At 38.5% G+C, this 72,089-nt stretch overlaps 2 protein-coding genes across 7 annotated transcripts in view; one reads left to right on the top strand and one right to left on the bottom strand.

Moving 5' to 3' along the window:
- Positions 1-19,658, top strand: part of PPP2R3A (protein phosphatase 2 regulatory subunit B''alpha) — a 213,593-nt gene extending 193,935 nt beyond the window's left edge. For all 3 annotated transcript variants that reach the window (XM_032869638.1, XM_032869639.1, XM_032869641.1), the window contains one exon: positions 18,823-19,658. In XM_032869638.1, coding sequence (XP_032725529.1) covers positions 18,823-18,955 — 133 coding nt within the window. In that variant the 3' untranslated portion in view covers positions 18,956-19,658. The remainder of the gene's footprint in view (positions 1-18,822) is intronic.
- Positions 19,659-22,377: 2,719 nt separating this feature from the next.
- Positions 22,378-61,347, bottom strand: MSL2 (MSL complex subunit 2). Of its 4 annotated transcripts, XM_032869642.1 has the most exons (3): positions 59,972-60,060; positions 58,395-58,577; positions 22,378-26,296 (listed from the first exon to the last, which is right to left on the bottom strand). In XM_032869642.1, exons 2-3 carry the CDS (start codon positions 58,483-58,485, stop codon positions 24,705-24,707), a joined length of 1,683 nt encoding a protein of 560 aa, XP_032725533.1. In that variant the 5' UTR covers positions 58,486-58,577; positions 59,972-60,060; the 3' UTR covers positions 22,378-24,704. The 4 variants fall into 4 exon arrangements, with proteins under 4 accessions (XP_032725533.1, XP_032725534.1, XP_032725536.1 ...); XM_032869643.1 differs by lacking the exons at positions 58,395-58,577; positions 59,972-60,060 and adding an exon at positions 61,163-61,347; XM_032869645.1 differs by lacking the exon at positions 58,395-58,577 and having other exon boundaries at positions 59,972-60,436.
- Positions 61,348-72,089: the final 10,742 nt, after the last annotated feature.

Here is a 72,089-nt window from a genome sequence, read left to right as displayed (position 1 = left end):
GGAATGCTATGCAAATAAAGAACAACAGATATCCACTATAGTAAGAAAGAAAAGACAAAAAGATAAAGACAGTACAAAATAAATGGCCAGAATAAGTCCAAATATAGTACCAAACACAAAATTCACATTGGATTAAAAAGTGAACTGTATACTACTATTCAGATTCATCCCTAACACAGAGGTAAACGTGAAATGAATAGTAACAGGGTTTAATCAGATATGGAACATTAATGAGACAAGCAGAATTCAAAGCTTTTTTTTAAAAGGATTTTATTTATTTGTCAGAGAGCATAAGCAGGGGGGGAGTAGCAGGCGGAGGAAGAAGCAGGCTCCCTGCTGAGCAAGGAACCTGATCTGGGACTCAATCCCAGGACCCTGGGATCATGACCAGAGCCGAAGGCAGACGCTTAACCGACTGAGCCACCCAGGTGTCCTGAATTCAAAGCTTTAAAAGAGATTTTTCTTTCCAACAGTTGGCCATGAAAATAGGTTATGAACTTTATGCAATATATAAATCTGATTGAAATACAAGGAAATTATGGACATTGGGGAGGGTGTGTGCTATGCTGAGTGATGTGAAATGTGTAACCCTGATGATTCACAGACCTATACTCCTGGGGCAAATAATACATTATGGCAAATAATACATTATATGTTAATAAAAATATTTTTTAAAATAATAAACAGGAAAAAAATGCAAGGAAAAATTGTCATCCACAGCCATGTAAAAACCAACAAATCAAACAGGCAAAAAAAAAAAAAAAATTAGTAGGCTTTCATAGAGGTACTCAAAAGTATACCTGATACCCAACAAATAAACATGGAACCATCATAGAAGTGCCTATGAATTAAGGCATGAAGGAAATTGCAACAACTTAAAATATAAACTGAAATTAACTAAAAACTAATATGCACATACCTGGAAAGTTAAAAATTAAGCTAAAAAACATGTTTAATAAATTTCAAAATAAGTGTTAAACTAAAGCAGAAATCAAAATACAAATTATAATCTTTCTAGAACTATGCATATTTATTAAAACCTATGGGATCTGAACAAGGAGAAATTTATAACCTATAGACTAAAATAAATTGATTGGCTATCCTCTCAAAATGTATGAGAAAGGATGACAAAATAGACCCAAATACATAGAAGGAAGAAATTAAACCATTTTATTTAAACAAAAATAAATCTATTAATTTATAAACACACACACACACACACACAAACATACTCTGTGCCAAGCTCTCTTCTAAATATTTTAATTCACTGGGTGCTCACAAAAACCCTTTTTTGTAGATGCTGTTATCCCCATTTTACAGATAGGAAAACTGAACCACAGAAGGTTAAGTAACTTGTCAAAACTACCAATATATAGAAGAATACATCATAAGTAAGTGGGTTTTATCCAAGATTGCTTCAGTGGTTTAACTTTGTAAAGTCTGTCATTAACAGATTGAAGATGGAAAAAATATATGTATATAAACTGATTCTTTTGAAGGCATATGATAAATTTAATACATTTTTGGGTTTGGAAAAAAAGAATCTTAAAATTAAGCAAACTTAAGAAGTGTAACTTGTTAATGATAAAGATTACTAACCCCACACCCCAAAAATAAACAGCTAAAACTATAATAGGGAAAAATCCCATTCACTGATATAAAAAAAAAAGGTGGAAAATATATATGAAGAAGACACAAAACTCACCAAAAGATACAAAGACTATTTGCCATGTTAAGACTAATTTATTAATTTTATATAATCCCCCAGAATATGTCATGGAACTTGATAAGCTAATTCTAAAATTCACATAGAACAGTAAATATACAGGAATAGCAGTGAGTTTGGGAAATAAAGATGTGGTGAGAGACAGGGTTATGTATATGATAAAGATAGTATCTTAAATGTGTCAAGAAAAAAAACAGTAAAATGTGTCTCTGTGGTGAATGAAAATACATATTAAACTGATGTCCGCATGTAAATAAATAGACTTTAAAAACTTAAAAGAAATGGAAGAAATTTATAAGGAAATCACTTACGGGTTTGAGTACATTTAAAAAGTGACAAATTCTGTATCACAACCAAAAGGCAAACAAATTGGACTGCATTATGTGACCAGCAGTGTTCTTTTATAAATCAGATTCTTTAAAATCAATAATAAGAATGTGAATCATGACCATTTCTAAAACAGTCAAAAGACAGAAATTTCACCCAGGAAATAAACATGAAAATTCCCACTTCACCCATAGTTAAAATGCAAATAGTTATGGTTTGCATATATATAGATGCAAATAGTTAACAGCCAATGATAACAATTTTAAGTGTATTTAAGCATTTAACAGAGCCCCAAAATATATGAAACAAAAATTGCCAGACAATTCAACAATGACAGTTGGAGATTTAAACACTCCTCTTTCAGTAACTGAGAGAATTAGAGACAATAAGGATACAAAAGGCTTGAACAACAGAGTATGTTTTATCTAATCAATATATAGAAAACCCTCCAAAAAACAACAGTAAAATACACATTTTTTTCAAGTGCACATGAAACTTCTCTAAGACCATATGATTAGTGAACAAAATAAGATCCCATAAATTCAAATGGATTACAGTAAATAAAGTGTGTTGTCTGACCAGAATAGAATTAAAGTAATGAGTCACTAACAGTAATCTGGGAATCCCATATTTGGAAATTAAATAATACTTCTAAAGACACAGGGGTCAAAGAAGAAACCACAGGAACCTTATAATCATTTTGAAATGAATGAAAATAAAAGAACATACAAAAATGAATGAGGTGCAATTAAAGGAGTGTTTAGAGGAAGCCTCAGAAAGGTCTAATATCAATAATATAAGTTTCTACCTTAAGAAGATAGAAAAAGAGCAAACCGACCCAAAATAAGTAGAAATGTAGAAGTAATAAAAATGAGTAGAATAGAGCTACCCTACAACCCAGCAATTGCACTACTGGGTATTTACCCTAAAGATACAAACGTAGTGATCTGAAGGGGCACATGCACCCAAATGTTTATAGCAGCAATGTCCACAATAGCCAAACTATGGAAAGAACCTAGATGTCCATCAACAGATGAATGGATAGAGAAGAGGTGGTATATATATACAGTGGAATACTATGCAGCCATCTAAAGAAATGAAATCTTGTCATTTGCGACGACGTGGACGGAACTAGAGGGTATTATGCTGAGCGAAATAAGTCAGTCGGAGAAAGACAACTATCATATGATCTCCCTGATATGAGGAAGTGGAGATGCAATGTGGGGGGTTTGGGGGGTAGGAAAAGAATAAATGAAACAAGATGGGATCGGGAGGGAGACAAACCATAAGAGACTCTTAATCTCACAAAACAAACTGAGGGTTACCGGCGGCGGGGGGGGGGGGGGGTAGGGAGAGGGTGGTGGGGTTATAGACATTGGGGAGGGTATGTGTTATGGTGAGTGCTGTGAAGTCCGTAAACCTGGCGATTCACAGACCTGTACCCCTGGGGCTAATAATACATTATATGTTTATAAAAAAATTTAAAAATTATAAAAAAAAATGAGTAGAAATCCATGAAATAGAAAATAGGAAAACAATATGAAAGAATTCATGAAACCTAAAGTTGGCTCTTTGTAAAGATTCTTTTAAAGATAAATATCTGGATCAAGAAAAAAAGAGAAGGCATATATTAACAAAATCAGGAGTGGAGGAGACATCACTATAGACACTACAGAACTTAATTATAAAGAAATATTATGAACAACTTTATCCCAATAAATTTCACACCTTAGATGAAATGGGACAAAATCCTAACAAGACTCAAAGTACCAAAACTGATTCAAGAAGAAATGGAAAATCAGAATAGACTATAATAAGTAAGGATAATGAATTGGTCCAGATGGTTTCACTGATAAATTCTGTGAAATACTTAAGGGGGAAAAAATAATAACCATCTTTCACAAATACTTTCAGAAACTAACAAGGGAATACTTCCAAGCTTTTTTTTTTCTCTCTTGAAAGATCTTTATTTGACAGAGAGAGAGAGAGAGAGATCAGAAGTAGTCAGAGAGGCAGGCAGAGAGAGAGGAGGAAACAGGCTCCCCACTGAGCAGAGAACCTGATGCGGAGCTCGATCCCAGGAGCCTGAGATCATGACCTGAGCCAAAGGCAGAGGCTTAACCCACTGAGCCACCCAGGTGCCCCCCAAACTTGTTTTATAAAGCCAATACTACCCTGATACCAAAGCCAGACAAAGATACAGAAGAAATGAAAACTACAATATCCCTCAAGAGCATCAATATAAAAATTATTACAAAATATTAGCACATCAAATCCAACAACATATAAGAAAGATATGGGGCTTATCCTAGGAACAGAATGCTGGCTGGCTGACATCCAAAAATCTATTAATTTAATACACCATATTAATAAATGACCAAAAAATCATCATGAACACAAAAGCATTTGACAAATTCCAACATCCATTCACAATAATTCTCACACATGTAAGGATAGAGGGGAACTTCCTTAACCAGATATGTTGTGGTGTTGGTCTGTTCTCATTGATCTTGGGAGGGGTCTTCTCTGCCTCTTGGACACAAACGTTTGTTTCCTTCCCCAGATTATGGAAGTTCTCAGCTATGATTTGCTCAAATATATCTTCTAGACCTCTGTCTCTCTCTCTCCACCGCCCCTCCCCCCAGCATCCCAATACTTCTGATATCGGAACATTTCATTCTGTCACTAATCTCTCTCAGTTTGATTCCTTGGGTTTTAATTTGCTTTTCCCATGCTGTCTCAGTTTCCTTCTTTTCTCTTATCCTGTATCTCACTAATTCGTTTTTCTGCCTTGTATACCCTGGCAGTCAGCATATCTTAGACTATAATTCATTCATAGCATTTTTAAGTTCAGCCTGATTAGATCTCATTTCTGCTCTTAGAGATCCTATATTGTCATTAATATTTTTCTCAAGTGTAGATATCGCCTTGATAATTGTTATTCTAAAGTCAATTTCTGCCATCTTGGTTATATCCATATCCATTAGTTCCGTGGCAGAGTCTGCAATCTCTGAATCTTTCCTTTGTTGAGCATTCCTCCTCTTAGTCATTCTGTTGAGGGGCGGTTGAGGGATTGTGCAGAGTCCAAATTATTGACCAGGAAGATGCAGCTGTTTTATAGGGACCTTAGGGTTGTCGGCCTCTTGTTCTTCAGGCCTGTCTTCTGGCGGAGGGGCCAGCTGCGATGTTGCTCAAGCAATCCTGTTTGGGCAGAGTTTCCCTGCCTCCTGTTGTGGGGGGGGACGGATTCAGAGAAAACCAGTTTTTGTGGGGGGGAGAGTGGTGGGGGGCGGTTTGCTTTCTGGCAACTTTCCCTGGAAGCTTTCCCCATCTCTTCTGAGAGAGCAGAAGTGACTGTATCCAAACCCCTTGAGACCAAACTCTGTATGCAGAGATCCAGATAGATCTTCTTACATCTCAGGCTGATTTTGTGGGTATTCAGAATGCTCTGGTAGACATCCAGCTCAATTCAGGGGACTGGTTGAAAAAGGGTCCCCTACACTTCTGCCATCTTTTTCCCTGGGCACCCCCCCCCTTAAAAAAAAAAGATTTTATTTACTTGACTCAGAGAGAGATCACAAGTAGGCGGGGGGAGGGGGGAAGCAGGCTCCCTGCTGAGCAGAGAGTCCAGTGTGGGGCTCAATCCCAGGACCCTGAGATCGTGACCTGAGCCAAAGGCAGAGGCTTAACCCACTGAGCCACCCAGGCGCCCCATTTCCTGGGCCCCTTAACTAGATAAAAGGCATCTACAGTTAACATACTTACAGTGAAAAATTGAATGCCTTTCCCCGAGATCAAGAACAAAGTAGAGATGTTTCTATTCATTTCAACTCAACATTGTAACTAAGGGTCCTATGTTTTGCAGTAAGATAAGGAAAAGACTGAAAGTATTCAGATTGTAAAGGAAGTAGTAAAACTATTTGTAGATTATGTAACCTTGAAGCAGAAAATACTTCAAATAAAAGACTTGAAGCAGATTCTATCACAAAGCTACCAGAACTAATGAGCTAGTGAACAGTCCAGTAGGGAAATTCATTTTCAATATTCCTTTGGCTATTCGCGGTCTTTTCTGGTTCCATATAAATTTTAGGATTATTTGTTCCATTTATTTGAAAAAAATGGATGGTACTTTGATAGGAATTGCATTAAATGTGTAGATTGCTTTAGGTAGCATAGACATTTTCACAATATTTATTCTTCCAATCCAGGAGCATGGAACATTTTTCCATTTCTTTGTGTCTTCCTCAATTTCTTTCATGAGTACTTTATAGTTTTTGGTAGGGAAATTCAAATAAAAAGAATAATTCTCTTCACATTAGCATCAAAAGAAAATATTTAGGAATTAAATATAACCAAAGAACTATAATACTTGCACACTGCAAACTGCAAAAATAATGCTGACCTAAATTGGATTAGAAAGTTAAGTACTGTTAAAATGTCAGTTCAACCAAATGTGCAGATTTAACAAATTCCCTACTAAAATCCCTGCAGGCTTTTGTTGTAATTGGCAGACTGATCCTAAAATTTATGTAGAAATGCAAAGTACCTAGAATAGCCAAACTTTTTTTTAAAGGAACAAAATTGAAGGACTTGGGCTGCCTGATTTCAAAATTTCCTATAAACCAAATAATTGGGACATTGTAGCATTAGCATGTATAAAACTAGATCAGTTAAACACTCTAGAAATAGACCCTAATATGGACGGCCAATTAAGTTTCAACCAGTGCAGAATAAATGATGTTGAAATCATTGGGTATCCATGTACCCAAAAAAAAGACCCCCAATCCATACCACATACCATATACAAAAATAACTCAAAATGGATAAAAGACCTAAGTGTGAGAGCACAAACTCTAAACTTCTAGAATAAAACAGGAGAAAATCACTGTGACCTTGAGTTAGGCAAGAGCAATTAAAAAAATAAATTGGGCTTCCTTCAGAATTAAAAACTATTGCTCTTCAAAAAGCACCATTAAGTAAATGAAAAGTTTGAGAGAAAATATTCCCAAAACAGCTTGATAAAGGGCTTATATCCAAAATATGTAAAGAATTCTTACCACTCAATAATAAAAAACCAATAACCTAACCTTTAAACAGACAAAGGATCTAAATAAACACAACCAAATTAGAGACTCAAATAGCAAATAGTTACAGAAAAGATGTTACATGAAAAGATGAGAAGATTGTTAGACATTAGGAGAAAGCCAAAACCACAGTGAGACCTACCAGACAGCCACTAGACCAACTAAAACCACTAGTTGACAATGATGTGGAGAAGCTGGAACCTCATACATTGAACTGATGGGGATGTAAAGTTATATAGCCTCTTTAGAAGAGTTTGGCCACCTGTTAACATGTAAACATGCATTCATCATATGAATCAGCAGTTCCACTTCTAGGAACTGGCCCAAGAGAAATGTTCACCCAAAGACTTGTACATGAATGTTTATAGCAGCATTTTTCATAGTTACCCAAAATTCACACTGGTGAATTGATAAAATACAGTATATCCATAAGATGGAATGATACTCAGCAATAAAAGAGGAATGAACTATTGATAAACACAGTATGGATGGATCGCAAAATAAACTAAGTGAAAGAAGCTAGACAAAGTATAACCCACTTGATTCCATTTATTTAAAATTCTAGAAAATGCAAATTAATCTCTCATGACCACAGAGTAGTGGTTACCTGGGGAGAGGAGCAGTGATTATATAGGGGCATAAGTAGACTTTGGTTGGGAAGCAGAAAATTGATATTTTCATGATCTTGAATGTTAAAATGCTTTTACAGGTACATACAAAAAATCAAATTTTCATGTATGAGCAATTCATTGTACGTCAGTTATACCTCAGTAAGTAAAAGAACTAATACATGCAACAACATGGATGAGTCTCTCAAAAATATCACTCTGTGTGAAAGAAGCCAAACACTAAAGACTACGTATTATATGATTTCATTTTTAAGAAATTTCTAGAAAAGGCAAAACTGTAGAGCCAGAAAGCAAATCAGTGGTTGCCTAGTTCCAGGAATGAGAGTGACTACAAACAGGCACAAAGGAGAGGAGGGGCAAATAGAGGGATGAAATAATGTTATAAAATTAGATTGGGGTGTTGGCTGCACAATTGTAAAAATTTACTAAAACACACTGAACACTTAAGATCAATGAATTATATGTAAATTATATTTCAGTAAAACGTGTAAAAAATGCAAGAGTCAGAAAGATTCTAGCTTATGAAATTGACAGCTATTTTTAAAATATAATTTGTTAAAGATAATATTAATTCAATAAATGTGTGTATTACTACTGTATACTAAGCATTATCGGATATTGGATCCCTGACTAAGCAGGGAAAACAGAAGCAAATAAAGTATCTTACCTGCTTTTTTTTTTTCAGTTTTCAGAGGGTTTAAAATCAATGTTTAAATTTTAAAAAACTTAAAATCAATGTTTAAATCTAAGGACATGAATTATCACTTCCCTGTGACATTGATATGGCAAACTGAACCATTCGTGGGGCCTCTTTAAAAGGTGTGTAAATCTAGCCTTCTGGGATCCACTAGAAAAATCCTCGGAAATATTTGATTTGCTTCTTTCTGTTTAAGAGAAACAAACCCCCCCACACACACACAATTTTTTTTTGCTTTATTTTTTAATTTATTTTAATTCAATTAACATATAAAGTATTATTGGTTTCAGAGGTAGAGGTCAGTGATTCATCAGTCTTATATAATACCCAGTGCTCAGTACATCACATGCCCTCCTTAATGTCCATCACCCAGTTACCCTTTACCCATCTGCTCACCGTTCTCCCCTCCAGCAACCCTGTTTATTTTCTATGTTTGAGAGTCTCTTATGGTTTGTCGCCTTCTCTGGTTTCATCTTATTTTAATTTTTCCTCTCTTCCTCTATGATCCTGTTTTGGTTCTTAAATTCCACATATCAGCAAGATCATATGGTAATTGTCTTTCTCTGACTTACTTCACTTAGCATAATACAGTCTAGTTCCATTCACATCATTGCAAATGGCAAGATTTCATTTTTTGATGGCTGAGTAGTATTCCATCTTAACTGCTTCTCATAGAGGAAGCACACTGCAGTAACAACTCACTCAAGACTCACTATGCAATAAGACAAACACTTTCAGATATTGATGGTTGAAACAAATTGGCGGAAACTCCCTGGAATGTAATTTGACAGTATGTAGCAACAGCCTGAATTTACACCCTTTGACTCACAATTCCAGTTTGTAAATAATCAAAAGTCTGGATAGAATTGTTCTATCCAAACAATTGGCATTGGTCACTGGTCATTCTAAAATTTAAAAATTCAGAGTAACAAAAATGTATAGTAATAGAATGGTTCAATAACTCATGGTATCGATATGTTACATTTTGCAAACACTGAAATTTTGTGTTTACACAAAAACATAAGAGGGTTAGAAAATTGTAATATTTCATTATTACAAATGTGTACATCTATGATATACAAGCTAAAATATAAGGCTATAAACTGTTAACTCTGGGATTACAAATGGTTTTTTTATACTGGTCTGTAATTTGTAAGGTTCATAAAATAAGCATGTAATTCTTCAATAGGAAAAATGTTTTCTCCCTATCTGTTTACATAGGTAATATGTCTAAATAGGTAATACATAGATGGTATGTATTCACAGCAGAAGAGATAGAAAATATAATGAACAAAAAACTGCATCTAAAATTCACCATCCAGAGACAGGCAGCCTGTCTTCCCTTCCAGACATTTCAATGCAAATAGATAACGTTTTACAAAAATGGAATTTATATTGCATATTGTTTTGTAACTTGCTAAAAAGGAAGGAGAAAACAGCAGGATAAACACTTAGAAGTTTGTTAGTCTAAAAAGAACAACTGATGGCAGCTAAATAGTATAAACAGTTGACTCAAGCAGAAGTTTTTTCCAGTTGTGGTCCTTGGAGAAGGCAGCAGTGTGCCTGGAAGAAAGAGAGGAGAGGCAAAGGGATACAGACAGATGAAAAGGGGAGGGGTCATGAGAGGAGATGCAGAGACCAGCTGTAATGAAATTCAAGCAGTGTATATGAGAGGCTTCTGCTAGACACTCCTCTTCTCATGTTGTAGGAGATAAGATAAGGCCTCCATAGAGCACATGTGAGTGATGAGGTCCTGAGGGGAGAGAAGGCTTACAACAGCCTATAGAATGTCAAAGGAAAAGGAAGACCGATTTACAGTTGTTAATAGCTGACTGATTATTCAAAAGCAGGGCCAGACCCAGAATCCCAAGGTTACACCGCCTAGGGCTTCATCTCAAGAGGAATTACAGATACACCAGGGTGAGTCTGTCAGACAAAACTTACAAGACTCAAATATTAGACATGGAAGAACTGCTACTATGGAAAGAGCCGAGGTTTAGGAAGGAGACAGACAGATCCGGTTCTACCCACCACTCACCAGCTGGGCAGGTTATCTGACTCCTGAGGCTCAGTTTCAGAAGACTCCAGCAACTACATTCCTAAGGTGGTTGTGACAATCTAAGATAATATAGCTAAACACCCGGCACATAGTGGATACCTGATAAATAGTAGCTATTACTATCATGACTACTCCTTGTATGGGAAGAGATGCAAAATAAAAGCATGGAATTTGGAGTTAGATGAACTTAATAATTTCAAATCTTTGCTCTGTCATGTAACTAGCTGTAGTCCCAGGCATCCAAGCCTTAGCATTACCGACACCATGAGGATACCACCTGCCACACTGAGCTGTTTTAAGAATTAAGACAATGTGTATAGTATCTTTATACTTTGCCCTTAGGGATAGTACCTATGTAATCAATAAACACTGGCTATTACTACTACCACTACTGTGATCTTGGCCACATTAGATAACCTCTCTGAACTAGAATTTAATCAGCTGTAATATTACTATTCCACTACCTACCTTGTTCCCTTCATTCCCAGGGCACAGTACATGGCTCACATTCGGCACACAGTAAATATGTTGCATAAACAATAAAACTATACAGAGAATTGTATATAATGTATCCAACAATGTCTGGCATATAAATGCTGGAAAAAAATGGAGCTGTATTTCCACGAGAACCTGGGCTTCTCAGGGCAAAAATCACTAGCTTTTTGTTTGGATGGTTTTTTGGTTTGGTTTTGGTTTTTCGTGGTTTTTTTTTTTGTTGTTGTTGTTGTTGTTGTTTTGCCTTTTTTCTTTTTTTTTTCTTTTTTTTTTTTTTTTAAGTAGGCTCCATGCCCAGCCTGAAGCCCAACACAGGTCTTGAACTTATGACCCTGAGATCAAGACCTGATCTGAGATCAAGAGTCACCTGCTTAACTGATTCAGCCACTCAGGTACCACCAAAGACCACTGTTTTATTCATCTTTTAATTGTAACACCTGGCAAATGTTAGGAATGTAGGAGATCCTTAGCAAATGTTTACTGGCATAGAAGGCAATAGTCCCAGCAGCCACCTCACTACAAGGATAACTTCAGGAATCCAGACAACTTGACCCTCCAAAAACAGCTTGAAATTCTCCAGCTACTTTACCATCTAACAAACATCATAGGTAGCCTTTGTGTCATGTAGCTGTACTGCCAAATTCAAGGGTAGTACTTAAGCCTTCAAGAATAACTGAGCAAGGGGGCGCCTGGGTGGCTCAGTGGGTTAATGCCTCTGCCTTAGGCTCAGGTCATGATCTCAGGGTCCTGAGATCGAGCCCCACATCGGGCTCTCTGCTCAGCAGGGAGCCTGCTTCCCCCCCCACTCTCTCTCTCTGCCTGCCTCTCTGCCTCCTTGTGATTTGTCTGTCAAATAAATAAAATATTGAAAAAAAAAAAAGAATAACCGAGCAATAACTCCAGATATGAGTGAGAAAGACTGCAAACGTTGAGGCTGTAAACACTGTGAATTATCACATCTAGCACACAACATAATCACAGCATACAACATCATTTGTATAAATTCAAGGTAATGAATGGTCCTGGGTGAAACCAGATAGGGTACCAGGTACATAAACCAATTCATCTGCCTCCTATATATGAAGATAGCAGGTTAGGATGCTAAATTTATTTATAATTAACATTCTTATGATCTCTGCAATAAGAAAATTACATAAAGCAGGCTAAAGAGTCCTCCATGTTGCTACCTTAGGAAACTGAGACCTACAATAATCAAACCTTTTTGCCAATGTGACAAATATCCGTTTACTTTTTTAGTTAAGAATATTTTACATTAACGGGGTGCCTGGGTAGCTCAGTTGGTTAAGTGGCTGCCTTTGGCTCAAGTCATGATCCTGGAGTCCCGGAATCAAGCCCCACATGGGTCTCCCTGCTCAACAGGAGTCTGTTTCTCCCTCTGACCCTACCTCCTCTCATGCTCTTTCAAATAAATGAATAAAATCTAAAAAAAAAAAAAAAAACTTTACATTATCTTAAAAATATTTCTTACAGGATATTCTGGTATTTTACCAACAGCTTTACATTTGATTAACCTAGATTAAAAACAATTTACTTTTTTTATTCTGAGAGTCTTTATCTGATTAGTAGAGAAACAGAGGCTTGCTACAGAAAAATTGGAAAGTATAAAGAGACTCAACTCACTTGGTTCAGTCATCCAGAGATAACCATTATTTACACTTTAAGTGTATTTCTTTTTGATGCTTAATGTTACTAGAGTGTTCAAAAACATGACTTTTAATGCTTCAGAAGTGTTCTCTCAAGCAATAGCCCACATCCATTTCTCTATTATTGGACATTTAGAAAATTTAGAACTGTTTACCCCTGAATGTTTTTAAAAGTAGCTTTTTCCTTTATATTAAATATAAACTTACATGAATTACTTTAAGAGTTACATACTTATTTCCATCAGCACGGGAAAGTAAGGTGCTGTAGTTAAAGAAGGCCAGCCCCAAACCCACCAGATCATCTTCTAGGAATGCAGTAGTGTGGAGTAAGGGGTTGTGTGAAGCCTGACTGTCCTCAACAAGGTGGAAGAATTTAACATAGGAGCAGGAATAATGAGGTAATGTGTATATATATTGGGGCGTGAGAAGCGAAGGGATGACAGTAATTAATATTCTAAAGCATGAGTTACAGTCTTACAAGTAGAATAGTTCTGAATCATGTTTTATAGTGCTCAGTAAACAGCACCTTTATACAGACCTGAATTTAATATATGTTTTCATTTTTCCTGGATTCAACATAACAAGACAAAGCCCAATTTTAATTTATTTCAATAAAGATTCATTGGTACTTACTCAATGCCAGGCACTGTGGTTAGTAATGAAAATGAGTGAAACCCTAACCCTCCCTTCAAGTTCATATAATTAGAATGTATTTAACTCAAATTTTTATATTATCTACATGCAAACTAAATAAGAATAAACAACTGATGGCTCATAACCCTAGGGAACTGCAAGAGATCAAAAATGAAGTCTGAGGCAAGAAAGTGGATGGTACAGGGTGCCTGGGTGACTCAGTCAGTTAAGCTTCTGCCTTTGGCTCAGGTCATGATCCTAGGGTCCTGGGAGCAAGCCCTACATTGGGCTCCCTGCTCAGCGGGAAGTCTGTTTCTCCCTCTCCCACTCCCCCTGCTTGTGTTCCCTCTCTCGCTGTGTCTGTCAAATAAATAAAATCTTAAAAAAAAAAAAAAGTGGATGGTACATATTAAGAAAGTTTAACAAGAGTTGAAACAAAAGATTTTCTAGTTACTGAATGAGATCAACAAGGAAATGCACTGAAGCAAATATCCAACTTCTAAAGGTGTTTCAGTTAATCCATTTTACCTAAGTGAGTTAAGATTTAAAAGTATAAAGGTAAGACTTATCCTCTCCTATTTCTAAAGCATTATAGACTCCAAATTAAGGAACTATTTAACATTTAATTCATGCTTATGGCCAAGATATGTCTTACATTTCCTCAAACAAACCCCAAATCAAATACTATATCTTTACCCCTGCAAGTAGAATCCCAAAAATGGAATCAAACCACATTCCCAGACAACACCCTGAAACCACACGAATCCTTTTTCAGACCATATACATACCATACCTGTATGTGGTATATGGAAATTCCAGAAATTTCCAGATTTCTGGAAATCTGCAGAACCAGCCATAATACTTTTGCCCAGAAATTGCTCATCTAAGAGGGAAAAACTACTTTGAGAAACAAGTTTCTAAAGGCAACCTATTGCTAGCAAAAATACCTTAGGCTAACTCTACCATGTTAATACTTAGATATTACCTAGGTATACTTAGGTATACCTAGGCTTTCTAGAAAACTATTTGTGAACCCTAGAAGTTCTGCTTCAATCCTCTGACCCTGCTACTCATTCAAAAATAGCCAGTTTAGTTAACAGAATACTTAATAAAATAATCTTCATTTGTGCCCAGAGGAATCCCAGTTACCTATAAGTAAACCTAGGAGTGGTCATTTAGAAGGAATCTGTTAACACTCTTCCTCAGGAATTCCTAGTGAACAAGATAAAGTTTAGGCTCTTACCATTCTGACTTCAGTGACTTCAAGAAAACTTCTGCACCCTCACCATTTTACTCCAGCCTTCCTGACAACTTGACACATCATTTCACAAAGAGCATTAGGACATCAGTTTTTATTTATACTATATAGCCCAAGGAAATTAGTGAGTTGGAAAATGGGACACTTCATAGTCAAGTGGGAAAGACAATTACATAACTGTGAAGGAAAGAAACAGAGTGAACCAATAATGGAGAGAAGACTCGCAATTTAGGGTGCTGAGCAAATTGCTGAGGTATTGAGAACCTAAAGGTTGAAAGGGTAATAGTTACGAAAAAAGCAGGGAGCAAAAATGTTCTAGGTAGAGGGAGAAACATATGCAGTGGCTCCAAGGCAGGAAAAAATGTGTTGAGGACATTTTAAAAGACTAGTATGGCTGAAATATAACAAGAAACAGAGGAAGATATGGCTGGAAGGATTCACAGGGGACAGATCATGCCAGCTTTTGGGAAGCTATTGAAAAAGAGTTAAACAATGAGGTAATATAATCCCACTTACATATTTTGAAGATAGTACTCTTCAGTAGTGGTACAAGAATAGAAGCAGGGAGACAAATAAGGAAAGCCTTGCAGACATGTAAATAAGAGATGGTGGTGGGGATTAAGGAGTGCATGTGTCATGATGAGCACCAGTTTGTACAAAAGTAATGACTATCACTATATTCTACACCTGAAACTATTACATTGTATGTTAACTGGAATTTAAATTTGAAAGATTTTTTTTTAAAGATTTTATTTATTTATTTGACAGAGAGAGATCACAAGTAGACACAGAGGCAGGCAGAGAGAGAGAGAGAGGGAAGCAGGCTCCCTGCTGAGCAGAGAGCCCGATGCGGGACTCGATCCCAGGACCCCGAGATCATGACCTGAGCCGAAGGCAGCGGCTTAACCCACTGAGCCACCCAGGCGCCCCAAATTTGAAAGATTTTTAATGGGGCATCTGAATGGTTTAGCCAATTAAGTGTCTGACTTGATCTCAGCTCAGGTCTTTATCTCAGGGTCCTGAGTTCAAGCCCCGCATTGGGCTCCATGCTGGGTGTGGAGTCTACTTAAAAATGATTGCTAGGGGCACCTGGGTGGCTCAGTTGGTTAAGCGACTGCCTTCGGCTCGGGTCTTGATCCCGGAGTTCCGGGATCAAGTCCCACATCGGGCTCTCAGTTCCATGGGGAGTCTGCTTCTCCTTCTGACCTTCTCTCTCATGCTCTTTCTCAAAAAGTTTGCTAGATGTGGGGCACCTGACTGGCTCAGTTGGAAAAGCGTGTGACTTTGGATCTCAGGGTCATGAGTTTGAACCCCATAGCAGATGTAGAGATTACTTAAATGAATTTTTAAAAAACGATGGTTATTCAGGCATTGGGAATCAGGAAACTTTTAATGCCATCTCAGATTAAAAGATGAACACAAGTTAACCAAAGGGTAAGGGCAGTACAAGCCACTAAAGAACACATACAGTGGCATTAGATCCCAAGACCATAACCCATTTGGACAAGGTAAATAGCCTGGTATGGCAATAGCAAAGGGTATGTGACAAGAGTGAAGACAGGAAGATCAGCTGTTAGAAAACTATTGCAATAATCCAAGCGATGAAAATATAGTGCCCTGAACTCAAATCAGTGGCAATAGGGAGGAAGAGGCAAAATTGTGCCCAGGTATTATTATAAAAGGTAGAAGAGACTGGCTGGATTTGAAGAAAGGAAGGCAAAAGAAGAGAAATGTGGGGTCACTGGATTGGGTGATTATGGTAGAGCCAGGTATGTGGGAAAGATGAGTTCAGCTTTGTATATGCTGCCATAATGGAAGTGCCAGAGAGGAGGCAGTTGGACACATGGCAGTCTCCAAGTTATAAAGAGGCTGAGGCTGGGCATATACATTTAGAAACCACAGGTAAACATGTGATGAATAAAGCCTTAAGAAAGACTGACCATCCAGGAAAGTAGAAAACAAGCACAGCTTAATCCAGAATGCTGGGATGCACTAACGTTGAAGGTGAAAGAGTTAGAGCAGGGTTTCTCAACAGCATTGATGCTTTAAGCTGGATAATTCTGCTGTGAGTTGTTGTCTAGCACATTGTAGGATGTAGGTAGGATCCCTGAACTCCACCCACTAGATGCCAGGACCTACTCAGTTGTGACAATCGAATATGCATCCAGGCATTACCAAATGTCCCCAGGAGGGAAAATCACCCCTATTTGAAAAACACTAGGACAGAGTAGAAGTCTCCAGGACTCTAATAAAAGGTTCTGAATGAACTCCCTCAATCCAGAAGACTCCTCCAAAGTCTCTGTGCATAATAGTACTGTTCTTGGTGCCCTTAAAAGTACAAAGAAATGAGGGTGGCATTCCACTGTAACCAACCTACAAGGGCATTGGAATATCTTTATGAACTAGATTGGATCAAATCCATTATTAGAAATCCCATTTCTGGTATGAGGCTACAGTGGAAAAAATATTCTTTTGTAAAAATTTTATCCACAAATGACACACAAAATACGTGACCCTGCCCCCCAATACAGGATTAGATGTCACCATCATGTTCCAATAAGCCCCAGCACTTCTCTATCATGAGAATAATACCTAACATTTTCCAAGAGTTTATGATTTAATCTCCACTTGACCCTCATGAGAAGTAGGAACTGCTATTAAGTCATTAGTTGAGGAAACTGATGCAGAGGGGTTAAGTAACATGCCCAAAATCACATCGAGTGATCAAACTGAGATTGGAACCTGTCTTTTCCAAAGCCCATGCTCTAAGGCTAAACACTTTACCATTATTCCAGATGGCCTCCATTAGGGTACAAGCGCTATGAGAAGGGACTAGTTCTGTCATTGTCACCATTGTGAAATGGTGAAATAGCATTTGGCTCATGCCTAGAACAGGAGCTCACATATTTACTGAATGAGTCTCAGTTCAGGCCTAACTTAGTCGCAGATCTGCTCTGAGATGTTTAAGATCCTGAGAGCTCAGACAGTAAGTGTGGGCTATTGTCTTCCACTCCTGACAGGAAATAAGCAGTCACAGTAACTGATAACTGCATTGCTAGAACTAACTTTTGAGAATTTTGTTCCAGAAATGGAGGCTCAACCATCAACCCTGCTTCACTTCCATTAAAGCAGTACCCTCCCTAGTGCCTCCTTATCCAGGAGATGCCAGTTACACTGAGACCTCAGAGATGGGGGGAGAGTAGAAACAAATTAAGTATAGAATGGAGTATTTCTGCAAAATGAAGTTTTAAATACTATTTGATAGGATCAAAAATTGGTACTCAAGGGTAAGTTTTCCAAATATTAGATGGGCTTTTTTTTTTTTTTTAACATTCTCTACCTTCTATTCAAAAATGTTTTAGGAATTTGAATAGGTATTACCTCTACTATTGGACACACCTGCCTTAACATATTTTTCCTCATTAGACAGCCTTGGTATCTTTTTGATGAAGGGACTATATGTCCAGAAGTATGTAAAGTCCTCAAAAAGGATGAAAAGATTAAGCTGGTGATACCAAATACTGTAACAGACGGTAATTATTATGTATTATTTTTCTGGGTCCAGATGTAGCCTCAGCATATTTATCAATTTAATATTTCAAGCAGCCTTCATTCCCACTAGATCAAGTATTTTGTTGTCCCTGCGTAAGGCCACCCTCAGGTATAGCTTGGAAGATAATGGAGTTCAGGGGATATCAGTAATTTCTAAGGAGAATAAGCAAAGGAGATATGCTGGGAAATTCTGTAAAGAATGTAAGGAAATCATGAATTGGCTTTAATCTGTTCTATGTATATACTTGCACACCTAAATGTACTTCTTGGAAACCAGGGAAGCTACAGAGCAACTTGAGGGGTGAGAATGTTCCCCACTCTGCATGGAAGCCACATCAATGGAAGGCATTCATGTAAAGCTTGTACTTTCTGGACCTCAAACCCTCCCCAATCTAGCCGCATCCATAATATGCTCTCATTCCCACCAACGCTCCTAGGGAAAGCTAGATACAGCACATTTTCAACAAATTCTAACATGAACTTGAGTTTTAAGGAACAGGGAGAGTATGTTTTCTGTTCTAGATGGTAGCATTTTCTCTCCAGCATGGCTTGTTTATAGCTGTCATTTAGCAGCTGAGGGCACTTTTTTGTAAGCTGGCGGTCTTCAGTCCCTGGTTTGTCATATTTGACTCCTACCCAAACGCTGACATATTAAAAAAAAAAAAAAATCAGTAACTCACTTTTGTTTGTTCTTTCAGCTCCTTTGAAGATTATGAAACAGAGGAAACTGTCTCTCCCTCTGAAATTGGAAACAAAGGCAATAAAAGTAAAATAGTAACCTCAGACCTTTCAGAAAAATGTGGAAAGCTTCAGTCAGTGGATGAAGAGTAGCAGCCAGTGTCTACATGAGAGATACATGTTTTAAATGTCTTTTTCTTGTGGAGATGCTCCAGTTTGCATACTGCTTTTAAAGGCTTTCATTTCTGCAAGTATGTATCTGCACTAGGAACTTTAAAACGTTTTAGTAAGTCTGGATACACATACTCAATTTGGGGGACTCCTCCAATTTGCCTCAGACCTCTTGGCACAGCTTTTTCCCCAAACAAATACAGTGATACACACCACTTTCCGAAGTCTGTGAATCGGTACTCTTCACCCCTGAATGTACCAAGGATCTCTCGAGGACAGTGCCAAGCACAGTTCTCTGCACAAAAGCAGGTGTTGCCTCTGTTGTCCATCATCTTTGAGGCCTCTCAGGGCTCCTATGGAGCCCAGAAGAAACCTTCACTTGCAGAAAACTTGAGTCAAAAATATTCTGGAACTTTAAAAAGCAGTTAAGGGCCTCCAGAAGTGACTTAATCCTGGTAATAAAAGCACTGCCAAAACATCTCAAGAGACTTTAAATATGTGTACTGGAGGAGTTCAAAGATCTTGAACTTACTTGGTTTAATGTAACTTCACAATGACCTGCCAAACTGCTAGTCACTTTACATCCTCAGGTATTGTAACCACTGGGCCTTCCAACCTTGCTGGCAAGTTCTGAATAATCTCTCCCCTTCCTGACTGTGGATCTTACATGAAATATGATGAAAAAGCGTTTAATTACAGAATTTGACTCATACTTGAAAGGAAGTTCCCTTTTAACTTATCTAACATTTGTGAAGAATTACTGAATGACTTATTAATCTCCAAATTAGTTGATACCCCATCTGTACTTCCTACTAGAAGGCCTACTGTGAAGACTTAGTGACATGAAAATTCTTACTAGATGTATTCCTTTCATCACTGAATATTAGACTAAGCCAACAGTTAAGGCCTCAATCCCTTTGTATTGAAAAGAACAATTTCAAATATTCTATCACCTCAGTATTTATCACAAAAATGGGAAAAAAGTGATGTCACCCATAAAGGAAGACTGTTTCATCTGTACTGTAGAGGTAGATGTTTCATTACAGAATTCTACATTTTTTGAGCAAGCCACAGTGCAGCCAAATCCTATAATACCCTTAAAGATAAAACAAAATAAACTCTTAAAGATAAAACAAAATAAACTATGAAAAAGAATGGACATTAATAGTGTAAGCAAAAGAAACCCCCAGGAAACTAACATCCATGTCAAAGTCCTCACCTTTTCCCCTGGGTTTTTTGCTTTAACCACAAGTCCTAAATGTCAGAACAGTATCCCTTGCCACCCTGCTTTTGTTCCTCCTAACCGATGTTAAAGTTAAAACAATTAAATAATCAGACCTATAATCAGGCTATGGTGGGCAAAAAGTAGAGATAACTGCTATTTAGGAAATGTACCATCAACTGGTACAGTAATAGTTGTTTTTTTTTTTTTTCCCAGTATCCTCTGTTGCCTGCTATTTTACTTTTCATGATCAGAATTAATCCTCTACTTCATGGTAACAGAAAATGATAAATATTAAAATTTGGCATCTAATAGTTCAACTAAAAAGTTTAAAAAATGATTAAATTTTTAGGAAACACCACATGTAATAACCTAATCACACTAGTAAATTAGGATTAAAAATATTTGTGATCGTGAAATTTACCATCTATTCCATCCACTCTTTACTAGGGAGAGAAGGCAATTTTTTTTTTAAATTTCAGGTAAAATATTAAAAAGGTAATACTGGCTTTAGAAGCCAGATATGGTTTAAAGGTTTTATTATCCATAATGATCTAAACTATTTCTAAAGTCTCCATCAACAAAAAGTTCTAAAGACTCCATCAACAAAAATTAATCTTCCAATTATGTATTTGATTTTTTTAATACTATTTGGCTTTTATCTTTTTACCTTGTGTCTCCTTACTGAAATCCTCTTGCTTTTACTTTGGTCTGTATTTGGTTTAAAAGTCTGTAATTATTATAAAAAGTAACGGCTACCAATATCATTCCATTTAAGATAAAGCTATTTTAATTTAGGTTACCCAAAGTATATTTTCAGACGTGTTTCACTGTAGTCCTTTCTTAAGAGTTGAATTCAAGAAATGTGAATTCCAAGGAACTAGGACTTTCTGGTAAATATCTCACCAAATAAACCCACCCAACTAGAAATTTAAAGTTTTTACAACATCCCAGGCTGCATAATAAAAATTAAATTGAGGGTTATTGTGGTCTTAATGCTATTCAGTGAAAAGTGAGTTTCATAGCAAAACATTAATTGCCAAGGTAATCAAACTAATAAAATTGTGTGTATTTTCCCTGCATCTTATGTATGTCATTGTGTACAATTCACAGTGTTTATAAAATTCTAGATTGATCAAATGAGGTAAGTCATTTGCTCAACTTTTGGAAATGTTATGAAGTGTGCTTGGGTGGAGAAACCTGCATGATTTAACTTGTTTTTGTTTTTCCCTTTTTGCAAAACTAAATAAAGAGACAAGTTGTCAAGTATGAACCATGTTCACTAAGATAGTCACTACACATTTTTGGTGTTATTCACACTTGCACCTCATTTTTATGTTTGAAAGAGTAACCTCACAAACAAACGAGTTTCAAAGAATAATTCTTTGAACCCTTGGGAAAATCATAAAGGAATATATAACTGGTAAGTTCTTTCCTTTGGGGAGATAAGGAAGAGGACTAGATACTGGGAATGAGAGGGTCACAGGTATCAAGAGGGACTTTAGCCTTATGTACTTTTTAGCCTTATGTATAATGTATTCTTTTAGAAGAATGTGTAATTGTTATTTGCATACCTAAAACCTAATTTTTTAGAAAGGAGGGACAAAAGTTAAACTATCATCCAATTATTAGAATCTGATGGTGTACTTTCAAGTTAGTATTTTCTAAAACATTTTATATTTATTACCTATGATATGGGAAAGGAAATTTTGTTTTTCATCTGTTGTAAAAATTTTACTTTTCTTCAGCAAGGTCACCAAAGAGTTGTTTCAAGAATACAAATATCACAGTAAAATAAAAGGAATTCTTTATCCTAGGACCATATTATAGCTCTGCACAGAAACACAGACTTACTGAAGCTAACCAAAAGGATAAATCGCCAGTTCTGACACTTCTATCATGATTATGTATGTTAACAAAGACTCAAAAGAACAAATGAAAATGTGTCATATTAGAAGTTGTTATTGTTTTGATGGTTTCAAATCCTGATAAAGTAAATCCAGTTACTGCAGTAATAATTTCTCAATCATCCCTAGTTAGCCATTAGTCAGCATTCCTAAATAACTCATGGTATAAAGAAAAACAATGCAAAAATCAAGGCACTGTAATTATTCTTCCCCAAATGTATATAATATAGGCCATTCAGAGCATACTATCCCAAACTCCTCAGTATTCTACAACATAGAATTAGAAAACTAACATTTATTGATAGATTTAAGGTGTAATACAGGTTTCCAAAAATGTGGCAGTGAGAATACCAGCATAAAAAAGAGAAACTTGTGCTAAAAACAACCTGAATTAACCATTGGCAATATTACATAACAATCAAGGCCCTCACATACTAATGATTTCTGATTTGTCTATATTGCCAACCTCCCATGCATCAAAAAACACAAAACTAAAATTATCAAACTTGGGAAGCAATAAAGTACTCTATGAATTTTAAGATCATAATATTAGGAAAGTTTGGGAGATTTGCAAAATATATCCTAATCATCCATGTGTACAATCTCATTTCTAGTCATTTCTGCAGTGATCATTAGTGAATAAAGAACAGATTTACAAGTTTATATAGCAGGGCATCTGGGTTTAACACAAAACTGTTACAAACTTTAGGCAAATACATGTTTCATAAGACACGGCTAACACTTAGAGGAATTAAATAAAATTCCAAAACTTGGAAAGCAAATAAAGACAAGACAACTAAGAAGCATTTTCCACCATTTACTCTTGTTATCAAAAATAGTTCAACTCTTCTTGCAAAACAAAAACAAAATAGTACATACTGGACACATACATCACATTTTTCTTCCTATGGCTTTAGCCCACCCCCACCCCACCAAGAGAGACAAAAAAAAAAAAAAAAAAAAAGAAGAAGAAGAAGAAAAAAAAAAAGCAAAAAAAAAAAGCCCAACAACAACAAAACAATTCTACCTGACCACATTCACAGAAAATGACACCAGGATACACTACAAAACAGAAGGAGGTGTCATCTGCTCTGTGTCCAAAGGTTTCTTCTCCATGTCTTGTACTAGGTGAGTAACCATCATTGAACATGCTGTGTGCCAAATCAAAACATAACTTCACTTCAACATATGTCAGATCTCACGAGAGATGGTGAATGTAGTAGAAATTGGAAATTTTCCAGCAGTATTTTTCTTTAAATAAGCACTGTCAAAGCTGCAATTCTTTTAAATCATAAGGTCGTTTCTTTACAACCTAGTCAGTCCTTGTTTTATCTGGGCTGTGCTCTTTCAAGCAACTGACTAGATTACCCTTCAACAGAATGTTTGTGACTCACTTGTCTTCCCATAAAAATTAAAGGGAAGCCATGAATTTAAACTGAAACACAGTTTGTGCTTTACATGCAAAAGAGCATTCTAAAGAAAATCCTCCTAGCTTCAAACCTACATAAATGCACAGGCTTCATAAAAATCTATTTTTTTATTTGGCCTCTATTAAGAAGCCCTCATAATGAATAGCACCCCAAAAAAGAGAAAAGGAGCATATTCAAAATAAAGTCTGTGAAACTATTAGAAGAAACAAACAAAACAAAACAAAAAAAAAATCAAAGAAGTGGCCAATAGCAATAAATATACCACATAAACCTGGGTAAGTTTGGGGGCATTATTTCAAAATTATTTCAAATAAATCCCAATTTCTAAATAAAAATTTTTATAATTTTTTAAAAATTGTCACATCCTATAGTCTAAATTCAATTACCTTCAGAATAAAACTGCTCTTCTCCACTTCATTTATCTAATTAGAACATGCTAAAAGTGAAGGTTTTCCAATTTTTTTTCCCTAGAAATGAGTCAGACTAACTATAAAAGTTATTCAAACTCAAAAGGGTTTTATCGCATAAACAGCTAAACATCTGCAATCTTGACAGAATTTGTTCACTTTAAAAGACAGATTTCAACATTCTAATGAGGGGCAAATTTTCTTTCATAATACTGCTGATTTAAGAACTGCTACATACACCAGTAGCCAATTTTCATGATCAGAAATGGTATTATGTCAGCACAAAGGTTGAGCTGGACACATCAGCTTTTCAACAGGAGGAGCATCAATGGCATCTGAAGGCAGCACTGAGTCCCCTGAACTAATGGCTACTTTTTCACAAAAAATCAGCACAATCTTTTTGGACTGACTAGATACCACTTCCTTACATTTAATCATAAACTTTGATTATGCACAAAGCATGACCATAAACAATGAGGTTAATGTTATTTTCCTTGCCAAAGTTCATTTTGTATAAATCAGTTGCATCAGCATTTGTTCTCAAACTATGAGGTTCTGTAAGAACTAAGGACATATAGTTGTAGGGTTACTCCTCCATTATCTGCAAACTATTTCCCCGACACTAACACATATAACTTAGCAATGAAAACACTTGATACAAGTGATCTATATGCAGGAGCTCCGGCAAGTTAAACCAACAAAACCATAGCTGCCGTAAAACTGTAGCTATTTCCCTACCAGAGGTAGGTTTAAAGACCCACTGATTTAACAGTCGAATCTCATGTCTATAGCTTCATCCAAACTTTTATCATCATGTGTACTGGCAGCTAAAAACGTTGTTACTGGGGACCCTGTGACATTAATTACACTGGTGCTGGTACTAGCATTGCGCACAGCAATGCTAGTCACATTAATGCCCAAAGTGAGCCTGGTCTGCTCCAAGGCCTTTTCTGGCACAGCAAATGCCTCCAGCTTCTTCTCCCCATTGGCCATATAGGAGTTTTGGCAGCCACGACATATACAATCTAAGCAGGCTTTGCGGTTAGAGTAGCAAGGGCAGCGTTGGCCGCGGCATGTAAGAACACTTGGATTTTGAGTAGCACGCCCACATTTACACCCTTTCTTTTCCTGGGGTTTTTTATACACAGTCTTGGTAGGACTTCCTGGCATAAAATGGTGACTAGGAATCTTTTCCTTTACAGTTTTGTCTTTTTTAAGAATACCTGGCTTGGTTTTAGAATGAGATTTCTTGGATCCGTGTTCATGACTCTTTTTCATGCTTTTAGTAGATAAAAGTACAGTTTTGCTGATTTTGGGTGTTGTGCCTCCATTGGGAACAGTTGCTATAGGTTGAAGAGAAATTTTGCTCTCCCGTTTCACTGTCACAGGGGCAGATGCCCCCAACGTTGGGCCTCGGATAATGGTAGAAATTGGAAGTGGCTGAACTTTCTCACTGTCACTTTCTGATCTGGATCGTTTTCTATTCAATTTTGCTACTTTTGGAGTTGCTGCTGTACATGATAACCCATGAAGTGCAGGACTGGTGGACATAAAAACATTATGGCTAAGAGACTGGGAAGAAAGCTGCAGAAAAGGTCCATTGGAGACAGTGGCTTCCAAGTTGGGCTGCAAATTAGGGCAACAAACCTCCGTATTTGAAACAGTTTCTAAGCTGCGGAGCACTTCCTCAACACTCAGTAATAGAGAGTCTCCAGGTTTTATATCTTCACTGAAACTGCAGATATCAATGCCTGTGGAGCATAAGTCAGTGGCTACTGTGTCACAGACAGGTGGCAAGCTGTCAGACAGATCCTCAGTTTTTATGTCAACAGTGTTACATACATCAATTGTGTTTGAATGTTCAGGTGAAGGAATATTTATACCAAATCTATCTATTGAAAGCCCATTATAAGTAGGCAAACCATTGATAACAGAACTGCCAATAGCAATGCTGAGGGTGCTTTCAGATATTGGAGATAAACTAGCTTGAGGATCAGCTGTGGGTTCTGAGGTTGAAGGTAAAGGGGAATGTGTTAAACACAAAGTAAAGGATGAATCTGAGGGTTTTTCTGTCTCCTCACAAAACAATGATCCATCATTAAGCAAAGCCAAAATATCCGAAGAACAGTCGACTGCTTCTATTATATCCCGTGCCAATGTAGTCTGTGTGATATATTCGCATAGTTTTTTGTAGCAGTTCACTAGGATGCTTAACTGCTTGTTTTCCTCAAATTGCTCATAGTCTTTGCACCAGCTACATGAAGGTTTCATCATCATTTTCTTGCCTTTACAAGGTTTGCAGACATAATGTTGGCAGGTGGAGTTGGTGGGTGCGATAGGATCTTGTAGCAAATGTCCTAAGAGGGAAAAAGGAGGAAAGCAAAGATTTTAGTAAAATAAATATACAATTTCATACACTGAAGTTAAGGTGAGATTATAAGTAATCTATTAAAATTGAGATGGGTTAAACTCACTAGACCAGATAACAAAAAACATTATCTTACAGGAAACGGAAAAATACTCAATAGTGCGCTTCACTTCTATTCCCCATTCCTTTATCTCAAACCAGAATCTTCCTTGATTCTGTACTTCTCTCCCAAACGGTATGTTCTGGTCCACTTTCTTATCCTCCTCTCCAAAGGCTACAGAGATGTGAAAGTCAGTCACCAAAAGCACGAACTTGGCTTAAAACCCTTAGAACCTAAACCAAACACAACACTGTAATGCTACCATGTACTGGCAAAATCATACTGTTTATTTTGTATTAAACACTGGGAAAAAAATATGAATAAGAGACACTTAGTCCCTACCCTCTTAAACATAGTTTAAGGGTATTAATCAGTACAAAGTCATCTTCACCCAAAAAAAAAAGTGTAACTCCAACCATTTTATTATATATACTAATTTAAAACTGAGAAGACTGAAATGTTATGGTGAAAAAGAACTATGTTCATTTATCTAAAGAAAAAAGGGAGTAACACATGATTAAGACTCAAATTCTCCTACAGAAAGTCAAAATGCAAGGACAAAAAAGAATTGTTTAAATGTATCAAAAAGAAAAAAAAGGGCATACTACCAGATTCCAATTCTTCTGACAAAATACAAAATGACCCTAGTCATAAACCGCAAGTATCCGAAGTAGAACAACATCACATAAAACTGAAAATGGTCTCCCAAATTATAAATGACCCGTGTAGATTATGTAACAGGAAAGAGAAAACAACTAGATCCAGTCACTATTTCCACTCAACTCCACAAAGAAGCAATGGTTCTTGGTTCCAAATTCAGGACAAACAGTTAGTAATAAACTCAAAGTAGCACCTGTTTCTCATACAAAATTATGTAGTTAGTGAGACTCTGGCATGGAAAAGAAGATACCTCAGGCTACAGCCAAGTGAAATCAGCAAACCCTCTCCCTTAAAAGCCACTATAAACCTGCAAACTTTTCAGAAAACGAGTCATTTTCATAATCAAAGACAAAACCATTTGATAAGCATTTATATGTTTGAGAAACTGCTCAATTTCAAGTAACAACAGTGAGAATCTGTGGTGGCCCAGTCTGGGGCTGCCCAGTTTTCCCCTTCCATTCAGTTCCATCAGTGTTACCCTGAAGACCAGAAGCTGCTGTGACAGAAGGGAGCTCACTCCATTTAGTGCAGAGAATGATGCAGAGCCCCAAAAACATGATCACTGAAAGTGACTTCTCAGAGGCTAGCCAGCTGGAGAAGGCAAAAAGCTCAGTTCTTACTAGCCTGAGGTTACACAAGCCCACATTAAACAGGCCACAAACAAGAAGACAATCTACCTCAAGTTGATCTATAAATTCAATGCCATCTTTATGAAAATGCCAGTGTCTTTTTAAAGAAATTTACTGATTCTAAAATTCTTATGGAATCAGAGGACCTAGTATAGCCAGAACAATTAAGAGAGCAGATTTGGAGAACTTATACTATCAAATTTCCAAATCATCTTTAAAGCTACAGTAACCAAAACAATGTGGCAATGGCAAAGGATAAACATACAAATCAATAGAACAGAACAGAGAGCACAGAAATTCTTACATTTACAGTCTACTGATTGCTGTGATGCGTGCCCAGATAATTCAACAGGGAGAGAGTATTTTCCACATCACGTTGGACAATTTGATACCCAAATGCAAAAAAAAAAAAAAAAGTAACAACAACAAAAAACAAACAGGAAAAAAAATATCCAAAAACCCAACAACTACTTAGATCCTTACCTCACAATATGCACAAACATTAACTCAAAACGGATCGCAGACACCTTATATATAAGACCTAAAGTTCTAGAAGAAAAACACAGAAGAAAATCATGACTTTGGGCCAGGCAAAGTGTTAGATGTGACATCGATGCACAATCTGCAAAAGGGAAAAAGTTATAAAGTAGATTTCCACAAAATTAAAAATGTGTGCTTCAAAAGACACCATTAAGAAAACAAAAAGATAGGGGTGCCTGGATAGCTCAATCAATTAAACATCTGCTTTCAGCTCAGGTCATGATCCCAGAGTCCTGGGATCAAGCTCTAAGTCAGGATCCTTACTCAATGGGGAGTCTACTTCTCCCTCTTCCCTGGGCCTGCCCCTCTGCCTGCTTGTGCTTGCTATAAAATAAATAAATAAAATCTTTTTTTTTTTTTTTAAAGAAAGAAAAAGAAATAAAGAAAGAAAAGAGAAAATGAGAAAGATAATCCACAGTATGGGAAAAATATTTGCAAATCACTTATCTGATAAAGGGCTTATAACATGACATATTAAAAACACTTCCTACAAATCAATAAAAAGACAACTCAATTTTTAAAGTGGGCAAAAAAAAATCAATCAGTGTGATAGAACACATTAATAGGAGAGACAAGAACCATATGGTCCTCTCAATTGATGCAAAAAAAGCATTTGACAAAATATAGCATCCTTTGCTGATTAAAACTCTTCAGAGTGGAAGGATAGAGGGAAATTCCTAAAAACCATCTACAAAAAGCCCACAGAGAACATCATTCTCAATGGGGAAAAAAGCTGAGAGCCTTTCCTTCCCTTAAGATCAGGAACAATGACAAGGATGCCCACTCTCACCACTACTGTTCAGTATAGTACTAGAAGTCCTGGCAACAGCAATCAGACAACAAAAAGAAATAAAAGGTATTCAAACTGGTAAAGAAGAAGTCAAATTCTCTCTCTTTGCAGATGACATACTTTATGTGGACAACCCAAAAGGCTCCACCCCCAAATTACTAGAACTCATACAGCAATTCAGTAATGTGGCAGGATACAAAATCAATGCACAGAAAATCAGTTGCTATCCTATACACTAACAATGTAACTGTAGAAAGAGAAATTAGGGAATTGATTCCATTTACAATAGCACCAAAAACCACAAGATACTTTGGAATAAACCTAACCGAGGAGGTAAAGGATCTATACTCTAGAAACTACAGAACACTTATGATAGAAATTGAAGAAGACACAGAAAGACAGAAAAACATTCCATGCTCATGGATCAGAAGAATAAACATTGCTTTGGGCAGCATAGACATTTTAACAATCTATATTTTAAACACCATCTGGACCAAAGTACCAACAGCATTTTTCAAAGTGCTGGAACAAACAATCCTAAAATTTATATGGAACCAGAAAAGACCCTGAATTGCCAAGGAAATGTTGAAAAAGAGAAACAAAGCTGGGGGCATCACACTGCCTGATTTCAAACTATATTATAAAGCTGTGATCACGAAGACAGCACGGTACTGGCACAAAAACAGACACACAGGTCAGTGGAACAGAATAGAGAGCCCATATGGACCCTCAACTCTATGGTCAACTAATCTTCAATAAAGCTGGAAAAAAACATCCAATGGAAAAAAGTCTCTTCAATAAATGGTGCTGGGAAAACTGTACTGCTATATACAGAAGAATCAAACTCGACCATTCTCTTACACCATACACAAAGATAAACTCTAAATGAATGAAAGATCTCAATGTGAGACAGGAATCATCAAAATCCTAGAGGAGAACATGCAGGAAGTAACCTCTTTGCCATCAGCCACACCAACTTCTTTCAAGACACATCTCCAAAGGCAAAGGAAACAAAAACGAAAATGAACTTTTTGGACTTCATCAAGATAAAAAGCTCTGCACAGCAGAAGACACAGTTAACAAAACAAAGCAGCAACCCACGGAATGGGAGAAGATATATGCAAATGACACTACAGAAAAAGGGCTGGTATCTAAGATCTACAAAAAAACTTCTCAAACTCAACACCCAAAAACACCAAAAACAGATAATCAAATCAAAAAATGGGCACAAGGGGCGCCTGGGTGGCTCAGTGGGTTGGGGCCTCTGCCTTCGGCTCAGGTCATGATCCCAGGGTCCTGGGATCGGGCCCCGTGTCGGGCTCTCTGCTCGGCGGGGAGCCTGCTTCCTCCTCTCTCTGCCTGCCTCTCTGCCTACTTGTGATCTCTGTCTGTCAAATGGATAAATAAAATCTTAAAAAAAAAAAAAATGGGCACAAGACATGATCAGACACTTCTCCAAAGAAGACCTACAAATGGCTAACAGATACAAGAAAAAATGTTCAACATCATTAGCCATCAGGGAAATTCAAATCAAAACCACACTGAGATACCACCTTATACCAGTTAGAATGGCAAAACTGACAAGGCAAGAAACAACAAATGATGGAGAGATTGTGGAGAAAGGGGAATCCTCTTACACTGTTGATGGGAATGCAAGCTGGTACAGCCACTTAGGAAAACAGTGTGGAGGTTCCTCAAAAAGTTAAAAACAGAAGTACCCTATGACCCAGCAATTGCACTGGGTATTTACCCCAAAAATACAGATGTAGTGAAAACAAGGGGCACATGCACCCCGATGTTTACAGGAGCAATGTCCACAATAGCCAAACTGTGGAAGGAGCTCAAATGCCCTTCAACAGACGAATGGATAAAGATGTGGCCCATATACACAACGGAATATCATTCGGCCATCAGAAAGGATGAATACCCAATATCCGCATCATCATGAACGGAACTGGAGGAAATTATGCTAAGTGAAGTAAGTCAAGCAGAGAAAGACATTTATCATATGGTTTCACTTATTTGTGGAACATAAGGAATAGCATAGAGGACATTAGGAGAAGGAAGGGAAAAATGAAGAGGGGGAATCAGAAAGAGACAAACAATGAGAGACTATGGACTCCAGGAAACAAACTCAGGGTTTTAGAGGGAAAGGGGTGGGCGGATGGGTTAGCCCAGTGATGGGTATTAAGGAGGGCATGTATTGCATGAAGCACTGGGTGTTACACGCAAACAATGAATCATGAAACACTACGTCAAAAACTAATGATGTACTGTATGGTGACTAACGTTAACATTATGAGAAAAAAAATGTAAAAAGTCCTAAAAGTACATATAAATGGCTTGTATAGAGCTTATGTACTTTCAAGGGACTGAAACTATGTATTTCACCCATTAAAAGCACTGGAAATACCTGAGAACCATCTAATCAGTTGGGTTTTATCATACTTCTTAGAATCCCTAATATGAATTATGATTTACAATGTGATATATCTTTTAAAAATCTTTTAAAAGTAAAAAAAAAGTGAAAATTAAAATCTTTATGATGAAAAAAAAGTGAGCAAGAGATCTGAATAAACATTTCACCAAAAAAAAGGGTGTCTAAAAAGCACATGAAAATATGCTCAGTATCATTAAGGAAAGTAAAACCTTACCATACAGCTTACACACCTATTAGAATGGATAAATTCAAAATGGACAGTATACCAACAGCTGGCAAAGATGTGGAAAAACTGGAACCCTTCTGTATTACTGGTGAGAATGTAACACCATAGATCAGATTGGAAAGTTTGGCAGTTTCTTAAAAATAGTTTCTTAAAGAGTTAAACATACATTTACCATACAAACCAGAAATTCTGCTCCTTGGAGCAGGAGCTTTCATCTCTCAAAGAGAAATGAAAATATATGTCCATATAAATGTATGTGAAATATGCACAGCTGCATTATTTAGAACAGACAAAAAACTGAAAACAATCCAAATGTCCACCAACCAGTGAGAAGATAAACAAAATGTAATATATTCATACAATGGAATATTGTTCAGCTATCAAAAGAACTACTGGTACATGCTACAATATGATTAACTTCAAAAGCATGCTAAATGAAAGAAGCCAGATGCAAAAGAGTACATTATTGGATTATTTCATTTATATAAAATGTCTAGAAATGACAGAAAAGCCGAACTAGTTGTTGTCTAGGACGGGAACCAGGAGCAGGGATTAACTGTAAGTGGGTACAATGGAACTTTTAGCAGTGATGAAAATGTTCTAATATCATATCAGGGTGACAGCTGCACAACTCTAAAATCTTAAAAAAAAAAAAAAAAAAAACTAAAAAACACCTTAGACACCAGTAGTTACGAAATCCAACCTTCTACCTAATATAGGAATTCTTAGAGTACCCTTAACTTTAAAGCAGGATGTAGGGGATATGAATATAAAGATACATATATCTTAAAAGAAGCAGCACTTAAAAGAGTAAAATGTAAGGTTAAACAATACTTTATCTATTGGGAAGGAGAGACTAGACAAAAGTAAAAAAGGAAAAGACTCGGCTAGGACTATTCTGGGTTTAACTTGTTTTGTAGCTTTTAACTCTCAATCCATGTAAGTATTTTTACATAATTATAAAATAAACTAAAATTTTTAAACAACCCCTAGGGGCACCTGGGTGGCTCAGTGGGTTGGGCATCTGCCTTTGCCTTGGCTCATGGTCTCAGGGTCCTGGAGTCAAGTCCCAGGAAGCCCGCTTCTCCCTCTGCCTCTCCCCTGCTCCTGTTCTCACTCTCTCTCTCTCTCAAATAGATAAAATCTTTTTAAAAATTAACAAATAAAGAAACCCCTAAAAATGAAAAGCAAAGCAAGTAACCTTAATTTCATATCAAACTGCTGGTATAACCGTTCAGAGATTAACTATTTTAAATGACTTTATAACACAAAAAATTGACTGATCCTAGCATCCTAGTTTTGTTTTTTCAGTCATCACATTGGTGGTAGTAACATTGACAGTCACTATGAAGGTGATGTTTATTGTGGAATAAAGTAAATGCTGATGTCCTTAAGAATCTGGATTTTTTTTTTAAATAGGAACAAAGAAGTCATAAGATAGAAAACATTAAGCAAAAAAATCCTGTAGTTCTGAATTTCAACTGGATTTATCAGTATGAATTCATGTTTTCATCTTAAGTGTGCATATTTCGTAGCACAACACACTGAAAAAGCCTGGAAGCAAGGGACTAACCCCAGAAGCAATGAACTCAGATAATGGTACTGAAAAACAATTTCCTGTTCAAAGAATTCACAGCTTCTGAGACAAATAACTGATTCCAGATCTGTGACATAAATTAGACAAGATGAGTTTTGATTACATTGTTATAACGGAAAGTAAGGAAACTATCAAATATTGGGACTGTGTTAAAGGGACTTAGAAGCAAACCAGAAAAGGTTCCTGCTGGCCAAACTAAGAAAATCTGAGCATGCATAAATGCAACAGAATGAAGTAGATCTATAAAGTTCAGATCTCTGAGTTCATGGATGGTTGCAAGGGAGGAAGGGAAGAATAAAAAAAGGAAGGAAGGAAAACTCATTTCAGGATGCCAATCAGCTCATTAGTTTGAAAAGCGGTAAATAAAGACCAAGCATCAACCGTTTATTCTGATTTAACTATATATGAATGATACCAAGTAACCCATAGATGAAAAGTTTCTCTTTACAGAAAAAATGCAGCTAATAAATAAAACAATATAATTTTAATGTCATTTTATAATCCCTAATGATTTGCAATTGTACAAGCTAAGTGATAAGGATTGCCTTCATTCTGTTACTGATCTTTTTTTCACCAGTCATTCCAAGCAAAACTTCCCCTAAACTACCAAGCATCTTTTTTTTTTTTTTTTTAAAGATTTTATTTATTTATTTGACACAGAGAGATCACAAGTAGACAGAGAGGCAGGCAGAGAGAGAGAGAGAGAGGGAAGCAGGCTCCCTGCCGAGCAGAGAGCCCGATACGGGACTCGATCCCAGGACCCTGAGATCATGACCTGAGCCGAAGGCAGCGGCTTAACCCACTGAGCCACCCAGGCGCCCCAACTACCAAGCATCTTAAAGAATTTTTACACTGTACACATCTTTGTATTTTCCTCTGAAGTATTAGGAGAGTATGCCTAATACTTAGAACTGAAGAGGCTACAAAGCACATCAAAAACTCCCACTTATTGATTCAAGAATTCACCACTACTGAATTCTTAAGAATTTCCATCACCTGGCCTCAATACCTATTGGACTGCCCAACCATTCCCCAACACAAATATCTGAAACTTTAACCCACCGTTAGAGATGCCTATACCAAACTTGTTTTATACACTCAGCTAACCATCTTAACTGTCAAAGGCTTCCCAAAGGGTTCTCTTTACACTTCACGATAAAGGCAGTTCCAGTGATAGGAGGGAGAAAGTAAAAGATTCAGGGGTTTCTTAGAAATGGTTGTCAGCCATTTATCTATCTACTGTACATCTGTCCCTAAGGAAACTCCTCCCTTCAAAATTAAGAAATGTTACATAACAGTTTTAGAATTGTAAAAATACATCTTACCCTAGAAAATAAAATGGATGGGCAATGTGAGTCAAGGGGAAATGTGTCACTCATCCACAGACTGTACTGTTAAAAACTGAGCAGTATTTGGGGAGAAATTTAATTAATTTTTTATCATATTCCATATAGTTTCACATTCAAGTACCAAAAAAACGTATCTTGGGGCACCTGGGTGGCTGAGTCGATTGGGCAAATAGCTCTTGATTTCTGCTGGGGTCATGATCTCGGGGTTCTGGGATCAAGCCCTTCGAGGGGCTCCCCACTGGGCACGGAACATATTTGGGATTCTCTCTCTCCCCCTCTACCCACCAACAACCCCTTCCCCCCACCCTATGCGCACACTCACTCTCTCTCAAAAAAAAAAGAAGAAAAAGTCTCAGACTTCAGACTTTAAAAATGTTATCATTTGAGGGGCGCCAGAGTGGCTCAGTCCGTTCAGCGTCTGCCTTTGGCTCAGGTCATGATCTCAGGCTTCTGGGATCAAGCCCTGTGTCAGGGTCTCTGCTCAACCAGGAGTCTGCTTCTCCTTCTTCCTCTATTTTCTCTCCCAAATAATAAAGTCTTTAAAAATAAATAAATAAATAATAAAAATGTATAATTTATAACAAAATAATTTCTCACTGCATTGCCTTGAATCCTTAGCTTGCAATGTATCACACGAATTTCTTCCTTTACATAACACAAGTTGTCCTGTAACTAAATGAATTAGATACTATGTGCCTTAAACCATTACTGATGCTGTATTGACAAAAAGACTATAGACTAAATATTCATCTTTACTCCTCACCTAAAAAAAGTTACTCATTTCCTTGTCTGTTCTCCCTCTTATTAACTTTTACCATCCCCAATCAGCCAATTGTAATTTGAGACCAAGTCTTAGTTTTAGATTACCACAATGACAATTCTAGGAATAGGTAACTGCTGGTAATTTACTAAAATACTTAATATCAGATTTTTTTAATGTTTATTTTATGAAACTTTTTATAATAAAATTTTCAAACAGAAAAAATGAGAAAATAGTATAATTACCCTCCATATAGATCACCCAGATTCAATAATTATTAAGACCATACTGTATTTGCTTTATCTACCCTTTTATTAAGTATTTCAAACAAGTCCCAGACATCAACTCACCTCTATATATATTCATCAGTATAAATCATTACAAAGTACATCCTCTTCTGTAACCCACAATGCCATTATCACGCCTAAATCAACAATTTAAATAATTTAAGCCATATTTAGCTTTAACTTTTAAAGGACTAGAAATTCACCCATCATAAACACATTTTATAAACTATACTTTTCTCAATAAACATGCTTTTTAGCCACAGGATTTCCCCATTTTTAAATAGATTTAACATAGATCATTCAAATAATTACAGTAATATACAAAGCTTGGGCACTTGGACCAGATGCCATGCATTTTATCCCTACCACTGACAAGAATCACTGACTGCGAGATTTACAAAGCAGCTTAAGTTTGAGAGAAAGACCCAAAGTGCCAAAACAAATAAGCAAACGAACTGTAACTAGGTCTCAAATCAGCTTGCCCCTTCTCCATTCAAGAAAAACGCACTTCTCCCTAGCATAGGCAAACAAGAATATCATGACTCTCTTAGCAAACTCTAAAATACATAACTGATCCCAATTTTTTAAAAAGCAACTGGCAATCCATTCACTTCAAAATACCAATGGTAAAAGTGGACATACTATAAATCTTATGTTGACAAGTAGATTACCAAGTAAATTAGATCTTATGTCCAAAGAAAGATCTTTCTGCTTCTCCATTTTAACTGTGACAGCATTTACTCCACTAGTATTTTCACCACATCATTGGAGGAGATTGGGGGTGTGGAGGGAGGACACAAGAGAAAGTATAACTGATAATGACTCAAATGTTTAGCAAAATTTGTTAATGACTAAAATATTAACCTGTGAATACTGGAACTGGCAGTAATAATGATCATAAAATAAAATCTACAATGGCAAAAGCTACAACAGGTTAAATGTAACAGACAAGTTAGACATAACAACAAAGGAACTGAAAAATCATTAATTTTCATTTTAGAGTTTATATGGAAATGATCCCAATGAAAGTAATTTCAGTAAAATGAAAACAATTAAAAAACAGAAAATGGTTTATGAAATTAAACTATCTCAATGGCTTAATTTTTGCATTTGACAAATATGGATCTTGTAATTCTAAGTAAAATGGCATAGGCACATAAACAGCATTTATCAGGACCAAAACATTCTGTATTTACCACCATCCCCTCTCCAGAATTCCCACTCCTGGAAATGCTTCTATTATAGTAACAAAGACTGCCTAATCAGTAACCTCAAATAATGCAAGTAATTTTACATAAATCTTACTTGTATCTGAGATGACACTTGATCAGGAAAATTAGCCAAGACTCACATGAACAACATCCTGAAATACCACTATCAGAAAGTAAAAAATGCACACAGGCAGGCCATGGTTAATAACTAAAACCATCATAACGGTTTTCTAAGAAGCATTCTTGGAAATTAGAATATTAAACACTCAAGGAATCCATAGGGACACACAAATCCCACAAATACTTAAATAGTTACATACATATACAGATATATAGAAAAATATCTGGTCCTTGGGGCGCTTGCGTGGCTCAGTGGGTTAAGCCTCTGCCTTCGGCTCGGGTCATGATCTCAGGCCCTGGGATCGAGCCCCACATCAGGCTCTCTGCTCAGCGGGGAGCGTGCTTCCCCCCCTACCCCTGCCTGCCTCTCTGCCTACTTGTGATCTCTGTCAAATAATTAAGTAAAATCTTTAAAAAAAATTTTTTTTAATTAAAAAAAAAGAAAAGAAAACTATCTGGTTGGGGGTGGGGGGGAGGAGGGACAACCAACCTTTGTAATAATCTCTCAACCAGTTTCACTGAAATAATGAAAGAGAAAAATAAAAATAGCACAGAACCCATCAGATGTAAAGTATGTGGCATCCTACAAAAGGAGGCAGTTTTCTGCTTCTGCCGATAATGCAAGCTACGTAAAACAGAAATGGTATCATAAGATACGTTCCTCTATGTTAATTAAATGTGTTTCCACAACAACCTAAATTTCCTTCCCCACAAATGGACCCATGTCAAAACTAATCAGAAAATAAAAAGCGATCAGAAAATCGTACCAAAGTTCTAAGAAACGGAAGAAAGTAATAATTGACAAAACTTTACTTGCTAAAATGGAATCATATTCCATGAGAGTTTCTTAAAATCATTACTAAAGAAAATAGTACTAACTCGTTATCTCAAAATACTCCAAAAAAGCAGAGCTCTTCATAGGAAGTTTTCTAGGTTCACTTTATGTTACTGACTCTAAAATCATATTTGAATACAATAACGTACTTTTCATCAGCTATTCCTTTCCAAATGGCCCAGATAACTTCATTGATCACCTTAAGTATGTCTACAGTTATATATACGGGAAGAAATACTGACAAAGGGGGGGAGCAGAGGAAAGCTTTATTAAAAGCAAGAAGAGGGGGGACCTGGGTAGCTCAGGGGGTTAAAGCCTCTGCCTTCGGCTTGGGTCGTGATCCGAGGGTCCTGGGATCGAGCCCTGGATCGGGCTCTCTGCTCAGTAGGGAGCCTGCTTCCTCCTCTCTCTGCCTGCCTCTCTGCCTACCTGTGATCTCTGTTAAATAAATAAATAAAATCTTTTAGAAAAAAAAGATAAAAGCAAGAAGAGGGATGCCTGGGTGGCTCAGTCGGTTAAGCATCTGCCTTCAACTCTGGTCATGATCCCAGGGTCCTGTGATGAGTTCCTTATCAGGCTCCCTGTTCAATGGGGAGCCTGCTTCTCTCTCCACCTGCCCCTCCCCCAGGTTGTGCGCACGCTCTCCCCACCCATGTCCCCCGACAAATAAATCAAATTTTTTTTTTTTTTTTAAAGAATGAGGGAAAGAGCAAACACAAACAGGAGGAGCACCAGAGGGAGAGGAAGCAGGGTACCCGCAGAGCAGAGAGCCCAATGTGGGGCTTGATTGATCCCAGGACCTTGGGACCATGACCCAAGCCGAAGGCAGACACTTAACCGACTGAGCTGCCCTGACACCCCAATAAATAAACTCTTTAATAAGTAAATAAAATAAGAGCAGTAAGAATACTATTGCCAGCCAAATCACATTGCTCCGAAGCTCTTGGATCCAAGACAGGAGGGTAACTTATAGCAATGACAAAATATCTGATGACAGGTGGCACACTTGAATTTGAAAAGGCACTCTCAAAATGTTGCAGACAGAAAATCAAATAAATATTCTGCTTAGGAATGCAGCCTTGGATTCTGCTGGGCACATCTTTCCCCATGAGGGCAAGATTTTTTATGAAGGCTCAATCCAGGGTGCCTGGGTGGCTCAGTCGTTAAGCATCTGCCTTTGGCTCAGGTCATAATCCCAGGGTCCTGGGATCGAGCCCCACATCAGGCTCTCTGCTTGGTGGGAAGCCTGCTTCTCCCTTTCCCCTTGCTTGTGTTCCCTCTCTCACTGTGCCAGTGTCAAATAAAAAAACAAAATCTTTTAAAAATTATTATAAAAAAAGACTCAATCCAACCATATTTATTTCAAATATACTTTATAGTGTATTTGTATATTCCATTCTCTACAGCATGACCAAAAAAGGGGGAAAGAATGTGTCCATAAAATATTCTCAAGAAAAAAAACAATGAAAATATGAGTTTGATCTGGAAAGGGGGGTCAACTTTTAATTTACAAAAGGCAATAAAAACAAGATAGCAGAAACACTAGCAATGAATGATATAGGGTGGGGAAGGAAGCTAACTAAATGCCAAGATTATTCAACATGTTTAAGGAAGTATTCATTCCTATTTTTGCTACATCCTAAAACATGTCCCAATGATCAATTTTTTTCTGTATGTTTGGCACTATAAAATTAAATTTCTTTTTATCATATTATCATATGAGCCTATCAACATTTGTCTGGTATGTCTCAGAAAAATGAAAAATTAGTAATGTTAATCCTGTAAAGTTTAGGAAATCCATTACATATCAAAATAAATTTTATTCTTTTTAAAGATTTTGTTTTTGCTAGAGAGAGAGCACATGCACGTGAGCAGTGGGGAGGCCAGAGGGAAAAGCAGGGAGCTCCATGAGGAACTCAATCCCAGGATCCTGGGATCATAAGCAGAGGGGAAGACAGACACTTAACTGAGCCACCCAGGCTGCACCCTCAAAAGAAATTTTAAAGTTCATCAGTAATTTCTCATCAGAAATTTTAAAGTTCACCTCCTTGAAGTTTACCTGGGACACACTTAGGACTATCACAAGCAGAGAAAGGAAGTAGCAGAGGAAGAACAAGTTAGGCTGGGATATAATCACAACAAAGGCCTCAGAAGACACCACCGGAAGCTTCAGGGCTGTGAGTGAAGCTAGGAACTAGGATGGCCCTGCAGAGATGTCTTCTTACGTTGGGGTAAGGGAGCCAGGTCTTTAATGGACTAGTCTTTAGATGCACGCTACTCCCAAGAAAGGTTGTGAGCTTGGCTTGGCTCTCTTCAAGCCAAGGGCAATCCCAGGAAGGTTTGGGAGCAACACTCCCCATAATTAAGAGAATGAAGTCCTTCAATCCTGAAGTGGGGATTTGGGTAATGCATACCTGGCATCCACTATAATTAGCTAATTCTGTAACTGTACAAATCTCATCAATTTTGAGTTTAAAAAAATGTAATGAATAACAATGAAGTGCCATTAAAAGTGACTTGGTCCTACATTTCTTAAAGTATAAACTGACTAAATATCTAAGTTCCTTCCAGCTCTAAAATTTGATGATTCTAAGATTTTATAGCAAGATCTTTAAGAGTGCATCAAAAGTCTTAGAGTTGGATATCATTAATTGTTAAGGTGATAGGTATATTAAAGTTCTATTTTATACATTGAAATTTTCTGTATGTTACAAAATAAAATCCAATAAATACTTGGCATGTTTCCCCTTCCCCTCATATTTTCAAAATACCACAGGCTTTAATACTTAAATACTCTCCCCCTTTCTCCACCTCCTGTTCTCCCCACATCCACTCCCCCCCCCCCCACACACACACACTTACACCCTTTTCTTCTTTCTTCTTCTCCCATCCTCTACTGCCTCTGGCTCCAATCCTTTCAGTTACCCCCCTAACTGTATTCATCACACCTTCTCACTTCCACCTTCAACCTTCCTTCCGTATAACAATTTACCCTCCAATTATTCATACACTAAAGTATTTTTCCCTAGATTTCATCTTCTAATAGAAGGAAAAATTGTTAATCCCAAACCAACGTGCATTTCTGGTTGATCACTATTCCTTAAAATGCTCTCTTCCCTTTTCCCCCAACACTTGTCTCCTCCACCTCTTTTATATCCTCTTCCTCTGTCTTCTCCTTAATTTCAGGATTCCCCATGTATCTGTATTAAGATTGATCCTTCTTACTCCATTCCGGTATTCCACAGTAATCTTGGGTCACAGACCCCTTTGAGAATCCGATTATACACATATGCAGACAAAAACTGTTGCACAGAATTTCATGGGATCATGAATCTTTTTTAAAAGCTATGACACCCCAAATTAAAAGTTGCACCACACATTCCTTCCAGTGATTTGCACATAAATTGGTACAATTACCACTCATAAACTGGTGACTTCTGAATCTTTACATGCAGCTCTGATCTTCTTTGCTGACCCCAGACCCACATATCTAACTGCCCACTAGGAATTTCATGTCTCCTTTGATTACTCACAGACAACTAAAACTTAACATGAGCAAATATTAACATACTTCCCCTAAACCCTCACCTAAAAACCTGCTCCTCCTCCTGCATCCTTATTCTCTTGGATACTGACATTATTCACCCAGAAATCAAACCACATAAGCTTGAAACCATCTAGACTCTTCACCAGAATTCCACATTCAATCTCCAGAGTCTCAATGCATATAGTTTCTAAGTCACCCTTCAAGTTTTATTCCCATGACTACTGCCTTAGTTGAACCCTCATCATTCCTCACCCCAAACACTGCAAGTTTTCTAACTTATCTCTTCCTGCCTCAACTTCATCTGCTCCAATCAGTCCACCCTCCACACTATCACCAAATAATCTTTCTAAAACACAAATCTGATTATGTCTTTCTTCTTTTCAAAACCCCTCATAAAGGCATAAAAACTGCCAAACACACAAACATACACACCACTCACCTTCAAGCAGCCTTTAAAATCCAGTCTTTGGAACGATATATAAGGCCTTTCAGAATGTCGCCTCCACCTAACCTCCCCATACCATTAAGCTTTCTCCATACCCCATTCCATTCCATTTCATACAAACTTCATACGCCATTCTCACCTACCACTGACCATTCCAAAACATGCAATGCTTACTCATTCCTCTGTGAAGTGCTCTTCCTAGAACGTTCCTTCTTCCTTCCTTGAAGAATAAACTATTCTTTAAGAATTCCTCAAATATGACCTCCAAGAGGAAGCCTTCCTTAACCCTTACCTCACAGTTTGTTCAAAAAGCACTTATCACATTCTCCTATTATAGCACTTATCACATTATATTGTCACCATTCAGGGGGTCTCACTTACTCAAGGCCAGAAACTTATTTATCTCTTTATCTTTAAACCACTGTTGGCACATAAGCAAGCACCTAATAAATGTACAATGAATGAATCATAAAAAAGCACATTAGAGAACGCCTGGGTGGCTCAGTGGGTTAAAGCCTCTGCCTTTGGCTCAGGTCATGATCCCAGGGCCCTGGGATCGAGCCCCTCATCAGGCTCTCTGCCCAGTGGGGAGCCTGCTTTGCTTCCTCCTCTCTCTCTCTCTGCCTGCCTCTCCACCTACTTGTGATCTCTGTCAAATAAATAAATAAAATCTTTAAAAAAAAAAAAAAAGCACGTTCGAGTTGGGAGTGACCTTGGAAATCAACTTGCTCCATTTTAACCAAGATAGACTTTCATAAGATTTCATAGCTTGTTACTGGCAGTAGGGAATAGAAACAGAATCTATTGATTCCCAACCTAGAGTTCTTTGTACTTATCCAGCACCATCCCTATTTCTGCTATTAAGTCCACAGCATCCATAAAGACAATTTCAGTTTCCTTCCATTTGTCAAAAAGAATGATCACTGAAATTGGGCCATAGCAATCAATAATTAACCATAAAATGTAAAACCTTTTGGGGAAAAGAGGAAACAGGAATGGGTACTGGCAATAATGGGGAGGGGAAGGGAGCCAAGGAAAGGCAAAGGCAGGATGGATGCTCAACATGTTTTTGTGAGGGTCAGGAAATCCTTACTGCACAGAAACTGGAGCTGCAAGAGTCCTGCCTGGATTCTCTATACACCAAATTCAGTATCTAAAGTTAATCTTAAATGTTCCAAGTAAACACATAAGCTATATAAAACATTGTACTATCTTCTCTGTAAAGAGATTCCAACGAAAAAGCTCAGCCTATTACATACTGGTCTAAGAATTTACAGCATTAGAAACCTTAACTGACAATTCTATGTATATATTAAATGTGTGAATACGTGTAGCATGTATGTACAAAATAAGTAAATATACATGTATTAAATTCCTATAATTAGGATGAGATGGTTTAGCCTAGATTCAGTCTCCAAAAGCAGTATCAAGGTACATGCAGGGTGAGAGGATATACTCCTACCAGTGTCAAAAGTCTGACATAGGGCAACAATAATCCTTCCGTAATTCAACCCACAGATTTAAATATCTTAAATAGTCCATCCTCTACCTTTTCCAAATGAAGAGTTAATTTTTTAGGCTATTTTCACTCAAGAAAGCATTTCCCTTTCCTCAATCATTTAAGCAAATAATTTCTGAGGCCCAGCTATATTGCCAAGCACTGTGCCAGAGCCCACCACTCCCATTTAAAAAAGGATTCTCAAACCTTTTTTACTTCTCTGAATCACAGCACCAAAATTACACCCAAAATTAAAGATGTAAAATATGTTTTCAAACAATAACTAGGAAGATATCTCCCAGATAGATACAAGAAAATAATCTTTGAATTCAGTTAAGAACAAAAATGACAACAGTACAAAAAGATCATATGTATCACTTAGCAATGAACACAAGGGCATTAACTGTTCTGAACAATTACAACTTTTTTTTAAAGAGTTTTCCTATTTTCATTTTTATTACAGATTTTATTTATCAGAGAGCACGCACACAAGCAGTGGGAGTGGCAGGCAGAGAAGCAGGATCCCTGCTGAACAAGGAGCCTGATGCAGAACTCGATCCCAGGACCCTGGGATCATGACCTAAGAGAAAGGCATATACTCAACTGACTGAGCCACCCAGGCATCCCTACAACTGTTCTTAAAAAGCCTGTTTTTAGTCTTGCAAAAAACCTGCACCAAATACAGTTTTTGCAGGCATACGATGAAGTCTAAACCTCTTAAAAATCTTTTCATTAGGCAAAATTCATGAGCATGAGTGCCACTATAAAGAATAATGAGCTCAAAAAAAAAAAAAAAAGAATAATGAGCTCAAGTCAAAGAGAGATGAATTTGAGATCAGAGAACAACAGCTAAGAAGCTATTGTTGGTGCTAAGACAGCACCACTTTCCTTAGTACAGATTCTTAATCCAGGTCTTTAAATTTTTATTGATCATCACTTAATTATGTTCCCTTAAACTTCCACATATTTATTTTAGTAGTAAACCAAAAAGCAAATACATGCCCCAAAATAGCAACAGGTCCAATGGCAAATGAAGGTTTCAAAGAAATTCTTAATTCTCTCAGTATTTAAGCTGCTACATTCTAGATCACCATCAGCCCCCTTGCAGGACAGAAAAATATGCATTTTAATAAAAAAAAATAAGGAAATAATGACAGATATGCAGAAGTCACTAAAAAATGGTGATACAGAATGGAGTATCTTGGCCACTTGACCAAGTAAGTAATTATTTAAAAATTCATTGTACCAATTACATCATTTTAAGTAACTAAAGTATTACTACAATGATACCAGTGACAGCTTAACATGAATGCCAGGGAAATGATAGGGTGAAAAAGCACAAATTCTGTTTTCAGTTTGGGAAAAGGAATACAACTAGTTTGCTGTGAAATGAAAATTAACAGTTAAACACTGCAATTTTAGAAGTATGAATGTTACTCAAGCTATGCTGTTTACTAAACTTCTGAGTGGTTAAACTTTAGTTTCTTTAACTTTAATGTCTTTGGTTAACCTAAAACTATGAAAAATACTTCCTGATGCTCTTAGTGATGTCATAGTTTATACAAGGTAAGCTTCACCAGTCAACTACTATTATAAACTAAAAAAACCAAACACACCACAGATTATTAAATGAATGATATATAACCACTCAGAACCACAACACAGCCATAAACTCAAGTCATACCTCATTTCATATTCTAATAAGATTTAAAAGAGAAAGTCAGAAGTCATTTATCTTAATAATTACTTACGGGAGACTTTTATAGTATTTTGTGGTTACAGAGCACTTTTGTAATATTCCATTAATTTCATATTTTAGCAAAGCAATACTGGTCTCATATTAAATTATTACCAATAAGATAATACAGGCTAGTCAGTCACAATTAAGTTGAACAAGCTAACATTAATCAAATTAATCAATATAAATTCAGTTCCAAATTTCCAAAACTAGTGTTCCATTTAATCAGAAGGCATAAACCAGCTTGTCTTCAGGTTCTCTTGGAGAGTCATCCCAAAACACAATCGTGTCTTAAAACTGAATACTGTCAAGAAACTTGCTTATTAACATAGTATTGCTTACATTTATTGGCACACGTTCTTTTTTTTAAAGTTCACCTACTGGGACACCTGGGTGGCTCAGTTGGTTAAGCAGCTGTCTTTGGCTCAGGTCATGATCCCAGGGTCTTGGGATCGAGTCCCACATCGGGCTCCTTGCTTGGCGAGGAGCCTGCTTCTCCCTCTCTCTACCTCTCCCCCAGCTTGTGCGCATTTGCTCGCTCGCTCTATCTGCCTGATAAATAAATAAATAAATAAAAATCTTTTAAAACAAAATTGAAGTACTCCTTTTAACCTGGCATGAGGAAGATTCCAAGACATCACTACTGTCATCCTAAGGTTAATACTAAATCACCTATGTGGCCTCCTCCAGAATTTCTGAAGAAACTTCCCAGGAATGTACATTTTTAAAACCTTCTCATGTAATTCATATGCACAACAGAATTAGAATTAGGAACCACTAAAGATACTTTCCACCTTTTTTGCCTTGATGCCATATTTCACAGTAACAAGAACTCCTGGGTGTTTCTTCTAATCATTTAAATGGGAAATGTGATGAAATAATTTTTTTTAAAAGATTTTATTTATTTACTTGAAAGAGAGAGAGTAAAAGAGGGAGGATGAGAGAGGGCAGAGGGTCAGAGAGAGAAGCAGACTCCCTGCCAAGCAGGGAGCCCTATGCAGAACTCGACCCGGGACTCCAGGATCATGACCTGAGCCAAAGGCAGTCGCTTAACCAACTGAGCCACCCAGGCACCCCTGTGATGAAATAATTTTAAGAAAAAAATTAATCAGCATTTTATTAAAGATTATACTATAAAATTCATATTAATAAAGCCTACAAATTAGGACTCCTCTTCTAACTAATAAGACACTAACATATTTTATTTTATTAAAATTATGTTAAAAATGGACTTTGGTGACTACTCTAAAATGATGTATCTTATTTGTAAACTCATGAATGTTAAAATAGACTTAAAAACAAAGAATGTAACTGACTGTTTGGAATTCGTGTATTTTTGAGTTTAGAAGACAGCTGGGAGGCCAAGACAGCTTGACTTCTCCAGAGTACAGGGAAAGAGGACTAGAGCTATATAGGTCTCTCTCTTTTTTTCTAAATTCCAGTTAGTTAACATAAAGTGAAACATTAGTCTGAGGTGTATAATATAGTGATTCAAAACTTCCATACATTATCCGGTGCTCATCCTAAGTGCATTCATTAATCCCCATCACCTATTTAACCCATCCTGCCACCCACCTCCATGCTGGTAACCATCAGTTTATTCTCTATAGTTAAGAGTTACACATCTGAGGGCACCTGGGTGGCTCAGTGGGTTAAAGCCTCAGCCTTCAGCTCAGGTCACGATCCCAGGCTCCTGGGATGGAGCCCCAGGCTCTCTGCTCAGTGGGGAGCCGCTTCCCACTCTCTGTCTCTGCCTGCCTCTCTGCCTACTTGTGATCTCTGCCTGTCAAATAAATAAATAAAATCATAAAAAAAAAAAAGAGTTATACATCTCTTTCAAGTCTTCCTTTGAGTAGTAATTAGCACATGTGTATGAGGAAACTACCTCAGGCTGAAGAACCTCCAGAAAGGAGCAAAGAGAACAATCCCTAGAACTCAGAGGCAGCACCTATTCCCACCATTAAGAGTAAGAAAACTCCTAATTCACAAGGGATGAATCAGATAATCAGAAGGTTCTTGCCTTAGTAGTATGAAAAAATTAGCCCCTAAAGGTAGCTCTGGTCCCACCCAACAAAAGCTTAAAAACAAGCCTCAAGAGGATCAAACTCTTTCCAAGTAATTTAACCTTATCCCAAGAACAAAGAATACTTACATTACAAAAATATCCATCAACAAGGTAAAATATTAACAAGATAAAATTTACAGTATCTGGCTTTGAATCAAAATTAACTAGGCATGCAAAAAAAGCAGGAAAATGTGACCCATAATGAGCAGAAAAATCAGTGAACAGCAAACACAGAAGTGACAGATGACAGAATTAGTAGAGCAGAACATTAAAAATTAAACTTAACCATATTCCATATATTCAAAATTGTTGTATGCACCTAAAAAAGAGAGCTTCAAAACACATGAAACAAAAACTAATAAAACTCCAAAGACAAAGTGACAAATCCATAATAAGAGGTTTCAACACTTCTCAAGAACTGACGAAACAGAGAATCAGCAAGAATAGAGAAGCTTTGGGGCACTGGGGTGGCTCAGTCAGTTGAGCGTCTCGTCTCCCTTTGGCTCGGTTGTGATCGGGGGATCCTGGAATTGAGCCACACATCTGGCTCCCTGCTCGGTGGAGCTCCTGCTTCTCCCTCCCCCTCTGCCTGCTTCTCCCAGTGCTTATGGCTCTCCTCTCTAATAAATAAATAAAATCTTAAAAAAAAAAAAAAAGAATAGAGATTTGGAAAACACTATCAATCATCTTGTGAAGATGTTTTAGTTGACCAGAAATACCATGAACCAACAAATGTTCTCTGACTGCGTAACAAGATAAAGCAATCTTGGGGCACCTGGGTGGCTCAGTAATTAAGCATCTGCCTTCGGCTCGGGTCATGATCCCAGGGTCCTGGGATCAGGTCCCGCATCTGGCTCTCTGCTTGGCAGGAAGTTTGCTTCTCCCCTCTCCCACTCCCCCTGCTTGTGTCCCCTCTCTCTCTCTCTCTCTCTCTCTGTCAAATAAATAAAATAAAGAATTTTTTAAAAAGATAACACAATCTTGATTCTGATTCAGGTTTTACAAAGTAATTCAAAATCCAAACAACATTAGAATTGTGTGTCTCAAGCTAGATAGTGTCTAGGACATAAGAGACCTCATAAAATCTTCCATTCCTGAGAATTACAGATCCAAATACCTACAAGGGCAAGAATGCTAAGTTTAAAAAATAAGTAAATGTGACAAGGGTTAGGTGGGAACAAGGGTAATCTGGAGAGGGCATATCTCTACCTCTAAGACAAACCTCCTCTCATCTACAGCCAGTGATGCCATGGCACAATGGAACACAGATCCATTATTGCCAGACCTTACAATTTTCCAGGAAGTACCCTAAATTTGGATGTTTACATGAACTCTAGATTTTAGAACACTGACCACCAACACAGTAAATCTGTAACCAAGCAAAAAAAAAAGTCCAAGGGGCCCCTGGGTGGCTCAGTGGGTTAAAGCCTCTGCTTCAGCTCAGGTCATGATTCCAGGGTCCTGGGATCCAGCCCCGTGTCGGGCTCTCTGCTCAGTGGGGAGTCTGCTTCCCCCTTCTGTCTGTCTCTGCCTAATGCTCTGCCTACTGTGTTCTGTCTGTCAAATATATAAATAAGATCTTTTAAAAAAAAAAAAGTCCAAGACCCAAATTCAAAAACAAGTATCTGCTCTCATCTAACGTCTTCCCAACTTCCAAATGAAACAAAAAGAAATCAAGTTATTTATCCAAATTGAGAAAATTGATAATCCCACCCGACCATAATGGGCATGGACACAAAAGTCCACACTTAAAAAAACCTGAAACCAGAATGCTCCCAGGACAGGTAACTTTGTGATGATTATCTTCTCAGGAAAGACATGAAAACAGTTCTTCCAACAGCTGAAGGTTAAAATTTTATCAAAGGCTTCCTGAATTGTTCCAGAGAACAAAAAAATCAGTGGGAGACAATTACAGAGGCGACTTGGGCAAATGGAAGCAAGAACTTTCTAAAAAGAAAGTTCTTTTTAAAAAGTTGTCAAAGATTCGGTTATTTTGTAGAGTAGAATTTAATTTAGCACCCTACCCTAGAGGTATTCCGGAAAAGGCTTGGATAAACTTTCAAGAATACTACAGAAAAGATTATTTGATGTGAAAAAAATGGCTGCTCGATTTATGGTCCTTTCTGCCTAAAGCTTCATAAATTCTCCTCATAAAGAGTTAACTCAGTAATATCTTCATTGTAAGACCTATGTAAAAATTGAGCTGGCAAGCTTACTGACACCATAAAAGGATACCTGACACAGCCTCAGCTTCTGATAGATAAGACTATGTTCAGTGACAGGCCAGAGAACCAACTGATTAACTATAGAGGATATTCAGAAATTACAAGGATGCCCGAATTAGAATGCTCCCTTCTGATCCTGGATTTCTGTATTAAATGTGGCCAGAGTCCCAAATTTCAGAACATCAGATAGATATTTAAACTTCAAAGAAATGATATTTAGCAGGATTGACAGAAGTTCAAAAGCCCTTAGGTTATACACTGGACCATCCACCCCCACTTTACGTGCGCCTTTAATTGTTACATAAGAATTTCAAAACTACTCAACTTTGCCAGAAAATTTCCAAATTTGAGACCAGACAGCATTTTAAGTGCACTTTTTCTATGGATTACAACCATAAAGAAAATAGACAAATGCTGACAGACAACTAAAGTCAGCAAACAAAATATACTAGCTAGAAAACTAGATTAAAACAACTTGAGAAAACAAGATATTGTAACTCTGCAAAGATTCGAGTACAAAGGCAGTGAATGAAAATAATTCTGCTAAGCAACCTCTTCTACCTCAGCCACAGCAACTTCCTAGAAACATCGCCAAAAGCAAGGGAAGCAAGGGCAAAAATGAACTACTGGGACTTCATCAGGATAAAGTTTTTGCACAAAAAAAGGAAACGGTCAAAAAACCAAAAGACAACGGACAGAATGGGAGAAGATACTTGCAAATGACCTATCAGATAAAGGACTAGTATCCAAAATCTATAAAGAACTTACCAAACTCAACACCCAAAAAATAATCCAATCAAGAAATGGGCAGAAGACATGAACAGACATTTCTATTTCTGCAAAGACAACATTCAAATGGCCAAAAGACAGATGAAAAAGCACTCAACATCACTCAGCATCAGTGAAATACAAATCAAAACCTCAATAAGCTACCACTTCACACCAGTCAGAATGGATAAAATAACAAATCAGGAAAGGACAGATGTTGGCAAGGATATGGGGAAAGGGAACCCTCCTACACCGCTGGTGGGAATACAAGCAGGTACAGTCACTCTGGAAAACAGTATGGAGGTTCCTCAAGAAGTTGAAAATAGAGCTACCCCAGGACCTAGCAATTGCACTACTGGATATTTACCCCAAAGATACAAATGTAATGTTCCAAAGGGGCATGTGCACCCCAGTGTTTATAGCAACAATGTCCACAATAGCCAAACTATGGAAAGAGCCTAGATGTCCATCAACAAATGAATGAATAAAGAAGATGTGGTATATACATACACAATGGAATACTATGCAGCCATCAAAAGTGGAAATCTTGCCATTTGCAACAACATGGATGGAACTAGAGGACATTATGCTAAGTGAAATAAGTCAAAGAAAGACAATTATTATATAATCTCACTGATATGTGGAATCTGTGAAACAAGGGGAAATAAGAAACATAAGGTAAGAGAGGAAAAAATGAAACAAGATGAAACCAGAGTAGGAAACACACCATAAGAGACTCTTAATCTCAGGAAACAAACTTGAGGGTGGCTAGAGTGGAGTGGGTGGGAGGGATGGGTGGCAGGGTGATGGGACACTGGGGAGGGTATGTGGTATGGTGAGCTCTGTGAATTGTGTAAGACTGATGAATCATAGACCTGTATCCCTGAAACAAATAATACATTATATGTTAATTTAAAAAAAGAAAATAATTCTGCTAAAATATTATGGACAGAGTCAGATCAAGAAAAAGAAAAATGGCCAGATATATAGTAATTAAGGTAAAAATTTATCTAAGTTAATTTCCTGATATGAGGACAAAAAATTAATCTTCAAAAGAAATGTCAGAGTAAAAGAAATCAAATGGTAAGAAGTCAAAGGTCACTACTGGACACAGAAAAATATGAGAAATCAGAGTAAGATTTTGAAATATCACTTTTTAAAATAAAAAATAGAGAAAGTACACCAAAACTCACAAAACCTCAAATTATATACAAAAGTGTGAATATAAATATATATACATATCATATATAAAAGTAGCCAAGTGGACTCTGAGAGAAGCCAATATAATGACATTAGCCAATTACCGATGGCAAGCTATGCATGCACAAAGCAACCAAGGAATAGAAAGAAAGGAGGTCTGGATGTTTCAGTTAAATTGAGAATGAAAACAACAACCTCAAAGCGCAGAAGGTATGTTGTTTTACTACATCAAATAGTATATAAAATTATAAAATCAAAGTTTCCAGGGAAGAGCATAAAATAAAAAGATAGTAAAATAGATATAAAACAGATATTTTTATCATTTTCTAATTTCCAGTATTTCTTTATAATCCCAATCCCCAAGGACTATCACATTATTCAACACTGTCTCATTCTTTTAAGCCCCACACCTGACTCACCTCTAATTCCAATCTTACCTGGCAACCTCTCCCAAGCACATGATCTCTCCCAAAATCCAATACCAAACTGCTGAATCCCTGAAGAGTATTTTAATTGGACTGTTCTTAAATTATTTCAAACCTGCCTATTTAAATATTTCATGTCCTTCCAAAACCAACACCCTTCCTTACTTCACTTCTGTTACATAACAAGGTTCTCTGACTCCTTCAATGTTTTCCAAGCATGTGTGTTAAACTGCCAGGTTTTTGTCAGTTCTTCAATAAAATTCAGTACATTTCATCAGGTGTATGTGAAAGCACTGTGCTAGACATGTTTGTAAATTTCAGGGTGGGAAATGCCTCATTTAATCCATTCATAGTGAAAAATGCCTAACCATAAAAAAGTGTAACACAGTACATATCAAAGAATTAAAATGTTATGATAACTGTAAGGAAGACAAACCTTTCCCTTCATAATATCTTGGTGTTACCTCTCTACTCCCACCACTATTCAGGCTTCTATCTAATATGGATATATCTGTTTTCCTTTCATGTCTTAATAATCAATCCTGTATTCTACCCCCAAATTAATCTTTCCAAAAATTTTAGGAAATCACATCACTCTCTTATTTACAAAGCTGTTTCTCAAATGCTTGCAATAGCGATTTGCAAACTTCCAACCCCTTATCAAGATGGGGGGGTAAAATGCAGATTACAAGAACCTGCTCAAAGACATTCCAATTCAATCACTCTATTGCGATAACTGGGACTCTGATTTTGAATGAGCCCTTTAGGTAATTTTGATTTAAGTGGCCCACAGAGCATATCTCTGGGGGAAAAAATTCTCCAGGGTAAATGTCAAATTCCTTAGCCCTGCGTCAGGACTCACCACACAAAAGAGTCCTGAAACTCAATTTATAGGGCAAGGGATCTAACTAGGACTATTCACTACAATAAACTTGACTTTCTGCAGCCAACTGTTCTCTCCCTCCAACCTTGCTGAAAATGTCCACTAACTTCATCACTGTTCTCACCCGTCTTAAGCCCCATACTTCCTAGATCTCAACAGATTGAAACAATCCCTCCTGTATAATTCTTCAGCACTGTACTGCTTGTCTTGAACCATTACTGTTTTTTTTTTAATTTGAGAGAAAGCACAAGGGCAAGGGGGGAGGGTCCTCAAGCAGACTCCCCACTGAGCATGGAGCCTGATATGGAGCTCAATTCCAGGACTATGAGATCGTGAGATCATGACCTGAGCAGAAATCAAGAATCAGAGGCTTAAACAACTGAGCCACCAGGCACCTCTTGAACCATTATTTATTAACTTTTCAGGTGGTTATATCACATGACAACTGACTGTGGATCAAACCTCTTCATTTCTTTCAACATCCAGAACAATACATTTTGGAAGTCCTTTCTCTAAGGCAATTTCAGTTTGCATAAGCATATCTAAATAGGAATGAATAAATGAACTAAATTTTAAGATACAAAAAGGGAAAACTATAGAAAGGAGATTCTTATTAGTAAAAGAAACCAGTTAAATAAGTGTATCTGGAATGGAAGTGTATCTGCCAACACAAATTACTACATACTGTTCTTCCTTACCAGCCTACCAAATGCTCCCTGAGGAATTCTTCCCAGAAAGAACAGGTGAACTTAAGTCCCAAGAAAAAAAACTGGTAAACCAAACTCTATTTAACACCAGTCAGGTCTGCTTAAACTTGATCCAAACAGCTATTCAAAAGCAAGTTATAAGAGGGGGAAAGTCATTTATGGTTAATTTCTGAAACTTTTACACATGCAATAAACTTATAATTGGTTCTATTATGATCCTTCAGATTTTGGTATAACATAAATGCCTCTAACAAAGCACTTCCCCAATAACTGATCTACTTATCTGTCTTCTCCTTAATGCTGAACAACATATGGATAGTGACCACGTGTCTTGTTCATCCTTCTAGTCCAGCTCTTAGAACAAGTGATTAATAAAGATGTAATGAGTTAAGTTTTCAACATAAAAAATGATAGTGATTCTCCAAAAATAACAAAATGGCCAGCAAGCATATGAAGATACAATCAACATCACTAATTAGAGAAATGCAAATCAAAACCACAATGACATCACCTAATGCCCATTAGAATGACTACCATTTAAAAAAAAGTGTTGGCAATGGAGACATTGGAACCCCTGTATTGGTGGGATTGTAAAATGGTCTAACCACTATGGGAAACAGTACAGAGGTTCCTCAAAAAATTAAAAATGAAAATACTATACACAATCCCAGCAATCCTATTTCTGAGTATATACCCAAAAGAACTGAAAGCAGGGTCTTTAGTAATCTGCACAACCATGTGCACAATAGCATATTCAAAATAGCCAAAAGGTGGAAACCCAAAAATCCATTAACTGATGAATGGATAAATAACTGTGGTACACAAATACAATGGAATATTATTCAGCCTTGAAAAGGAATAAAACTCTTACACATGCTACAACATGGATGAACCTTCAGAACATTATGCTAAATTAAATAAACCAATCACAGAAAGACAAAATACTGTATGATTCCACTTATATGAAGTATCTAGAATAGTCAAATTCAGACAGACAGAAAGTAGAATGGTGGTTCCAATGGGCTGCAGAGGAGGGTAGTTGGCTGATGGATATGGAGTTTCAGATTTCCAAGAAGAAAAAGTTGTGAAAATCGGGGCACCTGGGTGGCTCAGTGGGTTAAGCCTCTGCCTTCGGCTCAGGTCATGATCTCGGAGTCCTGGGATTGATTGAGTCCCGCATCAGGCTCTCTGCTCAGCATCCACCCCCCACCCCCACCTGCCTCTCTGCCTGCTTGTGATCTCTCTCTCTGTCAAATAAATAAATAAAATCTTAAAAAAAAAAAAAAAAAGAAAAAGTTATGAAAATCAATTTTACAGCAATGTAAATATACTTAACATTATAGAACTATACACTTAAGATGATAAATTTAATGTGTTCACTGCAATGAAGAATTACAGTGAGTTTACAAAAAAAAATTCTTAAGTATCAATAAACACACAAAAAAAGCAGGTGTAACACATTTATGTACAATTATTCAAATGGCCTTTTAAGGGCACCTGGGTGGTTCAGTCTGTTAAGTGTCTACCTTCAGCTCAGGTCATTATCTCAGGGTTCTGGAATCGAGCCCTGTGTCAGGCTCCATGCTCAGCAGGAGTCTGCTTATCCCTCTCCCTCTAACCACCTCCCCCACTGCTCCAGCTCACTCTATTGCGCTCTAATAAATAAAATCTTTAAAAAGTTCAAATGGCCTTTTAATTTAGCTTCCATCTAATAGATTATTTTAAAAAATAAGAAACAGCTAAGTAGTTTAAATAACTCACTCGAAACTTTCTGTTCACATTTCATTGTAGAAGATTCTTGCTAATTACAAACTGCTCAGTCAAAAAGTATTTCTGCTAAAAGAAGAGAATCAGAATTCTAGAACTGGAAAAGATGACAGAGATCATACACTCCACTAATTTCCAATGTGGGTCCATAAACAACGGCAAATGAAAAAAGGAAAATGTAAAGTAATTTTTCATAGAGCTAAATCTATTTAAAGTTAAGGTATATGCTTTATTCTAAGAATACATCTTCACCTTAAACTTCCTATTTTTAATACTAATTTCATCCATTCAACAAATACTTGTTGAGCCACTCTCAGGTGCAAGACTACAATACCCAACAGGAGAACCAAGGCTCTCACTCAGGAAACTACCTCCTTTCTAGTGGAAAATAAGAGTACAGATAGCATGAAAAGATAGGATTCTGTTGTTAAGTCCTTAACATTCAAAAGAAAAACCTGATCAGCCCACATAATCCTAGGTCAGTGGGAAACATCAATCTACAGCCCCTTCCCATTTTAAGATTTTATTTATTTATTTGAGAGAAACAGCGTGCTTGTGCACAAGCAGAGGAAACAGGCAGAGGGAGAAGCAGGCTGCCCGCTATACAGGGAACCCAAAGTGGGACTCAATCCCAGGACCACCAGATCATTACCTGAGCCTAAGGCAGATTCTTAACCTACTGAGCCACCCAGGAACCCCCTTCCCATGTTATGAGAAAGTGGATGTCCAAAAGGTTTCACAACAATTCAATAAATTCCAAGTCAAAACCACCTCGTTTCTAATTAAAACACCAAGAAAATATGTGCCTTAGTAGAGATTCAAACATAATAAATTTATTGGACTCCCAATATCTCAAAGACTAATATTCTTCCACTTAACATGTCCTTCCAGTTCTAACAGGATTTGATTCTACATACCAACCTTCTTGTATCTTTTGAAGACATAAAAATTTAATGAAAACCTTAAAATCCCTAGGACAACACCAGTCAGAATGGCTAAAATTTAGAAGTCAGGAAATGACAGATATTGGCAAGGATGCAGACAAAGGGGAACCCTCCTTCACTGCTGATGGGAATGCAAGCTGGTGCAGCCACTGTGGAAAAAAGCACGGAGGTTCCTCAGAAAGTTGAAACTAAGCTACCCTACGACCTAGCAATCACATTACTAGGTATTTACCCTAAAGATACAAATGTAGTGATCCAAAGGGGCACATGTACCCCAGTGTATTTATAGCAGCAACGTCCATAATAGCCAAACTATGGAAGGAACCTAGATGTCCATTGACAGATGAATGAATTAAGAAGATATGGTGTATATATATATAATGGAATACTATGCAGCCATCAAAAGAAATGAAATCTTGCCATTTGCAACAACGTGGATGGAACTAGAGGATATTATGCTAAGTGAAATAAGTCAATCAGAGAAAGACAATTATCAGATGATCTCTCTGATATGAAGAAGTTGAGAGGCAGTGTGGGGGTTTGGGGGGGTAGGGAAGGAAAAAATCAAACAAGATGGGATTGGGAGGGAGACAAACCGTAAGAGACTCTTAATCTCACAAAACAAATGAAGGGCTGCCGGAGGGAGGGGGAGGGGGAGTATGAAGAGGGTGGATGGGTTATGGACATTGGGGAGGGTATGTGATACGATGAGTGCTGTGAAGTGTGTAAGCCTGATGATTCAGACCTGTATCCCTGGGGCAAATAATACATTATATGTTAATAAAAATAATTAATTAAAAAATTAAGGGGCGCCTGGGTGGCTCATGGGTTAAGCCTCTGCCTCTGGCTCAGGTCATGATCTCGGGGTCTCATTTTCTTCCTCTGAGTCTGTCATAAACACCAACATGCAAGTCACTGGATAGGAGAGGGTAGATGAGGCAGGAGCAATACAAAAATAAACCAAAAAATAGTATTTTCCCCTAAGATATCAGAAGAATTAGATATGAAAGCTGCACCTAAAGAGCTGTAAGTGCCTATGACTGGAACAAAGGGTTAGAGGTTCAAAGGACAAAATGGAACTTTCTGCTGCAGTGAGCAAAGAATTCACTGAGGAGGGAGGAAATTGATGAGTTAAACCACAGAGAAAAGTATTTTTAGGCAAAAGAGACTTCACTGAATAAAGAAGGAAGACACAGGGCATGTATGTTTGAAAAGGCAAGAACATTAACCTGGCTGAAGCACAAAAATATATGAGAGCAGTTAAAGGTAAGGCTGAAAAGGTAGGACTGGGTCAGATTTCAGAGACCTGATGAAACAAACTCCCTATTTACAGCACCAAGATAGAATTAAACTTTTACATATTTATTATCTTCATGAAATAAGACTGCACATGCCCTATTAACTTGAATGTATTTATGCTTTTCAGCTAGGACAACATCTGATACAAATATGTTTGAGCGCTGGATCTAAATTCAAGTAACTGATTTTTTTCTTATCTCCTGATAACCAGACTTATGTACAAAGACATGGGGGCAGTGGTCAGAGAGGCTGGCCAGAACCTACATTCAGACTGCTAAAATTTATGCCAGCTACTCAATTATAATCAGGGAAAAAGTAGAACCCACAGATCTTTTCCATAGGATGGTGGAGTAGCTTGAACAAGAAGGCGTAATAGCTTGAAACAAGAAGGCATTTGGGCAAACCCCAAACGGCCAGCTGCTCTGCCAACTTGTGATCTCTAATAAATAAATAAAACTTAAAAAAAAAAAAAAAAGAATTTGGGGGCGCCTCGGTGGCTCAGTGGGTTGAAGCCTCTGCCTTGGGCTCAGGTCATGATCCCAGGGTCCTGGGATCTAGCCCCGCATCGGGCTCTCTGCTCATCGGGGAGCCTGCTTCCTCCTCCCTGCCTGCTTCTCTGCCTACTTGTGATCTCTGTCTGTCAAATGAATAAATAACATCTTTTTTTTTTTTTTTAAAGATTTTATTTACTTATTTGACAGACAGAGATCACAAGTCGGCAGAGAGAGAGGAGGAAGCAGGCTCCCCGCTGAGCAGAGAGCCCGATGCGGGGCTCTGCAGGGCTCAATCCCAGGACCCTGGGATCATGACCTGAGCCCAAGGCAGAGGCTTCAACCCACTGAGCCACCCAGGCACCCCAATAAATAACATCTTAAAAAAAAAGAGAGAATTTGGAAAAATGTTCAATTAGACAACTATCCTGAAGCTATTGACAAGAACTTAAAATTCTAAGCAACTACACAATTCAAAACTACCATTTTACCCTTAAATTAGGCAGTTAAGTCCCATCCCCCTAGTAAAAAGGAGACTTACCAGATCTTTTGAGTGTTACCTGGATAATGACATCACTCTCTACTGCTGTTCTAGCAGGCTGGGATGGGCTGCCCTCTGCCCTCTTTCCCATACATCACAAGAGTAGCAATCCCCCCAAAAGAAAGGTTTGTAGAAAAGGAAGTTATAGCAGCTCTATCTCCTCAGTTCAAAAACTACCAAAAGCTGTTAAGACATAAAAAGAAGCACTCCATAAAAAGTGGAAGTGGGGTGGGGGAGCACAATGAAACCAAGCAAATTCCTATCTGTAAAATTTAAGTTAAAGGAAAACTTGGAATCTCGCCCAAAGCTCTCATTTTACACATTAAGAAACTGAGGCCCAGGGCGGTGGTGATTTGCCCATGGCAAACGCTTCCCTATAAAGGTGTTAACTGTCTGTTACCAGTCACAGTAATCACATTCACACAGTTACTTATATGTTCATAAGATTAAGTACCTGGTATGCAAAAAACACAATCTCCATCTCCTTTGCACCCCGTTCAGTGGCTTGCCCCAATGCTATCCAGAAAATGATGCAAGATTCTCAAAGGAATACGGTATCCTCCTTCAGCCACTACAGGCACAAAATTTCTTTTACCTAAGATAAAGTGAAAACCTGAAATGCCTGAATTTCTCAAGTTCTGACTAAACAAGTGGATCAGCAAAACCTCAAAATTTGGGGTAGAATGAGAATACGAAATGGAAGATAGTACTTTTTTGACAATTGCCATTTCCCTCCTATTAATGTTTCCAGGCCAGGTTTTTTGAAAAAAGGTGTAAAGTTAAAAAATAATAGGTACAAAGTTATTCCAAATTATCAGCACTTTTGAGACACTTCCATGAGATAAGTCAGCATATCTGTACCACTCAAAAAATAACCTGAAAGTAACCTGCCCTGCAGAAAATATTTTTAGGTGGGGGGGAAAAAAAGCCAACCACCTAAAATAATTGTCTACCAGGCCATAACACATTAAAACCACAAAATAAGGAACAACAATTTCGTAAAAATCCCACCAGCTAAAAAACAGAGTACCTTCAGTCTTCCTGGGCTCACTATTTACTGTCAAACTGTCAAAGCATGTTGAGGAACACGGAGAAAAGTTCTGCATCGAGTTCACAGGCTGTGGGTGCATCCGATTATACCACTACCCACACATAACACCAGTTTGGGGAAATGCAAACACGCCACATGTACATTTTTTAACCAGGCTTAACCACGTTTAACCAAGGTAAATGTTGTCAGCTCTTATATCAAAGGTTTTTTTTTTTTTTAAAAAAAAAAGCACTACGCAAGCATACTTCACTCATTTATAAAACCATCAACAGAAATGGCAAGGAACTGACCCGAGACGAATTAAGCAGTTCTGAACATTAAGGCCGCCGTACAAAACGGTTTAGGAGGGCTCTTTCTGAACTGCTGGGCAAAAGTCCTCTGACAAGCCTCAAAACTAATGACCGTATACTAATGCACAAATAACAAAAGCTTAATACAAACTACCACGCCACCAAACCGTTCCTGTTACCAGTGCCCAGAATTTTTTAAAATAAGCATTGAAAGGGAACAATAAAAAGCGTCTCACCGCAAACACAGCAAGAGAGAGACTGTCGAAAGTAAGGCAAGAGCCTGTTAATCTCTGTAAACGCCTTGGGGTCTCCGGGGTCGTAGTTGAGCACTAGGCGGCTCGCGGAAATGTAGAGAGCAGTAGCATTCACGGGGTTCATTGCAGACACTTCGACACCGTTGGCTCCCGGTTGAAAAGAAATTCCGGATCCAACTTTGTAAGCAGCCAGGGAACAATGGCGAATTTGCAACAAATCGGAGGAAATCAAAGAACCACTGGCCAAAGTAGTAACTAAAATCCGTGCAAGTTTGTGGAGCTGAAGCAATCCTCCCACACATGGGGCCCTGGCGCCCCTCCTCCGTCCCTGAGACTTGCAGACAAAAAAAAAAAAAAAAAAGAGAGAGAGAGAGAAACCAGCGTTCGAGTTTGTCCCAGGCAGCCTCGGGGCGAAGAACGCGGGGGCTTCGGCGCTGGGGCCGGAACTCGGCGCTCAGTCTAGCCCCGCGGCTCCGCGGGCGGCCTTCGCTGCATCTCCGGACGCGGAGGCACCTCCTCAGGGCGAGCTGGGCGGGCGCGGGAGCAGGCCCCGGCCCGGTCCGAGGGGCGCGCACGCTTCTCACGAGCTGCAGGGCCCTTACTCCATCACAGCGCCCGGCGCAGAGGTAGCGGCGACGGCAAGGAGGACGGCTCGGGCGTCGACTTCCTCAATCTAGTGCACCAAGCCGCGGCGGCGGCGAATGCTGCAGCTGCGGCAGGCGGAGGCTGCCGCCGCTCTCTCCATATCGGACGCGGGGCCCGGACTGCACCTGGCTCTCCGCCCTGGCGGTTACAACCCTGCTGTTCCCTGAGGTGGCGAAGCGGGCAGGAGAGTCCCCCACCCGACAGGGGAGGGCTGGGGAGGAAGTGCGCGGGCCGGCGGCAGCGGGAGGGGGCGGGGAGCAGGCCCGGCCGGGCCGCGGCGGCGCCCCTCGCTCCTCAGTCGCTCGCTCCGAGGTCACCAGGCACAAGCACCGCCCCCTCACTGCCCGGCCATCTTCTCCACGCCGCACACACGGAGACCTCCTCCTCCAAGCACGACGGCCGCCGCCGCCCACGGCTCCCGCCCGGCCGCAGATAAGGCGAGCGCTCACACCGCCAGGCCCCGCCGCCGCCCAGAGCACCAGCAAGGCCCCGCGGCAGGCCCCTCCCCCCGTGCCTCGCCGCCCTCACCCTGACTCCACGCGCCACTCTAACTCAGTAGGGCCCGGGCTGCTGCGGCCTTAGTGAATCCCGCGGACTGTGCGGCGCCTCAGGCCCTGCCGGCGACGACGACCGTTACCCCAACGGGCAAAGCCACTGTCATCCCCGAGACTCCCCCGCCGCCGTCGTCGCTAGCGCCCGCACGCATGCGCAGAGCACACTCTCACCCCCTCCCCCCGCCCTATCCTTTCCCTTCGCTTCCCTTTTCCCCTGCTTCTCCTCTAAGAGCCCCCTCCACACCCTCCCTGAGCTACCGGCTGGCTCCGCGCATGCGCATTCCAATATCAAGCTCCACCGCCTTTCGCCCTCACGCGTGCGCCTTAACCGCCCACCCAGAAAACCGGATAAACACAGCAGCCCGCTCACGCCGGCCCCTCCCTGCTGCCAACCCACCCCGGCCTCACTGCGCATGCCTGGCTCTCCACTTACGGCTCTTAGAACAGAGCATGCTCTCTGCAAGACGCCAGTTCTGTCCGCCCCTCCCCCATGTCCCCTCAAATTCCCTCTTAGGCGTGTGGGCTGTGGCGAAACATTCGTCGGTTGACCCATCCTTCCACGGTATGGGCTCTAAGCCCTTCGCACCACACTGCTTCCTCGATGCCCGCCAACGCTGAGTCCTGGCGGGGACGCGCCATGTGGCACTCCACCCTGACGGCCCTCCTCGCCCTAACTGACCACGATATGAGGAAATAGTCCCGAACGGCCCCAAGCCCCGCCCTCGCGGCCTTTCTCCTGGAACAGCGCTTTCCAAGCACTGAACGGGCGCTGCCGCGGCCTGCTTGGGCAGCCCGAGCCGGGAAGGTCGACAGCAAACAGCGTGTCCGCGCGCCCAGGCGGCGTGCGGGCGACGTTTGCTAGGTTAGGGTCGCGGCAGCGTCGATGGCAGCCTGAGGTCAGTAAGACCCTGGCAGGCGGTGTGTAATCGTTGGGGCTCGGGCCCATCTCCCTTCTCCCGCCCTTCCGAGCTGGGCTCTTTCCGCGGACTCTGGTCCTTGGAGTCGGACCGACGCCAGCCGCCCAGCCTTCTGGGGCGCCGACCAGGACCTCGCCGAGCTCCTAGAGGAAAACTGCCCGATTTAAAAGCAAAACGTACCCCTTTTCGGCTCCTTTGACAGACTTAGCCCTTCTTTGTGAACAGAGCTTTTGAGGAATCCACGGTCCTGGTTTAGAAGGGACCCAAATCCTTGAAAGAACATCTTTTTTTAAACAAGCTTTCGCCTTGTTTTTGCAGGAGACCGGGGACACTGAGATATAAATAAACAAAAGCCTAACTTAACGTATGATTCCCCTCATCTCTAAAAGTACAAAACTTTTTTTGAGGAGCACAAATAGAAACAGCATAGGAACCATTTTTATCTCTCGATACCAAAGCTCTTTAGCATAGTTTTTTTGCGCAAAATAAATGATCTACACGTGTTTGCAAAGTGAAATTTGTGACATATATATCTTTTGGGGGCACAAATACAGTTAGTTTTAGGGATTTTCTATTTAGAGTAGAAATTAATAAGGTAACAAGGGAACCCAATAAATTCTGGTATATAATTTCTAGAGCCATATGATAACAGGTTTATTTTCTTTACAAGGGCTAGCATATTATCACCACTTACGTATAAAGCAGTAAAAATCTAACTTCGTAATTTTGTTAGGGAGCAAAGCAGAAATTAGACAAAGTTGTGCAAAGTACATTTGGCTGTCATGTATCTGGAAAATGACAAGGATTCTCAAATCCATTCTCTTGTTTAAAAGCCCCATCTTCCTTGGGTCGTTTGTTTGATAAGTGATCTTGTCTAAGCTCACCTTCAAATAAAACTGTTATATTATACAGTTCTATTTTTATTTCAGACTCTAAGTTCTTATTCCACAAAACACAGGTTGTTTTCCTCCAAAGGAGCAACATGGAGAGTAAAATAATCAGTACTGTTTTCCATTCAGGCAACATAAATTAGCAGTCACCCTAAGCAAGTGATTACTTTCAGGGCCTTAATCTTGCTGACGTTCTCATAACTGATGTTTTTTTTTTAATCATTTGAGATGTGTGCACCCTAAATTAAGACTAATTTTGTTGATGGTATGTGTGTGTGTGTGAAAGAGAGAAACTTAAACCAATTTTTTTTAGCATCTGAAATTACAACTGGTGGTAAGTTTATGGCATTTAGAAGCAAAGCACCTCCACGTTGAAGTATATTGTCTGCGATAACTATTTGATTGCTGCAGGCTTGCCTTAAAAGAAAATCATAACTGTTTATAGAAAATGAAGTGTTTGGATCAAATATTTAGGAGAAATCATATATAACTCATAACTATCAATGTAATTTTTTTCATATTTTATATTTAATTATTATTTGGAAGTAAAAGTGTTAGGGTTGCCAGATCTAACAAAAATACAAGATATCAATTAAAAATTTTTAATAAGCTTTTTATTTGAGATCACTTGAGTTTTCAGAATTATTGCACAGATAGTACAGACAGTTCTCACATATTCCATTTCCCCTATTATTAACATCTCATGTTAATACAGTACATTTGTTATGATTAATTAACCAATCGTAATACATTTTTATTAAGTAAAATCCATATTTTACTCATATTTCTTCAGGTTTTTTTTTTTTTCTAATGTCCTTTTTCTGATCCAGGATCCCATCCAGGATATCACATTACATTTAGTCATGTCTCCTCAGGCTCCTCTTGACATCTGGTTAAATTTTCATTTCAGACAAACAACAAATACCTGTTTTCTTTTTATTATCTGTATTTCCAACCCATTTTGAGTTAAAGCTCCCCTCTTCTGTGTTCCAAAAATGGCAACTGCTTGCCTCCTTCTCTGCATTTATCAAACTACATGGCAATTGTTGGTTTAGCCCTGCCTTCTCCCTATTGTACTATAACTGCTGGAAGGCCTGAGTTTCTCCCTCTTTGACTTTTATCGTCATTATCTAGCATAAGGCTTGACATATTATGGGTACTCGGTAATTCTTAATGATGAATTATTAGAAATGCAATAACATAAGGAAACTCCCCAGTACAGTAAATGGTGCAAAATAGGCATGGACAAGTGTTTGCTTTTCATTAAGGAGAAACACAAAATATCTTATAAATTTAAAGACAGTTCTTATGTCAGCTTGATCAATGTCAATTCTAAGATCCTTAATAAAACCAGATGTGTGGATTGATTTGAAACACTCAGATAATCAATCAACAAGTATCTTATTGATTATGCTCAAGCACTTTGGGGACAATAAAGAAAATGTGTAAGTAGTTATACTTTCAAAGAACAAAGATCAGGCTGGCATTACATGAGAGGGACTTCCTGAGCGGTTAAGCCCTTTATAAAATTATGAAATAGTTGTTTGCCTCCTTGACCCATCTCTTTCACCCTCCTTTCTCTACCACCACCCCCCACTTTTTCTTTCTCCACCAAAAACTATCCAGAGAATGTTTCCTCTTCTGCCTTCCCAGATTGCATTCTCCCTGGCTGCCTAGTATTTCCATTCCACTGCCTTCAGCATTATACTTATCTGTTATGGAGTGAATGTTTGTGCACCCTCATCCGCTCCCCAAATTCATGTACTGAAATCCCAGCCCCTACATGATGGTATCAGAAGGTGGAGGCCTTTGGAAGATAATTAGGTCATGAGAATAGAGCCCTCATTAATGGGACTGGTACCCTTACAAAAGAGACTCCAGAGACCTCCCTCACTCTCTCTGCTATGTGAGGATTCAATGGGAAATCAGCCTCATCTTCCTGCACCAGAAGAGAACCTGCACCAAGCAACCATGCCGGCACCCTGATCTCACATTTCCAGTGTCCACAACTGTGAGAAATAATTGTTTGCTGTTTAAACCACCCAGTTTATAGTATTGTGTAACAGCAGCCCAAACTAAGACATCATCCGTACCAAATTTTAACAAGCGCTACTGTCACTGTGGAAAGAAATCAATCTGATTAACCTCAATTTATGGGACAATAATAATAATTTAATCTAAGCTAACAACAAATCAGAGACTGGCCAGAGCAAATACCTCTTTATAGGGAGCACTAAACCAGATGAAATTAAAACAGGGTGTTGGGGCATCAGCCTTTGGCTCAGGTCATGATCCCAGAATCCTGGGATCCAGCCCTGCATCCCACACCCTGCTCCTCGGGAAGCCTGCTTCTCCCTCTCCCACTCCCCCTGCTTGTGTTCCCTCACTCACTGTCCCTCTCTGTCAAATAAAAAATAAAATCTTAAAAAAAAATTCCATTCTTCCCTGACCACTGCTCTCTATTACCAAACCTTATCTTCCATCTTCTGCTTCTTAGCTGTGGTCATACCTCTTGCTCAGTCTTATAGCCTCCCAAAAGAAATGCTTCCCTTTGGATATCAACTCCTGGTTCTATTTTTTTCTATGACTTTTTTCAAATCAGTACATCTATCCATTTATATCATCCAAAAACCTTTATTTAGCAAGCCTAGCACCCATTTATTTTATATCTCAAATATTGAATTGACTTCAGCTTCTTTATCCCTACCTCTAGCCCAAACAAAGCAGTTTGCTTTATTGGTCACTGCCTAGTACAGTGCCAGACACATATGAAGGTAGCTACTAAATGTTACTGTTTTTATTTCCTAACACATTTTCAACTCTATTCAACTGCCTATTAAATTTCTTCATTCATTTATGCAACCAACATTTATTGTCAGTTATATGCCAAGCATTCAGAATACAAAAATGAATAATTCAACAGTTTCCAGCCCTCAAAGAGTTCACAGTCTAGTTGAAGTGGCAGCTATGTACACAGCTAATTTATAATTCAGAGTGGTAAGGATTTAAGGGATGCACTCAGTATAAATCCAAAATGTCTTAGCAGATATTTCTGCAACATTATGGGTTAAACAAGCTTGTGTGGACTTTCCTGGGAAAATAACTGCAATTATTCATAGCATTGTGTCTAAGGGAAAATGTGTTCTGCATTCCAAACAGTCAATTTGAAATTGAATTTTTGGAACACAGCCTATTTGTCCCTGGAGGCTGTCTATTTCTCCATTATCTAAGATCCCTATCTGTCTTAGGACAATGTATATCTTTTTACAGCTCCCACCTGTTCCATTTGGCCTATGGGGCTATCTGAGGGTTGCTAGTCACCAACTTACTTTACAGGGTTCAGCGTTACACAACAGATAGTCCTCTGGTCAAGCAGGTTAAGTCAAGCAGGTAGGACTAAAGGAGCCTCAATCCTAAATTTGTTCAACATTTTACTATTAGGGAAGGTAGTAGGAAAAGTTCATCAAGTGAGTGATGAGCGTTTAGAGTTGCTGCTATATAAAATGAGAAAGGGAGCTGCTTAGGAACAAGGAAAGGGATTGCAGGAACAATGTCAAATAGGGAACATCTCTTGGGTAGAATAGGATCCATAAAAATATCTAAATATACATGCCTGGACAATAAAGATTTTCAAAGTGGTCTTTACAACTCACAGACAGACTAGGGACTAGGAATGAAGATTTCTAATCTGATGTTGAGAAAACTAGACTTCATGAGGCAATTATCTTTCTTGTTATTCCTGAACTTTGGTAGTATGGGGTAGTGGAATGAGCGTGAAAAAATCTTTATTCCAATACGTACTGTGTAGACTTGGGAAAGAATATTCAAGTTCTCTGAGCTTTAGCTTCCTCATCTATAATATAGGGACAGTAATACTTTCCTTGCAAGATTACCACAGGGAGTCTTGTCTTCATCAAATGTGTTTCTAACACAGGCAGTATGGATATACAGGTGAAAAAGTCTCAGTTACAGTCTACATGAATACGCAATTATAATGCAACGAGACAGTATTTCAATATGGTCCTGTATAAACATGAGAAAGGACACCTAACCAGACATGGAAGCTCAGGAAAATATGAAAGAAGTGATCTATAAAATGGGACATGGGGCGCCTGGGCGGCTCAGTGGGTTAAGCCGCTGCCTTCGGCTCAGGTCGTGATCTCAGGGTCCTGGGATCGAGTCCCGCGTCGGGCTCTCTGCTCATCAGGGAGCCTGCTTCCCTCTCTCTCTCTGCCTGCCTCTCTGTCTACTTGTGATCTCTGTCTGTCAAATAAATAAATAAAATCTTTAAAAAAAAATCCTATAAAATGGGACATGAAGGACCAATGGGAGAAACAGAAGAAGGTTAGGAAGAGTCTCTAACCAGAAGGAAGAGCATGTAAAAAGGCCTAGAGGAAGAAGTTTGCATATTTGGGAAATTTCATGTTGTTGAGCAGCAAATACAGTAAATACAGAACAAGAGGAATAGTGTTGAGTAATAAACAGAGTAATAAGCAGAGACCAGATTACAAAGAACCTTATGGACATTAAAAGGGTCATCCTGAGGTTAATGGAGCATCATAAAGAATTGACTTGGTGTGCAGGGGTAAGATTAGAAGCAGAGAGACCAATTAAGAAACTACTGCAGTGTTTTACCAAAAGATGGTCTTACCTTGCTCAGAGGTTGGCAAATTATAGTCTAAAGGCCAAATCTGGCACCTTGCTTATTTTACCTGGTGCACAAGATAAAAATGCTTTTTTTACATTTTAAAATGGTTTTTAAAAATGAAAATAATAACATTTTATGACACATTAAAATTATATGAGATTCAATTTTCATTGCCATAAATAAAGTTTTATTGGAACACACCCATGCTCAACCATTTATGAATTGTCTAGGGTACCTTTTGCACAACTACAACAGATTTGAGTAGTTGTGACATGCAAATCCTAAAATATTTGCTACCTGGGCTTTTCCATTAAAAAAATATAAAATGCTGACCCTTGATCTTGAGCATCAAACTAAGGTGGTGGCAGTGAAGGATGAGAGATAACAACAAGACTGAATCAATAGGAGTTGGGGCATGTTGGGATGTGAGAATGAGAGACAAAGATGATATGACGTCCAAATTCTCTAACTATGGCAATGATAATGAACACTTCCATGGTCTGACCATGTGCCAGGCACTGATCTAAGTTTTTTAACATATTAACTCATTATGCTGCTCTAAGGTCCTAAGAAGTAAATTCTATTCTTATCATTCTCATCTCACATGTGAGGAAACTGAATCACAGAGGTTTAGTAGTTTGTTCAAGGTCATACAACTAATAGGAAATGAGAATTGAATCCAGATTGTCTGGTTCTAGAATCTCTACTCTTAAAACTGTTTCAAAAATTCACAGAGAGGGAGATCTCAGCAAGAAAAATAGGTTTGGAGGGAAATGATGAAAGCAGGTGTGGACATGTCTAGTTAAAAGTGGTCTGGGGGACGCCTGGGTGACTCAGTTGGTTAAGCCGCCGCCTTGGGCTCAGATCATGATCCCAGGGTCCTCGGATTGAGTCCCTTATCGGGCTCCTTGCTCAGTGGGGAGCCTGCTTCTCTCTCTGCCCTGCCTGCCGCTCTGCCTGCTTGTGTTCTCCCGTGCTCGCTCTCTCTCTCTCTCTCTCTGACGAATAAATAAATAAAATCTTAAAAAAAAAAAAAAAAGTGGTCTGGGACGTCCAAGTGAATGTCCAGTAAGCAGTTGGATAAATGAGTCTGGTATTGTGTGTTTAGGGAACAGGGCTCTAGCTTTGAGATGTAGACTTCATAGTCAGTAGCATACACACGGCAATAGAAATCATGAGAGAGATACAGGTCACCCAGCGGGAATAAGAAGAGAATATTGGGGCGCCTGGGTGGCTCAGAGGGTTAAAGCCTCTGCCTTCAGCTCAGGCCATGATCCCAGGGTCCTGGGATTGAGCTCCGCATTGGGCTCTCTGCTCAGCAGGGAGCCTGCTTCCTCCTCTCTCTCTCTGCCTGCCTCTCTGCCTGCTTGTAGTCTCTGTCTGTCAAATAAATAAATAAAATCTTAAAAAAAAAAAAGAATACTAAGAATGAAACCGTGATGACCACCAGTATTTAACAAACAGCACAAGAGAGACTGAGAAGGAACAGTCATAGAGGTAGATAGCAAACTGAGAAGAATTTTCATTTTTAGTGGTGTGATGTATATAAAGTATCTTGCATAATAAGCATCATTGGCATCATAAACAGTAGCTCTTTTACTATTAAAATCATATTTGAAAGGTCTAACCCTTTCTTAGCTGTGGAATGGAGCTATTTCAAATCTTTTCCACATTCCCATGTCTTTAAACACCCATCTCACCTTGCCTTCCAATTCTTTGCAGAGGACCTTATCTCTCTTTTAAGGAGAAAATCAAGATCTACTTCTCCACATGAAAATATTCCATAATTCCCCATTTCTCATTCTTCCCTTCTATTTCTGGCTTCCTCCAGGACTTTCCTCAATGGTTTTCCCAAATTTTACTTCTTCAGCCTGCCACCCCTCTTGCTATATTCCCCAGTTCTGTCTAGCTATGCCATACGCTTCAAAAACCATCTTTCACTTCATTTCTCTCTTCTTCTAACCTGTCAAAATTTTGGTAGAATTCAACCTTATTTCCTTTTTTGTTGTTAACAATTTCTCGACCTCTTAAAATAAGATTTCCTTCTCCACCACTCTAATGAAACTATATTCTTCCAAACCACAGGCGGCCCCACTGTTTGACTTATTGTCCAAGCATTACTTTTAATAATGTTATATTAAAATGTCCTTTCCTTTCTTTGTATTACATTTTGGGTAGATTCCTTAGCTTTCTGGTTAATCAAGCCCAGTCTAGTTTAAAACTGAGTCAGGCACAAGTCTGGCTAAAATCACAAAAAACCTGAAGTAACACTGCTTAAACAAAACAGAAATTTACTTCTTTCATGTTAGGAAAAAAAAAAAAAAAAAAGCCTGGCATTAGGCCAGGCACAGCTGGCATGACAGTTTGACTGTCATCAAGGACCCAGGTTCTGTCTTTTTGGCCCATCATCCAAATATATCTACTTTCAAGTTCATTTTATTTTATTTTATTTTAAATGTTTTATTTATTTATTTGACAGAGAGATCACAAGCAGGCAGAGAGAGAAATGGGGTGGAGGAGCAGGGGAGGGTGTTGGGGAGCAGGCTTCCCACCGAGTAGAAAGCCCGAGGTGGGGCTCAATCCCAGGACCCTGAGATCATGACCTGAGCCAAAAGCGGAGGCTCAACCCACTGAGCCACCCAGGGGCCCCTTCAAGTTCATTTTACAGTCCAAGACAGCTACTGAAGCTTTAGCATTTCAGACAATAGGAAAGAGGAAGGGAGAACAAAGGACGCACTTCCCAGCTGAGTCAGTGCCTTTTAAGCAGCCTCCAATCTTCAGCATCCCATGTAACACTTAAATTTCTTTGGTCCATAACTTAGGCACTTTGTCACACCCAATTGGAAAGGAGTCTGGAAATACAGTCTTTTCAAGGGTGCATGGACATGCTGGATAAAATGGAGTTCTAGTATTAAGGAAGAACAGAGAATAGAATCTGGATAACCACTTGCAATTTTGGCCACAAACTACAATTTCAAAATGTTTCAAAATTTGATCTTTCCTCTCTCTTTTCTCTTCAAGATATAACTCCTCTTATCCGTTGGTTTAAATAGGAAGGGAAAAAGGACAAGTGCGATAGCACTCTTAAGCCCAGACTAGAAGGAGCAATTCTGGTAATGCCTCACCTCCTGTCAGGTTAAGGGTTTCACAGAGCAAAGGAGATTTGCCCAAGAGCTGAGAAGTGGTCAAGAGACAGCAATTGATAATAGAAACTGGATGTTTGGGTTGAGCTGAGCCAGTTAGGATCCTTGAAAAATGAGAAAAAGAGTAGGAAGAGAAGGGAGGTGAGCCAGGATTTATGGTTGGGAGACAAATTCTGCCACATTCTGGTGTGAAATTCCAAGGATTTCAAAAATTCTAAATTCAAACCTGAACTTTCATGTTGTTTTGAAAATATATTTGTCAAAATAGGAGGAAGAAACATATTTTATTTAAAAGTTTGTTAGTTTGATTTATAACTTGTAAAGTTGGAGACATATGGTATGTGGGCCTGCGGGTTGCCACTTGTACTCTTGCCCTGGGCTCTGCAAATGATCAGGTGGACCTGTACCACAGTCTGCTCAAATGAGAAGGACTGCAGCTCTCAGTAACGGTTGACACTGCTTTTCTCGTTAATGTTAACCAGCAACTGAAGTTCTGAGAGGCAGGAATCCAAGTGCAGGGTATCTCTTCAGGTATGCATTTGCATTTTTCTAGGACTACTTCTGAGTGTTCACTCACTTGTGCCCTCACGTGGGAGAATACCTCTGCCTTGGACAGAGCCTCCTCTGTTCCCATTCATAGCACTCCAACCCATAGCCTCTTGGTGCTAGGCCCCTCTTGATGGCTCCCTTAAGTGGGGTATTGCTGAAATAGTTCGATCTCACTTACTTTCCTCAGGGCCCATCTAACAGGAAATACTCATATCTGCTATGAAAAAATGGTGGGACTTTAGGCTATTCCATACCATAACCCCAGTTCCCACTTGTTATCTCTCTCCAGTTTCTTTCCCTTTGCTCAGATTGAGTCCCCTGACCAAGAATACATCCAACCCGGAAATCAGCTTCCCCCTCCCACCCCATCCCACCTCAAGCCTTACTTGATTTTGAGAATAGAGGAAAAGCATGGCTTCCCTGTGAGAGGAACACACAACCGCAAGGCTGGACTCTGGCTTTCAATTTCCTCCTTCTTTTCCTGTGAATTAGGAAGAGAGAGAGGGTTGGGGCAGTGGCTAGTGGTGCTAGGGCTAGTATTGTTTTCTCTCAGCACTGAGGAAGATGGCTGCAACAATCAAAGTCCTCAGCTTCATTGTCCCTAGCTGCGGGCTGTAAGCTCCAATCCTGGAACAAAGGATAGGTAGCTTTCAACAATATCAACCTAATTTACCAAAACTTGACTCTTATTTTCCTTCACTGCTCTGTCTGGAAAAATGTTACCATTATTACATCCCTCTTCTGAAAACATTCT

Source organism: Lontra canadensis, unplaced genomic scaffold, assembly GCF_010015895.1.
Source record: "Lontra canadensis isolate GAN:19392208 unplaced genomic scaffold, GSC_riverotter_1.0 scaffold38, whole genome shotgun sequence".
NCBI lineage: Eukaryota > Metazoa > Chordata > Mammalia > Carnivora > Mustelidae > Lontra > Lontra canadensis.
The sequence above is the reverse complement of the archived record's forward strand: the minus strand, read 5'-3'. Positions and strand labels throughout refer to the sequence as shown.

Coding starts and splice junctions, on each gene's coding strand:
- MSL2 (XM_032869645.1), bottom strand. CDS start 60,113: ATGAACCCCGTGAATGCTACTGCTCTCTACATTTCCGCGAGCCGCCTA. Junction 26,297..59,971: donor TCTCTCTTGCTGTGTTTGCG/GTGAGACGCTTT, acceptor TTTCCCTCTTAG/GACATTTGCTACAAGATCCT.